Source organism: Phyllostomus hastatus, unplaced genomic scaffold (assembly GCF_019186645.2).
Source record: "Phyllostomus hastatus isolate PE091 unplaced genomic scaffold, TTU_PhHast_1.1 phas_scaffold_1674, whole genome shotgun sequence".
Lineage (NCBI taxonomy): Eukaryota > Metazoa > Chordata > Mammalia > Chiroptera > Phyllostomidae > Phyllostomus > Phyllostomus hastatus.
The window spans coordinates 10445238-10517326 of NW_025334011.1; the positions used below are offsets into that span (position 1 = coordinate 10445238).

Below are 72089 nucleotides of genomic sequence, written 5' to 3' on the forward strand. Positions count from 1 at the left end.
GAACATAAATGCTAAAATCCTCAACAAAATACTAGAAATCAAATACAGCAGTACATTAAAAAGATCATTCAGCATGATCAAGTGGAATTTTTTTCTGGGGAGGCAAGGCTGGTACAATATCCACAAATCAATAAATGTAATATACCACATAAACAAAATAAAGAATAAAATCACACAATCACATCAATAGATACAGAAAAAGCATTTGATGAAATCCAGCACCCATTTATGATAAAAACTCTCAGCAAAATGGGAATAGAGGACACATATGTTAATGTAATAAAGGCCATATGTGACAAACACACAGCCAACATGACACTCAGTGGGCAAAATCTAAAAGCGCTTCCCTTAAGATTGGTAACAAGACAGGGATGTCTGCTTTCATTCACCACTCCTATTCCACATAGCACTGAAAGTCCTTGTTAGAGCAATCACACAAGAAAAAAATAAAAGATATCCAACCTGGAAAGGAAGAAGTAAAACTATCATTATTTATAAATGACATTATACTGTGTATAGAAAACCCTAAATATTCCAACAAAACCAACTATAACTGATAAATTCAGTAAAGAAGCAGGATAAAAAAATAAATATCCAGAGATAGATTGCATTTTTTTACACCAATAATGAATGATCATAAAGGGAAACTAAGAGAACAATCCCATTTACCACTGCATCAAAAATAAAATATCTAGGATTAAATTTAACCAAGGAGGTAAAAGACTCATACTTGAAAAATTTATAAGACACTGAAAAAAAAATGGAAGAAGATACAAATAAACAGAAGCATATACCATGCTCATGGAATAGTTAAGAATTAACATCTTTAAAATGCCTATGCTACCGACAGCAATCTACAGACTCAATGCAACTACTATCAAAATATCAATGGCATATTTTATAGAAGTAGAATAAATAAACCAAAAATTTGTATGATACCACAAAGACTCCAAATAGTAACAGAAATCTTGAGGAAGAAGAACGAAGCTGGAGGTATTATGCTACCTGATATCAAATTATACTACAAAGCCACAGTAATCAAAACAACATGGTATTGACATAAAAACAGATGTATAGATCAATGGAACAGAATGGAGAGCCCAGAAATAAGCCATAATCGTAGCTGAATTAATATTAGACAAAGGAGGCAACAAAATATAGTGGGGTGAAGATGGTCTATTCAATAAATGGTATTGGAAAATTGGACAGATACATGCACAAAAGTGAAACTAGACCACCTTCTTACACCACACACAAGAATAAACTCAAAATGTAAATGTTAGACTCCAAACCATAACACTACAAGAAGAAAACACAGACAGTAAAATCTTGAACATTTATCTTAAGAATATACAGGGTCTGGCCCAAATAACACCCCTTTTTATTACAAAATCTTTTATTACAAAACCATAAGCATATAATTCTGTAACATAACAATATCACACTCAAGCACACCATATGACATTTTAGGTGAAATGTTCAAATTAAAACTATAAACTACTACACCCATATGTTTACCCTACCAACCACACTCAAACAGGCATTACTTCTGCCAGAGTCTATATTTTCTGATATAGCTCCTTGGGCAAGAAAAACAAAAGAAAAAAGAAAACAAATGGGACTACATCAAACCAAAAAGTTTTTACACAGCAAAGGAAACCATCAACAAAATGAAAATACAACCCACTGAATAGGAGAACATACTCACCAATGATACACCTGATAAGGGGTTAATATACAAAATTTATGAAAACCTTACAAAACTCAACATTAAAAAAAACATGAACAATCCAATTTAAAAATGAGCAGAGGACCTGAATAGACACTTCTCCAGAGAAGACATATAGATAGATAGCTAGTAGGGTATGAAAAGATGCTCAGTATCACTAATCATCAGAGAAATGCAAATTAAAATTACAATGAGATAACACATTACAAGTGTCAGAATAGTGTCATCAATAAACCACAAGTGCTGGTGAGCATGTGGAGAAAAGGCAACACTTTTGCACTGTTGGTGTGAGTTCAGATTGGTGCTGCCACTACAGAAAACATTATGGTGGTCCCTCAAAAAAACTAAAAGTGGAACTGCCTTAAGACCCAGTGATTCTACATCTGGGTATATAGCCAAAGAAACCCAGAATTCTAACTGGAAAAAAGTATATGCACCCCTATGTTCATCGCAGAATTATTTACAATACCCAAACTATGGAAGCAACCCAAGTGCTACTCAATAGACAAGTGGATAAAAACGCTGTGGTACATTTACACAATGGGATGTTACTCTCATAAAAAAGAATGAAATCTTACCCTTTATGACAACATATGGAAGGACCTAGAGGGTATTGTGGTTAAGTGAAATAAGTCAGAGAAAGACAAATATCATATGATTTCACTTGTATGTGGAATCTAAAAATAATATAAATGAGGAAACAAAACAGAAACTGATTCGTAGATATGGGGAACAGAACAGACTGATTATTGAGAGGGGCAGGGGTGGGGGTTGGGCGACTGGGTGAAAAGGCCAAAGGGGCTGAGAACTACAGATAGGTATTTACAAAAACAGTCACGGGGATGTAAATTATAGCTTAGGAGACAGTCAAACCTCAGTTCTCCAACGTCTCCCATCTTGAACAACTCTATTCCTGACCAAGTTGTCCATGGAAAAAACATCTCGATTGTTGAACTAAACTTTGGTTCTCCATCCCACAACCCTTACATGCTGATACCTGTTATAATCAGTCACATGTCTCTCAGGTGACAATGGACAGAATGCTTGAATATAAGTCAGCTTATCGCCAAACCGTGCATTGTTAACATCTCAGGAAACTGTGGTGTACATATTTTTTTTGCTTTTGTTGTTACTTATTATGAAATATGTATAGAAAGTCATCATGATTCCTAAGGAGGTTAGTGACAGCAGAAAAAAGAAAAGTTGTGAGAACAAAAATAGAGCTTAAATAATTGCAAGTATGATTGAGGCGTTCACCTGTTGATCTGCCTGGAGTATGGAATGGTGAAATTGACTAACAGCAAAATTTTCTAATATAAAGAAGCCATCAGTAGTGCTGATGTTTGTAAGAGTGTGGGAGTGCTCACAAAACAATGACCACAGGCCACTGAAGAGGTAGAAAAATTGTTGATTTAGATAAAAAAGCGGATGGCTGGTGGTAGCATCTTGGAGGCAATACGTGAAAAGGCGAAGACGCTGCACACTGACCTCCTGACAGACAGACACGCCTGGAACGAGTGCTGAAAGTGACTCAGTTAAGGCTCGCAGGGGCTGGTTTACTAAACTTAAGAAGTGGCATTCATAGTGTAGTGAGGCGTGGGGTGGCTGCCAATTCTAACAAAGCAGCTGCTAATTTTGTGACAGAATTTCAGTATGCAGAGGCCGAGGGATTTTCTCCCCTAACAGGCGTTCAATTGTGATGAGACAGGTGTCTCTTGGAGGAAAATGCCAAAGAAAACTTAGATAACACAGGAAGAGCAGTTACTACCAGGACACAAGCCAATGAAGGACAGGGTGACATAATTGAGTGGGAATGCAAGTGAGAACTTTAAATTGAAGCCTATAGTTGTCTACCATTCTGAAAACCCAAGAGTTTTCAGAAAAAAATGATGTCATAAAAAGCAAGTTGAGCCCTAGCTGGTGTACTGTGTATTTAGCACCCATCTGTGAACCAAAAGGTTGCAGGTTTGATTCCTGGTCAGGGCACATGCCTGGGGTGCAGGCTAGGTCCCCTGTTGGGAGTATGAGATAAATGTTTCCTCCCTCTCCTTCTCCCTCACTTCCTCACTCTGAAAATAAAACTCTTTTTAAAAAGTAAATGGAAGCTATTATTAAAACCAACAAGTTGAATGTGATGTAGGGGGCTAACAGTAAAGCTTGAGTAACCAATTTTTATTGAGTGGATTCAGGAAATGTTTGCCCCGAGTGTGAAGAAATACTTCCAGGAAAAACAATTCCTATTCAGGGCTCTTCTTGTAAGTGGACGATGCTCGTGCCCACCCTGCAGCCCTGGAGGCCCAGTTGGTGGAGGAGTGGAGCCTCATCACTGTTCAGTTTTTGCCCCTTAACACAACTCCTCTCAGCCAGCCCCTGCACCAGCAGGCCATTTCTAATTTTAAGAAACTACACAAATGTACTGTTGGAGAGGTGTTTTGAGGTGATCTCTGAAAGCAATTTTAACCCTCAGGGAGTTCCGGAAGGAACATTTTACTATCCTCCTGCGCTTGAGGCGCACAAAGCATGGGGGGAAGCGTCTTCCAGGACCACAAATTCAGCCTGGAAGAAGCTGTGGCCTGAGTCTGTCGCTGAGACTCGGGGGCTTTGAAGATGAGCCTGTGCCTGCTGTGGAGGACGCTGGGTCCCTGGGCAAGTCCATGGGCCCAGAGGCGGATGGTGACGGCGGGGAGGCGTTGGTGGAGGACCCCACACTGAGCTGACCACCGAGGAACTCCAAGACCTTCAGAGGGGGCAGCAACAGACGGCAGCTGGGGAGCCTTCTTCGGAGGCGGAGGAAAGGGGGGATATTCCTACTTCACTATCAAGGAAATGCTTGGGAAATGGGGAAAATGTGAAGTTTTAGTGAGAAATATCACCTTGACAAAGAAGTAGCAGACCGTGGAACACACTTGTCCAGTGATGACACAGTGTTTCACTTGAAGCAAGCGATAAAACTCAGGCACAAACATCACTGGATAGGTTTTCAGCGAGACACAGGCCGAGTGAGCCCGAGGCAAGGTCTAGTGGAGGAAAACGACAGGAGAGAGGAAGAGCCCCAGAGGAACAGCGACCTGATGTTTTTATGAAAGGGGCTCCCCTTCCAAACCACATCATCCTTCCTCCCTCCTCTCCATCTGCAGTCATCGGCAGCTCTCAGCACTAAAGGTAAGTTCAAGTGTGTATGTAAATTTTCTTTTTTTATTGTGCATTTCATTTCCTTTCTGTTAAATTTTCACTTACATTTCATGTTCTTTTTGTTTTTAGAGTGTTTATGGATTTAGCAGTGCATTAGACATGTGAAAAAGAAAGGTTTAAACAGAATCATTTGGGAGTCTGGAATGGAATAATTCAATTTACATTATTTCGAATGGGAAAAAAATGATTCAGTTTTTGAACAAACCACTTCCCAAACAGCTTTCCAGAATGAATGAAGTTCAAGAACCACTGTATAGTCATAACATTGTAATAACTATGTGTGGTGCCAAGTTGTGTACAGGAAATAACAAGCAGAACACTTTGTAATATATGTGATTGTTTAACCACTGTGCTGTACACCTGAAACAAATACAAATACTGAATATACATTGTAATTGGAAAAAAAAATACACTTTAGACAAGATATATTCTAAGAATGTAAGAATAGTTTTGCAATGGGAAATCTTCAATGTAATTCATTACATTAATAAACCAAGCAGCAAAACCATTTGGTTATATTAATACATGGCAAAAAAACCCCAGAAAAAAATCAGCTTACACTTGAAGATTGAAGTCAAATATTGAAAGAATGAAGATAAAACTTTTCTAAAATATTAAAGACTACTTCTTAAAGTTAAAAAAATAGTACATTAGAAAATACAAAATACAAAAACTACTGTTGTAACTCAGATCAGACAAAATTACCTTTACTCAGAGATATTACTTTGAACCTAGAAAATAAGAAACACTAAAAAGATATTAGCACTAATAATTTGGTAAGATGCTGTTAATAAAAATATGTAACTAATTTTTCTCTGCAACAGAAAAAGATAAATAGCAAAGTTTTTAAAACCTTGATACACCACAGTAACAAAAATAATAAAATGCCCAGGAATACATGAACAATTATAACTAAAAGGTATATTATGAAGAGAGTCTATAATTTTATTGAAGGACATGAAATAAGAACTGAATAAATGGAAGGATAAGCCATGTTTCTGGATGGGAAGACTTTTTAAAATGTCTGTTTATAATCTAATACTATATAAATTTATATAGCTTCTGTCACAATTCCAAAAAGCTTTATTTTGTAAGTGGATAAAATGACTGCCAAAATAAGTTGTTACAAAATTAGTACTTTATTTCGAAAGAACTTGATTTACAAATACACCATAAAACCAAAATGGTTATGATTTTGGCAGACTGCATTGGTAGAACAGAACAGAATCTAGGAATAATTCAACTGTGTTATCTATTGATTGAAGAAACATCCATGATCCATCTAACAATTTGGCATCCTCACTTCCAACTACCTTTTCTTCCACTCCACCTCAGGCACCTACATAAGCACCTCTTCCACTCCCAAAATCTGTCAAGAATCTTTCCAACACTGCCCATCTTTCCAACTTGCTTGCCTTGGTGTATGGACCTTCCAAAATATTGGACCTTATTAGGAAAGACCATCCTCTGGTCCTAATATAGGGGTCTTTAAAATCTCATGTATGAAGTTAACTCATTTACTTTTTAATTTGTTTTTATTTTACTTATTTTCAGAGAGAGGGGAAAAGAGAGAAACACAGATATGTGAGAGAAACATCAATAGGCTGCCTCGTGCACATCGCCAACCAGGGACCTGGCTGCAGCCCAGGCATGTGCCCTGACTGGGAATCAAACCAGTGACCTTCAGTTCACATGCCAGTGCTCAATCCACTGAGCCACACCAGGCACGGCTGAAGTTATCTCATTTACATGTATATATCCACACAGAAATATAAGTAAACTCACTAAAATACTAAGTTATTTAAGAGTAGTAACTTTTCAAGTGATAGTCATCCCATATTGAACCTGCTGTACCTTCGTATGTACCACTTCGTATGTGGTAAATACATATGTACCTTCGTATGTACCATAGCCACTATATGTACACTCACACAGCATACATTTAGTTATGAGAAAAAGGAAAATCCAACTCAAAATGGCTTAAACAAAAAAGGAATTTATTGGCTCTCATAAGTGAAAAGTCTACAAATAATTTGCCTTCGGTTCCAATTTGATGGAGGTTCCAGATTGTTTCAGGGCTCCATGCTCGAGTCCCTCTCTTTTTCTTGGTACTGCCCTCAGGATGGCTCCTTTGTGTTAGAAAACTGGGCCGTGTCAAGGTCAGATGTAAAGCCTCACATCACAGTTCCAAGCACATGTCTTCACCAGCAGTTCCTGAGGAAGCCTCAGCAAACACCTAGTCTCCAAGTAGCTTGACGTCTCCAGCCTATCCCTGAACCATTCACTGTGGCACTGTTAAAAGTAACTGGGCTCACTCTAAAGCTGGAGGCATGACAATCCCATCCAAACCACTTGCCTGATAATGGGGAGAGAGTTACCCAAAGAAAAAGCGGGTGGTCTTGTGAGAGAAGGAAGTGGGTGCTGAATGGGCAACCACAGCACGCATGAACAAGAAACTTACCCAATAAAATATGAAAAGTGCTCAATCTCATTAGTATTCAAGGAAATACAAACAGAATTACATAATGTGTTGCTTATCAGGTTAACAAAAACAGAAATATTGTTTGTGTATGTGAGAGAGGTGGGGAGGAGGCAGGATTGAGAAGAAGACCTTACACTTCTACTGGAATGGTGCTTGTGTACAGTTTTAACGAAAAGGCACTTAAGCAAGTTTTATACCCAGATTAGAAACATTACTGGTTGCTAAATATAAAACAAAAAGCAACAAATAGTAAAATTTAAAACCCCACAATGTCACAGAAGATGACTACCTTTTTCCCTCCTCCAACCTGATAGATGTTTCCATTTTGGAAAAAAAAAAATCAGAGATTCCTGGGTAAATCTATATTCCTTAGCTCCAAGTCTTGACTTGGCCTATTTCTTGCTATTCTCTTCTTTCAACATTCCTGGACAAAACCCAGGATGAAGTCTGTAGTTAATTAATGTTGGCATAGCTGGGGTCAGAACTAGTAAAATGTCTTCTGAAAACTGATTAAATGTTTTACCCCATATCCAACTAGGAAAAAATACATGAAGGACAAAAAAACTTCCTAAGTTGAAATATACCCCTAGACATAGAAGCATAATACCTGAATACAGAGAAGACTTACCATCTAGATCTACCTACACAATTACTCCAGTTCACTTGAAAATTAGAAAAAAATATACACTAAACTGTATTTAAAGATGCTATGGCGAGGAGGTAGGTCTGTGCCACCCCACAAGTAGAATCAGTAGCAGCATAAGAAGGATGCTCTTATGAGCTCTGGGGCCAGCCCCACACTTTGTACACAATCATGTATATTTCTTAAGTATGCATCAAAATGAAGTCCAATTTCACTGACCACAACTTGAAAGTCAACACCAAGGTGAATTTGTTGATGACAATTAAGCACTTGAAATGAAAATACCCCCAGATTTCTAATTTAAACTAAAGGCTGTTCCTAGGTTTAATTTTTCTCGAATCCAATTACAAATAGAAAGTTAAGGCCATAAGTCCCCTGACTTTGTACTATTTGAAGTCAGGGATTTTCATTCCAGTCTGAGAAGATAAAAAAACTAAGACACAACGTCTTCTTCTACCTTAACTTTCTGGTTAAACGACTTACATGGCTGGCTTATATCAAAGGGATTTACTCTAGAACCAAACTATCTGAAAAAGAACAATAATAGGGAACTCTCTCAACTCTACTGTGTTAATGACAGCGAGCTGGTACCTAGTCAGAGCAGAGGGAGCGGTGGTTAAAGAGCATGGACTCAGCAGTGAAGAGGCTGTGACTGAAATCCAGCTCCATAACTGATCAGCTGTTTGAGCTTGGGCACTGACCCAATACACCTGTGTTTCATCATCCTCATCTTTAAAATGGGCATAATAATAGTACCACCCAGTCTCTTCCCATTGCTGTGAGCTTTCATGAGATAATCTAGCGCCACACAGCAAGAAAACTTTCAATAAATGCTATTACTCTTAATATAATTTGAATAGCTATTTGTTTCAGTCTATGTCAGTACTCCTAGAACACAAACACTGTATCCTAACTGTTCTAATCTGCACCATCTGCAAAAAGTACTTTAAAATGACTTCAAGTGATTGGAAAAGAAAAACTAACAAAGTCCTTCCTGTGGCTAATAATTGTAGATACTATAACACTTCATTTAGAAAATCTCCACTGTGAAACAATAAGCTTGCAACAAAGTAGTAAAGTGGAAGCCACAGAATACAACAGAACTTGAATGACATTATATTCAGAAGTTTCTCAGCTAATGAAAGCAATAGGGAAATGTATAATACTTCCTGCACAAATATGTCTAGGGAAAGCAGGCTATATTTATTCAAAACTATAAAAGATTACAATGTAAATCAAACAAAATTAGTTTTTAGAAGTTAAGTGACTCGTATGTATCCAAATTCTGACCAAGGCAATAATCCAATGTACAGAAAGGTTGTATCGCTCAAGAAGCAAAAAGCAACAAACAGAAACATGTTGTCAATATTGACACTACATGAATATACAAATCTATAGTTTTAACGTAACATGAACAAATCAGAAGTACATGTGTTGGCTATTTTCAACATTAAAGCAGTAAATGTTTTTAAACTTGGTAAAAACATACATACTGTATAAAACCCTTAATCACACGTAATGAGGTCTACAACTGTGAACTAAGTAGAATGTAAGGTTTTCTTATGTGAAGATGACATTTTAGAAAGAATCCAACTTAAAGTAAATCCATTATCACATGTATTATAAAGGTGACCCACAAAAATGCTTATTCTTTGTATCTGCATACAGGCAACAAAGTGCCCAGGAACTTGTATTATTTCTGTATTATAGTGACTTGCCTGAAAAGATAAATTACTTATTTGGGGGCTTAAATAGCAGACGTCAATGTGAATTAAATAACATATGACTAAAATATATATATATAATGTACAAGAGCTAGAAGTTAGAAACCTGAATACTGTGGCAAAGATTTACTAGTCTGTACAAGTTGGTTTTAATAAAATATTGACTACTTGTTACAATAAATTACCAAGATTTTTGTTGCAACAGTATTTTCCCATACACATCAAAATCTGGAAGCAAATTGTCATTTAGTGTTTTTCCCCCAACCCTCAAAACACAGGCATAGGTTCTGAGTATCAACAAGTGATTTATGGAAGTCACAGACACAGCTATCATAAATATCACACAAGCTACAATGGAGGTAACTGGACAAACACCACCAACATTTACAGCAAAACGTGTTGGTTTAAAAAGTGTTAAGTACTAACATGAGCTACATAAACACACTATTCATATCCTTCTGAAACCAGAGTAAGGGAAAACCTTATTGCCACTCTGCCAAACATCATATAACTAAAAATCCTACACAAAGGGTTGTGAATCCAATGTACACATATCACAGAATTAAAACTCCAGTTAAGCAACTGAGCTACTCATTGAAGTAAATTAAAAAGACCAAACTTCTTTAACACATCAATGCTATTTTAGAAGCATCATTAGAACAGAGATTTAATTATAAATTGGCCTGGATTGCACCCTGTAAAAAGAACTTTGCTTAGTTCTAAAAGAGAAATCTGTCAACAGACATCTTAGGAAAGCTGTGGAATCATGCTCTTTTTCATTCCTGAAGAAATTCACCAGATTGGATGATACTGTAATCTCCCAGTGGTTCTAGAAATTCTACATATCAATTAATTCAGTAATTGATAGGAGTATTTAGGCAAAAAGAAGACCAAAAGTAGACTTTGTTCTCAACATATTATAGGTGGATTTTTAAAAATCACATGATAAATGTAAATCATAAAATCAAGTGTACTTATAAAGGTACACCAGTTTTATGTTGCATAAAAAACTGTAGACTGCAAACTGTGCATGCTTACCATAACATTTTACCTGGGAAAGCCAATGAGTGGGATTTCTTGTAAATATTTACTGCCATGATACAAAACAAATATGTGCAAACTGCAAGGTCCCTAAAATAGCAGTTAGAGTTTATATACAGAAAGATGTCACTATCTGATCAAATATGCAAGAGATGGCATTTCCCAGAGTTTATAACACAGAACAATAACCTCCGCAGGCTCCTCCTCCGTGGCCTTCTTCCCTGTGTGACAGTTTGACTCCTTTATTCTGGTTCTCACTTTCCCACAGTCCAGGCGTCTGAATGATCTTTTCAACAAGTTCCTCAAAGGCACACTGTACACCATCACAGGTTTTTGCACTTGCCTCTGAAATTCAAGGAAAGATGTTACAGTACATTCCTTTCCAGTCACACCCCTACATTTTCCTGTGAAACTATCATGGCATAAATAAATTTTTTCTTAAATACAAATCAACAAATTCCCCCCATACGTTTAAAATTAGTGAATTTCCCCCAACTCTCACTGGCTGTCAGCTGTACCATCAAAGCATCTCCCAGACCTGCCAACTTTCCACCACTCACCACTGCCACCTGCAGTCAAAGCCACCAGCTTCGGTCATCTGGGCTATTATAAGAGAATAACCAGCCACTTGTTTCTGCTTCTCATGGTCCATTTTCAACACAAATGGGCCCCTTTCCCCCCACTTTTTTTTAAAGAATATGAGATCACAGCACTATTCCCTTGCTTTCTACCACACTTAGAATGAAATCTATTTCTTTACCATTTCCTGTGAGGTCCAGCGTGACCTTTTTTAAACCTTACCTCCCATTATTACCACCCTTCCCCCCAACACACATTGCTCCAGCTCACAAGCTTTCTTCCTTTTTCTTAAATACACTAAATTGGTTCCAAAGTCAGGAAATATTTGCTATCCTCTCAGCCTGAGATGCTTTCCCCCTAGGTCTTCATAGGAGTGATCCCTGCTCAAACTGCATCGCCTTGAAGAACTTTCCCTAATCAGTCCCTGCATCAGTCATTCTCTGTCCCCTTACAATGCTTTACTTCTTCATAGCATTACTTACTTATTTAACTGTTTCTCATACTTGAACGTAAGCTCCATAAGGGCAGGGAGTTTGTTCATTCTAATTCACTATTATATCCTCAATGTTCAATCAATATTTATTGAGTAAACTAGCAAATATTATAACAAAAGGATACCCAGTAAGTAAGCAGTAGAAGGTAGAGTACAGTTCCTTTCTAACTCCCTACACCTCCCACTTGTGCCACCCTGCTTCTGCCTATACACGATGTTCTCCTATATCCATTTCTGGATTCCTAGTCAATTCTAACACTGAAATAGGTAAATCAGTAATTCCTATATCTAGCTTCAAGAATCAACTAGGGTGGTTTTTATATACTGCCTCCTAGGTCCTCTTTCAGACCTGTGATAAGTCCCAGGGATCTGTACTTTTAAAAGGCAGCCCACTTTTCTAGATGAGGGGTCAGGAAACTGTTTTTGTAAAGGGCCAGATTGGAAACATGTTAGGCTTTGTAGGCCGTATAGTTTCTGTTATAACTGAGCTCTGCCATGAACCCTGAGGCAGCCACGGATGACATGTAGGTAACTGGATATGGCTGTGTTCCACAGAAATGATGGGGCCAGATCTGGCCTCTGCTGTAGTTTGCCAACCCTGTTCCACCACACTTCTGAAATATTAGTGTGCATACAAATCACATGAAGACTTTTTAAAATGAAGATTCTAATTCAGAAAACCTGGTTACAGCTTGAGATAAAGCATTTCTAGCAAGTTCCCAGGTGGTGCGACTTTAGCACTGGGAGCCTGGCTTTATTGAGTGGCATTACACCCTGACGGGAATGACTCCGTTTGACTTCATATAATGGATCCTATTTTTTCTTACAGAAGGAAAAATAAGGAACCTGATTCTATAGTTACATTTTATACTGTGAGATAACTGTGAGCTAAATATATATCATGTATAATTTGTAAAGAGAAAAATTAACAGAAATTTTAGTTTTAAATTCCTCATTAATAATGAAAGGATTCACACACCTACCTATAAATAACATGGAATGCTTTCGTGCAAATTTCAGGCCTTCATTTCTATCAACTTCACGATTTTCCTGAAAGACAGATGCAAAGACTAAGAAAAGCTACCAAAACATAGAGCCAAATGCCAAGTCTCTAGCTTCTTACCTTATCAATTTTATTTCCAACTAGCATGTTTACTATGTCATTTCTTGTGCAGTATGTTTCCAATTCATTTAACCAATTATCCAGTTTAACAAAGGTGTCTCTTCTTGTGACATCATAAACTGAAAAAAAGTATTTATTAAATAAGCATAAAAATAAGTAGCAATGACATATTTCTGATATGTAAATAGGAGCCAACATTACTATATAGGTAGGTCTATTTTTAAGCCTTCAATGCTTAATCTTTAATGTCTACTGATCTAGATGGCAGGAACAAAGGAATTTTTAAAATACAAAATATATACACACATTTCAATTTTATTAACACACACTGTAAGAGGAATGAAATTATATCCTGTGTGATTACGGAAAACTAATTTAAGCAAAACAGCTGCCCCCATCCCCATTCATAACAACAAAAAATGAAGTTTATCCAAAAACCACGTGTTTAGGTTCAACTCTATGACAAAATACCAAAAATTTTACATGAATTTAAACATCTATGACCCTACTAATTTGTTCTTACACAACCAGGATGTAAAGTTAGAAGATGGAATCCTGTTTTCCTCTGTTAATCACTTTTACATTATTTTGCACTATACTAAAGAAGTTTCTTAATTTACAGTATTTTCTAAGCTTAGGAAATGCTAAAACCAAAACAATACGACTCACTGTTAAAAGAAATATAACCAAAGCCTCACAAATCACAATATAAAAGAATTTTCCCTACAAATGATCAATACTAATTTTAAACCCTTTCTCAGGAGCACTAAGAACACACACTTTTCTGCGGCAGCAGCCAGGGCGTTATGTGAGGTGCACGGGGTAGGCCCTGCTGCTCTAGGCAGCAGCTGTCAGCTCTGGAGGCTGCCGACCATTATGAAAGTTCCAGAAATGAGGGGGGTCTCTTGACAACACATCTAAAAATGCTGGAAGTAGATCTGTGGGGGCTCCAGCACGTGGTGATGTCAGGAAATTACAGATTCAGGTGGATTAAAAGGGGAAGATTGTGAATGCCAGGTTTAAATAATTTGGCTGTGGTTCTACAATTGCCTCCAGGTCCTGGAGAACAGCTGAAAGGGCAGAGAGTGGAGGAAGCCTTGACCATCAAAAACACAGATATGACCAAGGAACTCTGCCTTCTTCCCCTGTGAAACTGCACTGCTCCTTGCTGACTGAAGACGCCATCAAGGCATCCCTGGCTAATTTACAAACTGAAATAAGAACCCAAGAAAGGGGAGGTGGAAAAGAAATGAGCCCTTGGGGAAGCTTCCAGCAGGACAATCATGGACTTGCCCACTTGCGGTGCAGTCACCCCATGCAGTCACTGGAGATTTCAAAAGCCCTTCCCACACTGCAGTGGAAGAGCTAGGAAATACCCACACCATTTGCTGTTCACATTGCGGCTCTAATGCAAGCAAAATACACGGTTTAATTGTTCTGAATCCTATGGTTTCTTTCAGCCCACTTTTATCACCTTAACCCAATCTGTGTATATTGTGAGTTGTATGTATGGCCTCAAGACTGAAATCAGTAATGAAGTCTCAAGTTTTGACTGTGCATGAAGTGCACAAAGATCTATTTCAAGGAGGATTACCAATGGGATGCCTTGGTATGATTATTTGATAGAACCAAGTATTGTACATAAAACAGATCTGCATATATATAATAAACAAAAGAATGTAAGACCAAAAAAAGGACAAGCACTTTTCAATTGAGAACCCACATTTTGTCTTTAAAAATTCTGTGTTAAGTGCTTTGTGCTATATTTTTAGGACTGATAAAATGCTGCTAACTAAAAATCAGTTTCTGGTAATACTCTAAGACCAATTATATGTGGACTAATCCCCAATTATTTCCTTTTCAATATGTGCTTTTAAATGAAATAAATTTGTTTGATTTTTATTTTTTAATTGCTAGAAAAGAGGTTGAAAATAAATTTTTAAAGTTTCAATATTCATTAATATTAAAGTTAATACAACTTCAAGTTACATACAAGTAGATTTATAGAAAAATAAAACAAAAATGTATTGACCTTTACAGATAAGAAAAATCAGAAATTGCAGTAATAAACAATAATATTCTAACAGTATATTAAACAGTAATAATAAATGATAATAAACAGTATATTAAAGTAAAAACTTACCTAATATAACACCCTGTGCACCTCTATAATAACTGGGAGTTAATGTTCTGAACCTCTCTTGACCAGCAGTATCCTAAAAGTGACAATGAAGTATTATTAAATAAAATAAGTATAAATAAAATTCAACATACTAATTTAAGAGCAGAAAGTAAACATAATTTAAAATAACAATGCACAAGAGCTCATTTAAAATTGAAATTTAAATAAGATGTGTTCTCTTAATGAAAAATGTTACATTACATAAAATTAAATACTGACTTGTTTCTAGAAAATATGCAACTAGGTAAAGGTTTTCTACTATTTTGGATTTAAGATTTTCACCACATGAAACCCACTTCATTAAAAGCATGGTTCTCAACTCTGGCTGCAGAGTGAAATTTCCTGGGAAACAAAAACCATGAATGCCTGGGTCCAACCCACAAATATTCTGATTTAATTGGTTTAGGAAATGAGGGAAGTTTTTAAAATCTTCCCAGGTGATCCTAACATAGAGTCAAGGCCAAGAAACACTAATTTAAAGAGTCACAGAGGTGTCTTCTTTTAGGTAAACAACTTTTAGGTTGGATTTTTAAAGTGTTTTCTATATATCTTCTTTTAGGAAAATGCATAAAACCCAACCACTTCTTTCTCATGCCAGGGTGATAAACATAAGATGTACACTAGCAGAAAATTAAGATTTCATGAGAAAGAATCCCTGTCTGCTTAGTCTCCAGTTTAACCCCAGTGCCTTGAGAAAAGTCCTGCCATAGGATAGCTGCTCAACTTCTGTTGGGGGGAAAAAAGTGAAAAAACTAATTAAGAAGTTTCTACTGCCTAAATGGTTCCTTCTGGCTTCTTTCTACCATCCTTGGACTGACTGTGGCTTCCAGGTATCCAAGACTATGCAAAACAGCAGTTGGCAATCTGCTGCTTCAGGCCTCTACCTGTTTTATTATATAACGTTTTAGCAGCCAGGCCCATCCACTTATGTAATGCCATATGACCCAACTTAGGGTTGGACTAAATATTTACTATCCAGTCTTTTATAAAAAAGTTTGCACCAGAGGGGACAGGGGTTGGGGGGCTGGGTGAAAAAGTTTAAGGGATTAAGAAGTAAAAGTTGGTAATCACAAAACAGCCACAGAGATGTCAAGTACAGCATTGAGAATATAATCAATAATATTATGATAGCTATGCATGGTATCAGGTGGGTTCTAGAAATCTTGGGGGGAATACTACATAAAGTTTATGACTGTCTAACCACTAGGCTGTACACCTGACACTAAAACAAAATAATAATGAATTTAAACCATAACTGAAAAATAAAATAAAAAAAAAGGACAAGTCTGTAGTCTGCTAATGTAAAGTACCCTAAAAAAAGTAAAGATGTATATTAAATGTCAACTGAGCTACCAGTTCCATTGTTGTAAATGAGAATTTAGCTAAGGAGCAAATGGAAGATCCTTTATACATAAAAAGTGTTAATAACCTCTAAGAGGTCTGTAATATTGGAGAGAAATTTTAAACCATCAGTGACAGGCTATAGCAATACCTAGTTTCTTAGCCTGGTCAAAGTACGTAATGCTTTAAGAAAATAACAATATGGCAGAGAGTGTTTGAGGTAATTTAAAGCCCCAGACGAGGCACTTAGGGAAAGAACTCTCACACAGACCACTCTACACATCCTCTGCTCTCCCACAGATAAGGTTACACGAATTCAGGATGTCCTTGGCTTTCCGATTCTCACCACTACAGAGATGCTCCCCACCATGTTGCAGTGAAAAAGTAGCAAATTAAAGTCAAACTTTCTAAAGAGATAAATGTACAAAAGAAAAAAATGATTTCTTTTTACAAAAATTCTTATAAACCTGCCTCTGATATTTAAAACTATTCAATTTGCATGTTTACTCAAAACAATACTACAAATTAAAAGCTGCGTAAAGTAAAATTACTTTGCTATCTAAAGTAGATTATAATTTTAGCAATATAATATAGGTCAGAGAAAGGACGAAGCATGAAATATTCTTGTCCCAAAACTTCTTGGTATAACAGGAAAATAGTTATTCTATTTACATAGTGAAAATAGTCATACTTTAATAAATTAATTTCCAAAACTAGCAGAAAACATTTGAATAAAAATTTTGTTCCCTTTGGTCTTCACTGAGATCAACTTCAATAACTTGTATGTTAGAAAAAAATTAAGAAGAAAACATCAGAACACTTACATAGTTACTTGTTATTTGGTATAAAATGCTTCCTAGGAATAGTGTGCCATTCAAAGAATGCCACGATGATGAATGAGATCACACAATGCATGAATATTGTGGTCTCAGTCTATAACTGATGCCTAGACTGCCCTTAGTATTTAACCACCATGTTGAAGTATGCCTCAGTTTGACGGTAGTTTACCAGTTCTAACATTACATATCATGTTATAAAAATATATTTACATGTTTATCATAGTATATGGAAAAATTAGATATATAAAATAGTACATTTTATGACATATATGTAATATATATCTAATATACTAGCAATCATATTTAGATAGACAGACATGAATAGGTAGGTAGATAAACAGGAACAAGGGAGAGACAGGCAAGGACACTAATTATCTTGGAATGTTTCTGAAATTAAAGCTACCTATTCAAAATGAGGATAGTTTAAAGGACCTTTAGAACAATATGAAGTGTAACAGTGGTACCAAAAGAAGAGAGAGCAAGCAACAACCTATTTGAAGAAATAATGGCTGAAAACTTCCCTAATGTGGTAAAGAAAAAACATACAAGTCCAGGCAGAGTCCCAAACGGGATGAACCCAAAGAGGCCCACACCAAGACACATCATAATTCAAATGCCAAAGGTTAAGGACAAAGAGAGAACCTTAAAAAGCAGCAAGAGATGAAGCTAACTGGTATGGCCTTCCATGGCCCCACCCACAATGTGTCAGTTCTGGATATGACCTGCCACCTGGAAAAAACTGTCTAATATGATGACATCAAGGTGGAGTGAAACAGACATCAGAGGGCCCCTACTCAAGCATATACTGAATATACTGAGGACCAGGTTGCCTTCTGTGACTTTAACAAGTGAAACCCACTCCTCCACCTTCAACACTGGGGCTGGGGCTGATCTCAATGACCACTTTGTCAAGCTCATTTCCTGGTATGACAATGAATTTGGCTGTAGCATCACAGTGGTGGACCTTATGGTCCACATGGCTTCCAAAGGGTAAGAGGCCCCTGGAACACCAGCCACAGGCAGAGGAGGAGATGACTTCAGCTGCTGGAGAGTGGTTGCCCTGTATCAACCTGCCAGCACACTGAGAATCTCCTGACTTCCACAGTTCCATCCTAGACACCCTGAAGAAGCGAAGAGGCTTAGAGAGCCCTACTTTGTCATGCACCATCATTAAAGGACCCAGCTCAACGCCCCTACTCCACAAAAAAAAGCAGCAAGAGAAAGATGGTTAGTTGCCTCAAAGAGAGCTCCCATAACACTGTCAGCAAATTTCTCAACGGAAATATTTCAGGCCAAAGGGACTGGCACAAATACATTTAAAGTGATAAAAAACAAGGATCTCCACAACCAAGAGTACTTTACCCAGCAAGGTTATCATTTAAAAATGAAGGAGAAATAAAGGGCTTCTGAGACAAGAAAAAGCTAAAGGAGTTCATTACCACCAAAGCAGTATTACAAGAAATGTTAAAGGGTCTTCTTTAAGAAGAAAAAGAAGAAGAAACCACAGAGGGTTACAGTTATAAAGAATAAAATAAATGGCAATAAATATATACCTATCAATAATCACTTTATTCAATAATCACTTTAAATGTAAATGGCTTAAATGCTCCAATCAAAAGGTAAGGGTAGCCCTGGCTAGTGTGGGTCAGCTGGTTGGAGCATGGTTCTGTAACCAAAGGGTTGCAGGTTTGATTCCTGGCCAGGGCACATACCTAAGTTGCTGGTTTAACCCCTAGTCTGGACACATATGCTCCCCAGTCTGCATGTGGATGCCAGACAACTAATCAAATGCTTCTCTCTTGCATCAATGTTTATCTCTCTCTTCCTCTGTCCCTTCCTCTCTCTCGGGTAAGAATTTTTAAAAAAGGCATAGAGTAGCTGAATGAATAAGAACACAATACCCATATATATGCTGTTTACAAGAGATCCACCTCAGGGTGTATGAAAGATACACACAGATTATAAATCAAGGAATATAAAAAATATTTCATGCAATTGGAAATGAAATAAGATGGGGTAGTATATCAGATAAAATAGACTTTAAACCAAAGGCTAAATAAAAAACAAAGAATGATACTACATAATGATAAAGGGATCAATCCAACGAAAGGATATAACCCTTATAAACATTTATGTGCCTAACATAGGAGCACCTAAATATATAAAGCAAATCCTGATGGATATAAATGGAGAGGCTGACTGTATCAGTCATAGTGGGGATTATAACACCCTGTTGACATCAATGGATAGATCTTCCAGACGAAAATCAACAAGAAAACAGCAGCCTAAATGGTACACTAACGAGATGCTATCAATTGATACCTTCAGAGTATTTCACCTAAAGCAGCAGAATACAGATCCTTTCCAAGTGCACATGAACATTTTCTAGGATGGGTCACATGTTAAGACAAAAAACAAACCTCAATAAATTTAAGCACACTGAAATCATATCAAACATCTTCTCTGACCAGAATGGGAAGAAACTAGAACTCATAAGAAAAAAACTGAACACACACAAACACTTGGAGGCTAAATAACATTTTACTAAACAATGAATGGGTTAAAAATGAAATCAAGGAAAAAATCAAAATATACCTTGAGAAAAAAGAAAATGAGAACACAAAAAAACAAAAATCTATTGGACCCAGCAAAAATCTACTGGACCCAGCATAGGGCTGCTCTATTGAGCAGTCCTAAAAGGAAAGTTCATAGCATTATAGGCCTACTATCTAGAAGCAAGAAGAATCTCAAATAAACAATATAACTTTAACACTTAAAGGTACTAGAAAAAGAGCAACAAACAAAGCCCAAAATGGGTAGAGAAAGGAAATGATAAAGATCAGAGAAGAAATAAACAAACAAAAAAAAAGTCTAAAAAAACACACCTCAAAACAAAAGATCAATGAAACCAATAGTAGGTACTTTGAAAAGATTAGCAAGGGTGATAAACCTTTATCCAGACTCATAAAGGAAGAGAGGACTCAAATAAATAAAATTGGAAATGAAAAAGGAGAAGTAACAACTGACACCAAAGAAATACAAATGATTGTTAAGAAAATATTACTAATACCTAAATGCCAAAAAACTGGACAATCTGGAAGAAATGCCTAAATTCCTAGAAACATACAATCTTCCAAAACTGAATCAAGACAAAAATAGAAAATCTGAACAGACCAACTTCAACTAATGACTACCAACAAACAAAAGTCCTGGATCCAACGGCTTCACTGGTGATTTTTACTAAACATCCAAACAAGAACAAACACCTATACTTCTCAAACTATTCCAAAAAATTCAAGAGGAGGGAAGAGGCCCAAGTTCTTCTGTCAAGGCCTGATAAAAAAACTACAAGGAAAGAAAATTACAGACCAATATCCCTGATGAACATATATGCTAAAATCCTCAACAAATATTATCAAACCAGATCCAACAATACATTATAAAGATCATACATCATGATCAAGTGGGATTTATTCCAGGGATGCAAGGTTGGTACAATTATCTGCAAATCAACAAACATGATACATCACATAAACAAAATGAAGGATAAAAGTCACATGATCATATCAATAGATACAGAAAAAACATTTGATAAAATCCAGCACATATTCATGATAAAAACTCTCAGCAAAGTGGGAATAGAGGGATTGCACCTAAACATAATAAAGGACCATAGGAGACAAACACACAGTCAATATCGTACTCAATGGGCAAAAACTAATAGTGTTTCATTAAGTTCGATAACAAGACAGAGGTGTCCACTTTCACCACTTTATTCAACATAATACTGGAAGTCCTAAACACAGCAACCAGACAAGAAGAAATAAAAAGCATCCAAATTAAAAAGGACAAAGTAAAACTGTCTTATTTGCAGATGACATGATACTGTATATAGAAAACCCTAAAAACTCCAAGAAAAAACTACTGGAACTGATAAATGAATTCAGTAATGCAGTAGGACACAAAATACAGATATCAGTTGCATTTTTATGTACCAACAATAAACTATCTGAGTGGGAAACTAATAAAACAATCCCATTTACAACTGCATCAAAAACTAAAATAAAATACCAAGGAATAAATTTAACCAAGGATGTAAAAGACCTCTACTTGGAAAATTATAACACACCAAAGAAAGAAACTGAAGAAGATACAAATAGATAAAAGCATGTACTGTATTCAAGGATAGAGAGAATTAACATTATTAAAATGTCCATTCTACGCAAAGCAATCTATAGATTCAATGCAATTCCTATCAAACTACCAATGGCATGTTTCACAGAACTAGAAAATACTCCAAACATTTATGTGGAACCACAAAAAACAACAACAACAACAACAACAAAAAAAACCCTGACTAACCACAGCAATCTTGAGAAGGAACAACAAAGTTGGAGGAATCACACTACCCGATATCAGACTATACTAGAAGGCCGCAGTAATCAAAATAGCATGGTACTGGCATACAAACAGACATATAGATCAACTAAACAAGAAAGAAAGCCAAGCCCTGGCTGGTATGACTCCACTGGTTGAGCATCATTCTGCAAACTGAAAGCTTGTGATTTGATTCTTGGTCAGGGAACATACCTGGGTTTTGGGTTTGGTCCCCAGTCAGGGCATGTGCAAGAGGCAGGGATTCTCTTTCACACTGATGTTTCTCTGCCTCTCTTTGTCCCTTCCCCTCTCTCTAGTGTCAATAAAAGGAAAAATAAAAAAGAACAGAGCAACCAAAAATAAACCCACACCATTATGGTCTATTAATATTTGAAGAAGGAGGCAAGAACATACAATGGGGTAAAGACAGTCTCTTCTGTAGATGGTGATGGGAAAGCTGGACAGATAAGTGCAAAAAAGTGAAACTAGACCAACTTCTTATACCATACACAAGAATAAACTCAAAAAGGATTAATGACTTATATTGTTAAGACTCAAAACCACAAAAATCCTAGAAGAAAACATAGGCAATAAAATCTTGGACATTGTTCTTAGTAATATTTTTTCTAATATATCTCCTAAAGCAAGGTAAAAAAAAGAAAAAGTAACAAATGGGACTACATTAAACTAAAATGTTTTTGCACAACAAAAGAAACCTTCAACAAAATGAAAAGACAACCCACTGAATGTGAGAACATATTCATCAATAATACATCTGATAAGGGATTAATATCCAAAATCTATATAGAACTGATACAACTCAACACCAAAAAACAAACAATTTTATTTAAAAATGGGCAAAAGACCCTTAATAGACACTTTTCCAAAGAGGACATATGGATGACCGATGGACACAGGAAAAGATGCTCAACATTTACTAATCATCAGAGAAATGCAAATTAAAATCACAATGAGATTATCACCTCACACCTGTCAGAATGCCTATCATCAATAAAACAAATGTTGGCAAGGTTGTAGAGAAAAGGGAACTCTTGTGCACTGTTAGTGGCAGACTGGTGCAGCCAATATGGAAAGCAATATGGAGTTTCCTCAAAAAATTAAAAATGGAACTGCCTTATGACCCAGGAATTCTACTTCTGGGAAAATAATCAAAGAAACCCAAAACACTAATCTGAAAAAATATATGCACCCCTATGTTCATTGCAGCATTATTTACAATATCCAAGATTTGGAAGCAGCTCAAGTGCCCACCTGTAGGTGAATGGATAAAAAAAGCTGTGTACATTTACATGACAGAATATTACCTGACCATAAAAAAGAAGGAAATCTTTCCAATTGCAACATGGGCAGACCTAGAGAATATTCTGCTAAGTGAAATAAACCAATCAGAGAAAGACAAGTACCATATGATTTCAGTTAAATGTGGAATCTAATGAACAAAATAAAATAACAAACAAAAGAGAAACAGACTCACAGGTAGAGTACACACTGACAGCTGTCAGAGGGGAGGAAAGTTGGGGGCACTGGGTTAAAAAGTTGAAGGGTTTAAGAAAAAAAACTCACAGACACAGACAATGGTGTGGTGATTACAAGAGGGAAAGGGAGGGGGAGGCAAGGTAGAAGAGAGTAAAGGAGAGATAAATGGTGATGGAAGGAGACTTGATGTTGGGTGGTAAACACAATACGATATACAGATGATGTATTATAGAATGGTACACTTGAAGCCTATATAATTTTATTATCCAATGTCATTCCAATAAATTCAATAAAAATGTTTTTAAAATTATGCTACTATTCAGCATTACCATGAAGATGTCTTATCAGCAGAGCAATGTAGCTCAGAACCATTTGGTTGACAGGCAAGTGAAATAAAAAGCAGTATGTAAAGACTGGGCATGGAGGGGAAAAGGGGTGGAGGGAAATAGAGACAACTGTATTTGAACAACAATAAAAAATAAAAAATAAAAAATAGGTCAAACATTGGAAAACTCAAACTTTATAAATATTTACACTTCAAACAAAAATATTTTTTCTAAGTATGACTCCATTTCCCTTTTCCCCAACAACTGCCTTTAGTGTTATGTTAGTTTAGTCTAAGTTATCTTTTTAAAAGTTTAAAGAAATATATCCAATAACAATAATTCTCTCTGGCAGGCAAGATGATTTTTTAAGTATTTTGTTCTGTTTTTCAATATTCTGAATGGACTGTTATATCTGAAAAAATTAAATAAAACAGGTCTCTTACCCAACCATAAGACAGAACTATTTATTGCTTATCCTTTAATCAACATCAAATTTCCCAAAAGTTATTTAATACAAATTGTTCTTTCACCTCTAAACAACTACAAACACCAAGATCTACTTCTTTAAAAAGTACAATTTAATATTTATACAAATACATTTTAAAAGTCTTACCCATATTGCAAGTTTAGCCTTATTTCCATCCACTGAAATTGTTTTCACCTTAAAGTCAACACCTTGAAAAAATGAAAATTTTGGTAAGAATCCCAGTAAAATATATTTTTTTAAATCAATTACCCAGAACACCAGAAAACAGAAAAGTTGCTTTATCAAATGCCCTAATTCATACCCCAAGTTCATAAGAGTTATGGATGCAAAGATAAAAGAAAAAGTGTCAAATAAGTTCAGCACCTTAGGATTTAGTCAGGATAAATGAAAACCAGATGTTTATAGAATTCAAACATTCACCTACCTGTGCTTCTTGAAAAAATAAAAATTTTACTGAAAAAATAAAATTCAATGTAAGGTGGAGACTGAATATGCACATTAGAAGCCAAGAGTTAGAATTCATAGTGTTCAAGTACGAAAGACTATCCATGGCTGGCTGTGAATCCAGGCAATTTTCAGAGGCTCCCTAAGCATCTACACACTATTATTAAGAGTGTCATTCACAGCTAACCAACTCCCTAACTTGGATTCTGACTGCAGGAAAGCTGGAGGACTAGTAAAAATATAAAGAAGCCACTCACTCCTTATCTTGTAAATTCTTTGTTTTGTTTATTTTTATCCTAAAAACAGTATTAGTTTTATATAACCTTATCACTGATCACTTGCTACTGCACAATTTCAAAAAGAGAATTTACACACAAAAAAAATTTGTACCCAACCCTCGTGAAACATGGGGGTGGGGGGAAGGGGGGCTCACAGTTCTGTAAAATTCTTCTATTGGTAGTAATTTACATAAAGAGAAAAAGAGCTTCGTAAAAAGTCACATAAGGTTTTACTACAGCAATCCTCTAAAAGATCTCCCTTTTCAGGAAAAGGAGTTGACACATGCCATCTGGCATGAATGAAAGTAACTGCCCACAGGTCTTTAAAGAGTATCAGAAATAATATGCAGTCTACCCCCCTGGCCAGAGGGAAAACATTAGCTCAAGAAGTTTGGAAAGTAACTTTCAAAAGATCTTATTAGCTTGTCATAATTAATTCAGAAATGCCACAACTAAGATGAACAGCACCCTCATATACTGTTTAATAGAACACCTGTCACCAATAAGGAAATATATTAGTAATTTTTGAGATGATTGCTGGTAATCCATTACATATACAAATTAGGTATAAAAATGCATTTCAAAAATGTGCATTATGCCAGGTCTTCCTCTGTGCCAAAAATTTTTTTTAAAAGTTTTGTGTTTTGGGCTAAGGTGATAAAGAAGTTGTTAAATCCACACCTAAAATGATGTACCCGTAAGTTAAAGGATTTTGCCAATTACACAGTACAAGGAAAGCCTAAGTATAAAGTTTCTTTGCAATCCATCTCCTCCCAAAATCCCATGTTAAGTAACCTTGTATACACTGCATCTGGATATATATATATATATATATATATATATATATATATATATATATATATCCATATACATACATGAAATTCCTTACATTTTATTCATATTGGTTTAAAAAACAAAAGAAAACCTAAGAAACTCCAGATGAGGGTAACACACCTGGTGCACGTACTAAATCAAGGTCATTGGTAGGGTAGATCTACATAGAGATAGCCTGTCATACATATTTTATAGTTAAATTTTTAAGGTTTTTCAGAGAGTGGAAAACTCTTTTTTTCCTTAATAACCCCAGACAGCATGATCGGGGCAAGCTGGCCTTTTTCCTAGTTACTGGCTAATTAGTTTACCCAAGAAAAGAAACTCACTGTTCCCAGAATGTTTGTTTCCCTTCCTTCCCCCAGTCTCCTTTCTCTTTTATAATTTCCTGTTACTGTGTGCTTCTGGACAGCCTAATGACTGTCTACGTCATGTGTAGTTTGCAGGTTGATAATTGTTTCCAAGTTATTCTTCTAACATATCAGGTCTCAAAGTTACAGAGAACACCCTACCATCAAAGTCAACACACAGGGTTAGCCTGACAGGGCATCTCATCTGGACTGAGACACCTTGAGTCCCCATTCATCTTCCCTTGTCTCTTCTAGTGATTCTGATGAGCTGCCATGAACTCTTTAGCCCTCATATGCTCAAACTGTTTCTTCACCAAGACTGGTTCTGTTTTCAAGTGGCTTTTAATTTGACTTCATTGGCAGCAGAATGTGGGAATCTCTTTGATCGATTTTGCCAAATTCTTACTACTAGATTTGATTAAAATATCTTTTCAACCTCCTCATGTGGATGACAAGGAGCTCATAATAGAAGCAGAATGTCTAGAAACACTGCCATGTCTCTCCTGTACTACAAAACTGAACAATTCCTGTGACCAGGTATGTAGGGGTTTTCCCCACAAGAAGCAATTCTCCATCTCTCCAGGGACACCAGGCGGCTGTCCTACAATTCAGTGCAGCTCTGATACTATAAACCTGGAATTAGAGTCAGACCTCACAGAGTAAATGTTCAGTCCCACAAGACTGCTGCACCCGCCATTACAGAAGCCAACTGCAATCCAGGTTGTTAACTGTGCTTCTGACCAACTGGCTATAAATTAGAGAGGTATAATAAAAGGATACAACTCAGGAACAGTTAAGATGGAAGACATGCGAAGGGCAAGGAATGTGGGAAGGGGCACATGGCTTCATGCCCTCCTCCAAGCCCGCACTCCTCCCAGCACCTCCAAGTGTTCACCAACATGGAGGCATTTCCTGTGAGATCAAAAACTGGCCAAGGACGTCTACTCTCACGAGAGAGTACTGGAAGTTCTAGCCAGAACAATTAGGAAAGAAAAGGCATGCAAAGTGGAAAGGAAGAAGTAAAATTATATCTATTCATACAACACACTCTTAATATATGGAAAATCCTAATGACTCTATTCCACACATACACAAAAAAACCTGCAAGAATAAATGAATTCAGCAAAATTGTAGAGTATAAAATCAACACAAAATAATTTGCATTTTTATATACTAACAATGAAAAATCCCAAAAGAGTATTTTAAAAAAATCATTCCATTCCACTTGTAACATCAAAAAGAATAAATTACTTAAGAATAAATTTAACTAAGGAGGTTTAAGACTTATACACTGACACCTACAAGCACTGCTGAAAGAAATTAAAGAGGACCCAAGTACGAAGGAAAGAGATGCTGTGTTCACGAGTTGAAAGACTTACCATTGTTAAGATGACAACACTATGCACAGCAATCTACAGACTCATCAACACAACCTGTATAAAAATCCCAACAGCTTTTTTTGCAGAAATGTTTATGAAGTGGCTTTTAGATTCCACCTAAGGATGGAGACTGGTTGCCAAGGGACCCAACCTTGTGAGTAGGGGATTGGAACTTTCAGTCCCATCTCTGACCTCTGTGGAGAAGGGGAGAAGGGCTGGAGGTTGAATCAATCACCAATAGCCAATGATTTAATCAATCCTGCCTATACAATGAAGCCTCCATAAAAACCAAAAACAAGGGGATTCAAAGAGCTTCCAGGTTGATTTTGGGATGAGGGGTGTATGGAAACTCTACAATCCTTCCTATACATCTTGCCCTATGCATTTCTTTCATCAGTCTGTTCCTTTTATAATATATCAGTGATGTAGTAAGTGAAATGTTTCTATGAGTTCTCTAGTGAGAACTCTAGCTGCTCTAGTGAGCTGTTCTAGCAAATTAATTGAACCTGAGGAGAGACTAGAGGAAAACTGATTTACAGCCAATCAGTTGTAAGTACAGGTAACAACCTGAATCTGTGACTGACATCTCAAGTCCAAGAAGGAGATTGTGAGAACCCGCATGTATAGCCAGTCAGGAGCACAGGTGACAACCTGGCATTTGAACTGGCATCTGAAGTAGAGATGGTGGTGGGGAGAGGGCATTTGAAGTGGAGACAGGAGGAAGTGGGCAGTTTCATAGGACTGAACCCTTAACCTGTAAGATCTGACACTATCTCTAGTTAGATATCAAAATTGAGCCAGCTGGCATCTCAAAAACTGATGACATAGAAAACACTCCTTCCATACAAACTGGAATTGGGTCCAGGAACCAAAACTAAATCAATAAACAAAATGTACTACATGATAGGCTGGAACATTATTCAGCCATAAAACGGAATGAAATTCTGACACATGAACAGCATGGAAGAATCTTGAAGACATTATGCTAAGTGAAAGAAGACAGTCACAAAAGGATAAATATTGTATGATTCTGTTTGTATGAAGTGCCTAAACTAGGCAAAGTCATAGAGATTGAAAATGGAATAAAGGTTACCAGAAGCTGAGGAGGAGTGTAGTAGGAGTGACTGTTTAACTGGTAGAGTTTCTGTTTGAGGTAATGAAAAAGTCTGGGAAACTTACAGTGGGGATGGTTGCAAAACAATGTGAATGTACCTAATGTCACAGTTAACATCATACCTAAATTAAATATTAAATATTTTTCCTTAATATCAGAAACAAACAAAAAAGGATTTCAGCTCTTATCACTTATATTCAATATTGTACTGAAGATTTTTAGTGAGGACAATAAGACAAGAAATAAAAATCAACCAGAATGAAAAGGAAGAATACAGAAATCCAATGGAATCTACAGAATAAAAAACAAAGTAGAATGTTCCTAGCACTCATAAGCAAGTTTAGCAAGGTTGGAAGATATAAAATAAACATTTTAAAAAAATCAAGATATATGTTCCTATACATTAGCCATGAACAAAGGGAAGTTGAAAAATTTTTTAAATATTCGATATAATTTTACATAAAAACATATGAAATACTTAGTGCTGAATTTAACAAAAGATGCAAAAGACCTGAAACAAAACACTTGAGAGAAATTTTAAAAGACATAAACAAATGGAGAGATATAACTTGTTCAGTGATCATAAGACTCAATATTGTTAAGAGGTCAATTCTCCCCAACTGATCTAAAATTGATTCAAAATAATACACAGACCCACTGTAATACATGAAAGCATAAAACTTCTAAAAGAAAACATAGAGGAAATCATGCAACTTCTGTTGGGCAAAAGATACAACATGGATATCACCCATAAAAGAACAAATTGGTAAATCAGATTTCATCAAAATAAAAAATTTCCACTGTTAAGAAAATGACAAGAGGAATCACAGATGTGGAGGAAAATACTTGCAAAGCATAAATCATCTAATAAGGGATTAATATGCAGAATATATAAAGAACTCTCAAAACTCAACAATGAAAAAAGAAAAGATCCAATTAATAAATGAACAAAAAGATATGAACGAACACTTTGCATACACACATACACAACACACAGGGGTATGTGGTATGTAAGTACTTTAAAAGATGCTCAACTGCACTAGTCATTACAGAATGCAAATTAAACCACGAGATACCAATACACATCTACTATATGGACAAAATTTAAAAGACCCTTTATACTAAGTACAGGAGTGTGCAAAAGTAGGTTTACAGTTTTAAATGAAACACCTAGTTTGTTCTTGTATTATTACCTATTAGTGTATTATTTTCCATATGAACTGTAAACCTACTTTTGTTCATCCCTGTATAATGAGTGAAGATGTGAAAGAGGAGGAACTTTCATATGTTAGTGGAAATAATGTAAAAATACTTTATTTAAAAATAGCCAAACTGTTTTCCAAAGTTAAGCATGCATTTACCACATAATCCAGCAATCCCATTACTAAGTATTTATTCTAAAGAAATAAAAATTAGTATTTATATAAAATCCTATACCTGAAAGTTAAAAACCAGTCTATTCATAATTATCCAAAACTGGAAATAACCGAAATGCCTTACAATAGGAGAACAGATAAACCAACTCTGAAACATCCATACAACGAAATATAACTCAGCAATAAAAGAGAACAACTGCCCTGACCAGTGAGGCTCCATGGTAGGGTGTCAACCTGCAAAGCATAAGGTCCCCAGTTTTATTCCTGGTCAGGGCACATGCCTGGGTTGCCAGTTCAGTCCCAGGTCAGGGCACATTTGAGAGGCAACCAACTCATGTTTCTCTCACATCAATGTTTCTCTCTCTCACTTCTTCCCTCCCTTCCCCTCTCTCTATAAACAAACAAACAAATAAATAAAAATAAAGAAGGGACAGCACTAGGTAGTTGGGGTGGTGGGTGATACTACTGTATGGCATCCCATTGTGAAGGTAAAAATATGACCATATACAATTATTATAATACATGTTAAAATTCAAATAACTGTATACCCCAGAAAAGTAAATTTTACTTCATCTCTATGTATGGACAGATTTTGCACATGCATGTGTGTGTATACACACACACACACACAATATACATAAGCAATTATATATATAGTGCTTCTATGTTTGGTGACCACTTGTTTATGACTGTACAGCTGCTTTGTTAATTAATTGGACCTTTCATCATTACATAATACCCTATTTTATTCTGTCCAGTGCATTAACCTTAAATTCTACCCTAACTTAAATCACCACCTCTGCTTTTGGATTGCTTGCATTTGCCTGGCTCATTCCTTCATCTTCACAACCTTTCCTAATTTAAGTGCTCTTCAACTCCATTGATATCAGTCTTGTCAGAATGAATTGTGAGGTTCCAACCTGACTGCTGCTTAAGGACAGGGCGCTGGCAGAAGGTTGCGGGGTCCTACTTCACATGGGGATCACTATCCAATAAATAAGAAATAAAATAAACAAACAAAAAAAAGGCCTGGAAATTGAGAAGACCATTCCTAAGTCAAAGATTTCAAGTGTTCAAACTGAAAATTCAAACTACATAAAAACAATAAAAAAGAAACACACCACACCACAACCTATGAGACACAGTAAAACTTACTCTAAGAGTACACCTTTATTAAAAAATAACATTAAAAATAAGGAAAGTTAATATTCATCTTAAGAAACTAACAAAATAAACCAAAAGAAAAGTCAAAAGGAATGTAAAAAGTAAAGCAATCCCTCGAACAATAAAAGAGTATATCCCTTAGAAAAAGACAGACAACAAAAATATACCAAAATACACAAGTTTAAAAATGAGAAAGGAACTTAAACACAGATAATGAAGAGTTTGAAAGAATACTATGTGCAACTAACTTAAGAAGTAACTGGGTTTTCCAGATACATTCTCAAAACTATATTAAGAAATATAAAACTCAAAGAGGTTGGAATGGTATGGAAATGAACAGGATCATATTGAAATACAACCTTTAAAGAACAGATTTAGGCTAGTCAAGACAATTGAAAAAGATGAAAAGCTCCTTCATTTTATAAACCAGTACAACTCTAATACCAAATCCTGATTTTTAAAAAATAAAAAAAAGGGGGGCATATCATCTATAAAAACAGGTGTGAAAATTCTTTTTAAAGACTTTGCTTCTATCTTTAAAGAGACAGGAAGGGATAGAGACAGAGAGGGACAGAAACATCAATATGCAAGAGAAACATCAACTGGCTGCCTTCTGCACACCCCCAACTGGGGACCTGGCCCACAACCCAGGCACATGCCCTGGCTGGGAATCGACTGAGTGACCTTGCAGTTGAAGGCAGCGCTCAACCCACTGAGTCACACCAGCCAGGGCTAGATGTAAAAATTCAAACTAAATTATCAGTCAACAGAATCCAGAAATGTCCATAGTATGAATGAAGACTTATCTAGGAAAACAAGGACATTTCAGTATAAAGTTTATCAACAATGTATCAATGCTGAAAAGACAAATGGAAAAAAAATCATGTTTCCTAATAAAACCTCAAAGTAAAAGTAAAAACCTCAAAACAAACTACTAAATATGATGAAGTATTTCCCATTATTCTAAATAAAGAAATGCTAGTGTCATATTTATTGCTTTATTCCAATTAACATGTTTAACTGAATGAAATATGAAATGGAAGGGTTAGATTTTCCTTTAAATTATTTCCAATTTCCAAATATTTTAACAAGCTTATGTTAAGGCATCAAACATCTATAAACTCTCCTGGGAACTCCAAGGCCAGCCATCTGTGGATCACTATATAGCTAATGCCTGGTGGCCCAGCACAGAGCACAGGTGGTGGCTGACCTTGGCCTGAAATTCCTGGGAGGTCCCAGAGCCAAAGCACTTGGTAGATAGCATCAGACAACTCTGAGTACCACCCAACCACCTCCACCAGTGATACACTCAAGGGGCAGACTATCAGGCACCAGAGTTCTCAAGTCCCATATGTGGGGTTGGCCTCTACACAGCAGCCAATCCGACATAGTCATGGCTGGTCCTCATAGCCAAATGGCTGGGGGCAGTCAATCCCTCCTACTGAGGTGCCCAACAGCGATCAAGGCTCAACTATAACATGACTGTGTGCACAGCCTACCCACAGAGGGTTGGGGTGATAGGATGCACCAGAACACCCAACTTGGGTGACAGGGGAGGCCACACCACTGGGCTACACAGGACACCTACTATGTATAAGACCACTTTACCAAGCCCAGAAGATATAACAGCTCTACACAATACACAGAAACAAGCATAGAGAGGCAGCCAAAAAGAGGAAACAAAGATGTCCCAAGTGAAAGAACAGAACAAAACTCCAAAAACAGAACTATACCATCTCTCAGATGCAGAGTTCAAAACACTTGTTATAAGGATACTCAATAAACTTAGGGGAAGAGTAAATAAATGAACTTGTTAGAACTTCAACAAAGTTACAGAAACATAAAAATGGAGACAGAAAATATAGAAAAGAACCAGTCAGAAATGAAGAACACATTAACTGAAACGAAGAACACATTACAGGGAATCAACAGTAGAGTAGATGAAGCAGACACAAATCAGTAATTTAGAATATAGGAAAGCAGAAGACATCCAAACAGAACAGCAAAAAGAAAAAAAAATAAACCAAAAACAATGAGGATAATTTAAGGAGCCTCCTGGCACAACTTCAAACACACAGACATTCACATCATGTGGGTACCAGAAGAGAGACAGCAAGGAATGGAAAACCTACATGGGAAAAAAAATGATGGAAAACTTCCCTAACCTGGTGAAGGAAACAGACATACAATCCCAGGAAGCACAGAGTCCCAGTCAAGATAAACCCAACAAGGCCCACCCCAACACACATCATAATTAAAATGCCAAAGGTTAAAGACAAGGGTAGAATCTTAAAATCAGCAAGAGAAAAGAAGCTGTTACCTGCAAGGGAGTTCCCATAAGAATGCCAACTGATTTCTCAACAGAAACACTTCAGGCCAGAAGGGACTGGCAAGAAGTATTTAAAGTGATGAAAAATAAGGACATGAAACTAAGACTACTCTACCCAGTGAGGCTATCACTTAGGATCAAAGGATAGATAAAGAGCTTCCAAAACAAGAAAAAGCTAAAGGAGTTTATCATCACCAAACCAGTATTACAAGAAGTGTTAAAGGATCTTCTCTAGGAAGAAAAAAAGATAGAATTATGAATAATAAAATGGCAATAAATACATACTTATCAACAACTACTATAAATGCAATTATAGCTGGGATTAAATGTTCCAATCAAATGATACACAGTGGCTGAAGAGATAACAAGACCCAAACATATGCTATCTACAAGAGACTCACCTCAGATGAAAAGACACACACACTGAAAGTAAAGGGATAGAAAATATATTCCCAAACAAAACAAATTAACTTGGAAAGCAATACTTATAAAAGACAAAATAGACTTTAAAACAAAGGCTATAAACAAGGGACCAAGAAGAACCCAGCAATTCCACATCTGGATATGTAACCAAAGTAACCCGAAACACTAAATTGTAAAGATATACAGACATATGTTCATTGCAGTATTATTTACAAGAGCCAACATATGGAAGCAACCTAAGTGTCCATCAATAGATGAATAAAGATGATGTGCTGCATATGTACAATGGAATATAGCTTAGTCATTTAAAAAAAAATAAAAAAGAATGAATGAAATCTCTCCACCTGCAACACCATGGATGGGCCTAAAGCATATTGTTCTGAGTGAAGTGAGTGAGACAGAGAAAGACAAATGTCATATGATTTCACTTAAATGTGAAATCTAAAAAACAAAATAAATGAACAAGCAAATGGAAACAGGTTCATAGATACAGAGAACAATTTGAAGGTTGCCAGAGGGGAAAAGGGTAGGGGGTATAGGTAGAAAAACTGAAGGGATTAAGAAGGGCAGATCCGTAGTTAAGGAATAGTAACTGGGATATAAAGTACAGCATAGGGAATATAGTCAATAATATTGTCTTAACTATGTATGATGTCAGGTGAGCACTAGGTTTAATGGGGTCATTGCTTCATGATCTATATAAATGTCTAATTACTGGGCTGTACACCTGAAATGAATAAATTATTGTATACCAACTGTAATTGAAAAATAAAAAATTATTTTTAAAAAATGTCAAGACCATGAAACACAAAGAAAGACTGAAGACTGTTTGGATTAAAAGAGATTAAAGAGAAATGACAACTAAATTCAATGTATGATCTTGCATTGAATCCTGGACCAGAAACAATTCTTTTACTTTTACTACATAAGACAATACTAAGAAAACTGATAAAATCTGACTGTATACAGTGGAATTTTATCCATGTTAACTTAGGAAATACACAATAAAGTATTTAGAAGTTAAAGTCATTAGATCTGCAATTTTCTCTCAAACAATTGGGAAAAACACAAGACCACTGTTTGAATGCAGAGAGAGGATAAACCAAATGTGATTAATATTAACACTTGGGGAATTTGAGTAAGATATAGAGGAATTCTTTGAAATATTTTCACAACTTTTCTCTAGGTATAAAATTATTTAAAAACAAAAATAAACCCACAATAACAAAGCCAGTTAAGAGTAAGAGAAACCATTTTACCCAACAACAGTGCTAGGATCATCTTTACTACATTCTACTCATCAGATCATAAAATGTCAGAGCTTGACAAAATGTATTTTCTATTAGCAAAAGTTCTCAATTTATAGATGAAGGCAATGAAGTTAAAAGCCTTGCCCAAGATCACAACTAGTTCAAGGCACAGCCCAGACTACTATCTTGCTCTGACTCAGCTCTCTGAACTCTGACAAGCTATCTCTTGATATCTTAATATTGTGATCTACTCCCTAAACATATGATACCAAAATATTTAGCTCTATCTTCTCACATATTCTAAAAAGCTGGCAAGGCAAACCATTCTCAGGTGATCTAAATTTCATTTTAAAAAGGAATTTAGGTATCACTGCTCCTAACAATGTTTAATAACATACTGATAAATATATTGGGCGCAAAATTCATGCCAGATACTGTAGCAAATGCTAAAAACACAAAATTAACATATGCTACTAAGGCGACACTATTAGGTCCCTGATGATAGAGACCAAGTCTGTATTATTCATCATTATAACCCCACCTCTTAGGACAGTGCCTGGTATACAATAAATATTCAGATAATTGGATGCTGCTGAATAAAAGATAATCCACAGTACACAAAAGAAACTCTGTTTCAGGTAATCATAATATCTACAGTTGCTAAAGTGCCATGATATAATAGATTAGGAAGTTATTTTTGCTTCGTGAGATCTACAAAGCCTTCAGAAATTTAATGACAACAAAGTTAAGCTCTGAAAGACAAATGGGGAGTGGGGAGTAGATAAAACATCCTGAAGGCAAGAAAACATTTAGCATGTCTACTGGATTTTTAAACATAGGCTTACCTATTGTTGCTGCAAGTTCTGGATCAAAAGTATCATCTGTGAACCTCAAGAGCAGGCTAGAAGAGATGTAAAAAAGACAGATTAGAAATTTGACTTTTCTACTAATCATTTGATGTGGTCATGATGTTATATTTTCTCACCAATTACATGCATCTAAGAACATGACTCCCCAAATATTGCTTCAGTGCAGGTATATAAGGACAAATCAAATTACTGAAAGGCAATTAAAGAGCAAAGTAGTGTATTCTAGAAAACATATTCCCCATGCTTCCCTACACAAATTCCCCAAGTGTGAAAAGGTTTGTTTATTCATTTTAACTGTACTGGTATGTCCTTCCAAGAAAGTGGTATAACATTATGTCATGCTTTAACTAACATGGACAGAGGGAGAAAAATAAGTCTCTTGGAATGCAGCAAGTTAATTTTCTTAAAAAATACTTGATGTGTAATTCACTGTGAATTCAACTAAAAACAGAAAGATGTGAATGTCTATACTTTGTAATACACAGTATGAGTACTCCCTATGTGGGATAAAAAGATTTACTAATAAATAGTGAGGGCAGACAGATCACATGATGTACAAAGTACATACACTCTGGCAAATGATATGCAAGGTGTATGAAATCATGTACGCAATAGGGAGCTACTGAAGAGTTTTTTAAAAAGGAATGGCAAGAACTGCTCTACATTTTGAAAAGTTATGTTAGCAAAAAAAAAAAAAAAAAGTAGGAAAATCAACAGAAGACAACTGCCAGGGTTGGTGTATTGAGAGATTAACAAAGGATTAAACCTAAAAAATGGTAAAGACACTAAAAAGGGAGGGGTGACATGAAAGTAAAAAGATAACAGAGTAGAAGAATATTCTAAGATTTTATATCTCCTAGGATTATTTTATTTAATATGAAGCAGAAGTATCAGTTATTAGAAGCTCTCCAAAAATAAAATCTAAGCTTTTGCTAAAGCCCCAATCAATTAATCAATCTTCCCTCACATTATCTCCTGAAGTAGGATAAAACTGTTCTATTGACCTGTTTGCATTAATAAAATTAAGGCAATAAATATCAGATGTCTGAGTTGTGGATAAATATTTCTATAGGTTGTCATTATTGATGTTAGAGATTTGGGGTGGGGGGTCGGAGGGCCACAGAGCATACTGCAAAATATATTGGCTTCCTGAGAATTTCCAAACCCAGTATCATTGACTGTATTTGAAGGATTAACAGTTCCTTTCCTGGTTTTGCCTTCTTGTGTCTACCATAAAACCAGCACCACAAAGTCAAACAGAAGAGTCAATTTGTAGATTTTTCTGCTTAACATTGAACCTGCTTGACTGTAATATTTTTACTTACTTTCAATATGAGCTAGGTGAGAGCAGTAATTAAGAATTTTAAAAGACTCTCGCAAAAAATTTTTCCCTCTGCAACATTAAATTTTAAATTAAAGAAGTGAAAATTTTACAAAAAATTTCAGTCATCACAATTTAAGAATAGAAAAAGTATGTATCCATGCTTGGTCACTACAGAAAATATTACAAAAATATAGGTTAGCATAACCTTATAAAGCAGTCATAGTAGTAGTAATAGTAACAAGTTAAATAATATAAATAGTAACAATAGTGTTGGCTATTGTTTATTGAACATGGATAATGTGCCAGACACTGGGGCAGGGGTTTTTCTTACAGAATTGCTAATGCTTACAACTACTATTGTCATCAGCGACACTTTGTCAGGAAAGGCAGGGAATTGGTGTGGTGCAAAGCAACAAATTTTAATACAGGCTTTGGGTATAAGTCAGCCACTTTTAGCCAGGGATACACGGGCAGCTCAAAATGCATCCAAAAACCTATGCATGCATGCATTCTTCTAGGCATAGAGTCCATTTCTCTATTAGATTTTGAAAGGAACCCACAACCTGAAAATGATTAAGAAGCACTGCTCTAATGGACATATGTTTAAGCTTTCATAGTTCTAAAGATAAAGGAGGAAAATACTCTCCATGCAGAGCTAAAGATGGAAGAAGTAACTACCACCATTCCACTAAGAGGAGACCAAATTTATCATAAACAGTGTGATTTATAGCTAATTTGCACCTCTTAAACAAATAAAATTAGCCAGAAAGGATGGAGATACAAGGGACACAGTGGGGACAGCAGCTTAGATAAAAGAAGATCCCTAGAATCACTTCCAGTTTCTAAAACACTTTGCAACTTCTTTATTTCTGTCTGGCTAGCCATAGAATCAAAGACTCTTATATATTTAAGATGAAATAGGGTTTGAGAGATTTCAATTCCAACCTTATTTTCCAAATAAAGAAATGAAAGTCTAGAGTGTTCAAATGTCAGATACAAGATCACATCAACTAGGAGCACTAGTTTCATACTCCTGATCTCCTGACTGCTAACATATATGCTCACTACACTCTAAGAGTCCGAAATAAACTGGAAAAATAACCCACTAATTACAGTGAGTTAAGACATCCTTTGTTGTGCAATGATTTCTCAACAACAGTGGTATCTCAGTTCCACTAACTCTAGGTCTTAAAGAAATAAAAATGAATTATTGGTTAGAACAACCCTTTACGATCATGTCCATGACATATGTTTTTGAACTAACTCACCTTAAAAAGCATAGGCTTCTATTTCTTTAGTAGAGTCATTTATTCTCATCCAGAAAGGTGTTGTTTTCCATAACATATTACATACATAATATGTATATTTAGCTAGAAAAATAAGACAACTTTCTCCCTAAATGCAATTTTTTCCATTAAAGAGATAGTCAAAAGTGTTAAATTTCTGCAGTAAGCAGTTCATAACTCACCATGAAATTCTAAGAAAAATTTTGGAGATTAGATCCAAGTAAGTTTTTGTATGCAAAAATAAGAACTAACAAAACCAGTAATTATTCTCAATACTTTTTTCTCTAGAGAAAGAACCACAATTGTGTAAACACTGTTAACCTTCCAGAAAATTTTAACAAAGCTTAACTAGTTATCCATCCAATAGATTTAGAAGAAATGCCAACCAACCATGTATTGGGTTGAACCTCATGAAATGACATTCGACCTTTACTGACTTGAAAATCAGCAATTTCAGAGGCCTTAACTTAAACGAGAGTCACACCTCAAGAAAAAAAGAAAGGTCACAATGCTATGGAGTTCCTATTAAGAAAATGTTCAATATATTTACTAACTTTTTAACCTTCAAACAGATGATGACTATAAAAATTCTTTTATTCAGAAAAATCACAGTATCTGGCTAGCCCATATTGTTTCACTAATTTATTCCTTGTGTAGAAATCCCTTGCTCCTATGTACACATTAAATGAGGAAAAACTACGAAATGTGTTGTCATATTTTAAAAATATATACAATTTCAGAATGCATTACAAAATAAGATTTCAAGTCTTTTTGTATCTAAAAAACTAAGACTTTAAATGAGATTTGAAAAACATGTTTATCAGGAGGTGCAGCTAAAGTGTAAAACTATTTACAGCTCCTGGAACTCAAAAACTGTTTAAAGTACAAGGCACCCTACTCATAATCAGCTGGCAAGGACAAGTCCACCCAGAGAACTTGTTCTAAGACCTAGATGAAATCACTACCCTCTTGCAACACCTTCCCACCACCACGTCAACAACTGTCAATGTTATTTGCCCAAGAAAGTGTCAAGAAAAAAAAGCACAGCACTAATTTCTTCTTCTACCTCTATATGATGTGACAAAATGAAAACTAACAATTACCCTTTATTTTCAAAGATGGTCCACAGCTTAAACTCTATCACCTCAACCCAAAGGCAATTGGCCAGTGAGTTCTTTCACAGCTGACTCAGAAAACAGAAGAGAAGCTGCAATGGGGTGCACCAAAACAGGCCAGGAATGTGACCTAAGGCGTCACGAAACTTCCTGCGAAGAACATCACGTATTTAGATAAAGCCCCCAGAAATGCCTAACTGATAAAGTCACAACTCTTAGCTCGCGCGGTGACAGGCAGCCTGAAACCCAGGGGCCTAGACGAGGCCTCAGCTGGGCCAGACTCCGGCCTAAACCAGCCCGCCACGCCCTGTGCTCCTCGGCAGCAAACCGGCCAGACAAGAAGCGGTTCCCCTATTTGTTTCTTGGTACGACAGGAGGCAAAGCGACCCAGAGAACTCGGGCCTGGCAGAGGCCCCGAACCGGGCAAGCGCGGGGCACAAAGACCTCAAGGCCTCGGCGGCCCTGAGGCTCCACGGGCGCGAGCGAAGTCTGCCCCGCCCCGGCCCGCGCCCGGCCGCCGCCGGTTACCTTTCTTGTCGCGGCACAACACACAGCGGCCACGGAGGCGGAAAAGGCCCCACCGCCCCTGTCGCGGCCCGCAGACCCCCTCACCTAGACTTGCCCACGCCGCTCTCGCCAATGATGAGGATCTTCAGGGTGGTCAGTACGTCCTCGTCCATCCTGACCCTTGTCCGTCCCGGGCGCAGCCTCCACGGTCTCGCTTTCAAACCCTCACCTAGAAGAGCTGCCCGTGCATGCGCACTGCTCCTCCACCGCCGCCACCTTGTTTTTGGGTGGATGGCAGGAGCCCTATTTCCGCCTTGAGGTAGTTCTGCGTCTGCGCAAACGTAGTACCCAGGCGTCTTTCCTCTCCTGAGCAAGCGCAGATTGGGGGGCATGGGGGAAGGCGGGGGCACCGTGGGTGAGACTTCACCCCCTGGCTCTTACTCCTTCCCAGCTCTAATCTAACCCCGCCTCTGTGGTGCACTTGGGAAAGCGCTGAGTTGGGAGAATATAACGCTCTATTTAAAATTTCAGCACCTGCTCCTAACAGTTGCAATAGGAAAAGTTGCAGTAGGAAAAGCTTTGTGGTTAAAGGCAGATTATTTTAAATTTAGGTCCCAAATCCACCGTATAACAGCTTTATATTACCTAGTCTTCTGAGTTTGTTTCCTCACTCGCAGTCAACGCAATAATAGTACCTCTTATAATAATACCGGCTTCTCAGAATTGTTATGAAGATTAAATAAGTTAAGTCGTTGAAAGCACTTTGTAAACTTAAGCGCTCCATAGAGGATATGATTGGATATTATTCTCTTCGTGGTTTATATCCTGTTAGATTGAAGAGTACCCGTCATACTTAAGTTCATCTCGAAAGGGAAATGTAAACTTCAGATAGATCAGATGCATGCAAACCTCTGGTAGTGCAACTTCCAAACAACGATTACTCCTTCTAAGAACCACTACACCACAACTGCAGGAATTGTATGTATATGCTTTGTCTCCTTCACTAGGTTGTAAATCTTCTGAAGGTACCAAACCTCATACATAATACCTAGCAAAATGCCTGGCAACATGACAGACACTAAATAAAAAACTTGTTCTTGGTTTTTATCTTCTTATACTCGCAGACACAATAGATATTTGATGAAAGAATACATATTAATAAGAATTAAAATACATTAAGGAATTAATTTTTTCAATACCTGAGAAAGTTCTTTCACCAGAAGTCCAAATGGCTCCTTCACCTCCTCCAGGTCTTTGCTCAAACGTTGCCTTCTTAATGAGGATTTCCCTGTCCATACTACTGAAATCTGCAAGTCCTCTTCACATTATTTTCCTGCGTAGCACTCACCACCCTCCAATATACTAGATATTTTACTACTTTATTTGTTCATTGTTTAATGTTCCCCAAAGAGAAGGGAAGCTTCATGAAATCAAGGAATTTTGTCCGTTTTGTTTGTCATGGCCTCTGTGTCTGAAGTAGTTCCTGGCATATAATATGTGCTGAATAAATATTTGTGAGGGAATTAACTGAATAAATGTTCTGCAGTCTGTTCCTAAATTTGGAAGGTCATGTCCACCAGACAACCTCAACCTCTCATAAAATAGCTCTTGAAATGTCAATGAAGTCTATCCAGGCTACAGTATCAAGAGCATACTCATGAGGTTCACGGTATCGCCTTGTTGTTCCACTCTAGGGCAATAATTCTAAAAGTGTAGTCACTAGATTTGTAGAACTCCCTTTCATGGTGTCTCCATGAACAAACTATTTTTATAATTATTCAAATTGCTGTTTACTTTTTTCACTCTTGTTCTCTGCTGTTACAGTGGAATTCTCCACAAATCATGACAGCAAGACAAATTGAAGGCAGATCCAGATATGAGACTTTTATTAACCCTTCATGTGATTTGCAAAAATATAAAATAATGCTACTCTTCTCACTAATTTTTTGTTTTGAAATAATTTTCCTAAACACATAAATTAACTAATAATAGGGATATTTTTAAAATGAATCAATACATATATTTAAATTTAACTCAATTTTAATTTCCTAGTAAATATTAATAGCTGTAGCCACATATTCAGCTTTTTTGAGTCCTCAATAATTTGTAAGAGTGTACAATAACTTGTATAACCAAAAAGTTTAAGAACTATTGCCTGGTACTAATCACAACAAGATTAAAAAATAAAAATTGTATTTTAAAAACCAGGCCTGGATTCATCGATGACACATGGAACATCGTTGAACTACTTTGGTAACACTATATTCTCTTAGATTTTTCTCCTACTTCTTTGCCACTTCTCAGTTTTTTGTGAGATCCTCTTCTAAACATTTTTGTTCTCTGGGTTTTAGTTTGGCTTTATTTCCTTACTTTGCACACACTCCTTTGTCTTTTTGACTTATGGCTTCCTCATCCCATGTACTTTAAGGAATCCCAAAGTTACATTTCTGGTGGAGGTTTCTCTCCTGAGGTTCATCCAGGCCAACATAGAACTGCCAAGTCATCTCCAGGTGGGTATGCCCTGGTGGAGAATGCCAAGTGAAACTTGACTGACACTGAACTCATTATTTCCCCCTGTACACTAGGTGTGTGGTGGTGGGGTTGCCAACTTTGTTTCTAAGGATTGACTAACACCCATTTAACTTGCTCTCCTTCACTTACCACACCCAAACCATTTAGTCTTCACTGTTCTACTACTTAAGCATCCCTGAAATTTATGCACTTTCCCCCATCTCTATCTCCACTGCTATGATCAGGTCATCATCACCATCTTTTATAGTAGGATCACCTATCATATCACCTGCCCAACTGGCCTTCCTGCCTCCATTTTTTTCTCCCTTCAGAGTGCTCAGCAGCAAAAGTGGTATTCTTAAGATGCAAACCTGGTTGCACCTTCCCCATGCTGATCACTGCCCTTACAAGTCTTTACCATTATGCCTCCAGCCTCATCTCTTTATATCCCATGCCTTGCATTCTGTGTTCTGGCCAAATTAAACTCTTTCAAGAAACCATGTTTTGCTTGTTTTCAGGACCTTGCATATGTTGTTCCTTCTGCCTGATGCACTCTTCTGTACCCCATCCCCCACGCAATCCATGCACAAGTTCACACACTTTTGCCTGGGCAACTCCTACTCATCCTCCATGATCTAGCTGTTGGATCCTATCTCTGGGATGACTTCCCTGGCCTCCCTGGTCAACATTACATGTTCCAGTTGTGTGTTCTGATAGTGGCCTATGTATCTATTGTGGTATGTACTCCACAGTATTATAAATGTATGTATGTTCCCCTACCAGAATGTGTGTTTTTTTGAAAGGGGAATTAATTAATGCCCTGTTCATTGCTCTTCCTCCAGCATTTATTATGATGCCTAATCTCAAGTAGTTGCTTGAAATTATTAAAATACCCTAAGTCAACCTCAGGGGTTTGGAACAGTAATCTGCTTGTTCATTTGTGTTTTATATAGATTAGGATGTCTATTGAATCTCTATATTGAACTTTAGGGTGAGAAAGCCCTCAATAGCTCTTAATTAGGGAGAGGGTAGGAGTCCAGGCACACAGACCTCACAGGAAACTAGAGGAAGACCTGGATGTGGTGGCGACAGTGGGAGCTGGAGAATGGAGGGACTATGAAAAGGCACAGGGTATAACTGTCCCAGTGAAGGACAAGAAGAAGAAAAGGGAGAGAAAATATCAAGCATTTCTCTAAGACTCAGTGCCACAGATACAAAAGAAAACTCATGACAGAAACAGGAAAGAAAATGAGTTAGGTTTTAACCATGTTGAATTTTATGTGAAGGTAGGTCTTGGAGGCAAAATTTTTCAGAACTCTTTTAGAGCAGTGGTTCTAAAATTCAGGGCACACAGCAAGACACAAAAACAGAAAAATCTGGAAGAAGTCATACCTAACCAGTGATTTGACCTAGGTGCCCTGCTCCCCATACACATTATTATTCTTAAACCCCTCGGGGGAGGCGGGGAAAGGAGTCATCTCTTCTTAGGCTCAGACATAACTTATTGTCCTGTTTTTAGAAATATGTATCTATCTTCTTGTATTAATTCTTTCTGCCACATTCTAAGATATTATCAGATAATTAGGGGGTATCTAAGCCAAGATTCTGAAACCCTAAAGTTTGGGATGACCTATGAGCAATCCCAGAACAGAAGAAGAGGTTGTAATTAACTAGCACGTGGAGCTGCGACAGGAAAGCCTCCCCAGTCCGGGTTATTCACAACATGCCCACAGCAACAGTCCCAGAAGAGACCACAGGGGAGAAAAAAGGTCATATCTGATCCATGGACTTTTCTGCATCTTTCTGCTGTTCTTCTCAGCATCAATGGTAAAGAAGAGAAATGTTGCTTGTAGAACTCACATGCTCTGAACAGGTACCAACATAAGCATTGTGACTCATGGTTTGTATAGGGCTGCTGTGTCCAAGTATAATAGGCCTTTGTGGCTGGAGTTCAGGTGCTACTGGTGGGAAGAATCCTATGGCATTCCTCTGCACCTCCTACCCATCTCTAGCAGAGGTTCCAAAACCACACCCTAACTTCCAGCTTTCTCCTTGCCTCTGTTGATCTTTGCTTGTCAAGGAGGAGTTCACTTCACTGTTTAGTTGTTTTGATAAAGCTCCGAGGACTTGGGAGATGTGGTGAGAGATGAATCCTTGGAAGAGGTAACTGCTGTGCTGTTTTGGGCCCTGGGGTGGGATTTCAGCCCTAGGATGAGGCAGGTCAGATTCTAGAGACTGATGAGGTTTTTGAGACAAGCAGTGCCGTCTTTAGGGCCAATATGACTCTTTAGCTTTGACTGGGAAAAGGGCAATTGTACTGTTATTCTTCATTTGACCAGACCCATTATAACCCATACAATTTCATTTTCTAACATAGAATTTATTTTGCAACAAAAGCAATGTGGTAGTGAACTCCTGACTGCCCTTGGACTTCATAGGTGTTATCACTACACCCCACCACCCACTAGGAACTGGTCTGATAGACTGCAATAGCCTGAGGCAGGCTCAGTTTACTATGTTATCTGCATTTATAGAAATGCTTCTATCTATTGATGATTGTTCCCCTGCTATTTCTCATAAGTACCCCTTCTCTTTGCTCCCCAATCAGGATATTAGGCTTCTGCCTGAATCAATGCTTCCTGAATAGATCTTCTTTTTGACCTCAAATAAATAGAGTTGCCTCTCACTTTGAAAAGCCTTTTATTTTTAGGTTAACAGATACATAATCATTTAAAACTATTTAGTCTTCTAGATGAGTTGGCCCTTTTATTGTTATAGATTGTTTCTGTTTACCTCTGGTACTTTTGTTCCCTTTGAAGTCTACTTTGATAAACTACAGCTGACAGGGGAACTCAAGATGTTAGCCTTGGCTGGGGTGGCTCAGTGGATTGAGTGCCAGTCTGTGAATCAAAAGGTGCCAGTTCCATTCCCAGTCAGGGCACATGTCTGGGTTGTGGGCCAGGTCCCCAGTTGGGGGTGTGTGAGAGGCAACCACACTTTGATGTTTCTCTTCCTCTTTTTCTCCCTCCCTTCCCTTTTCTCTAAAAAGGAAGGAAGGGAGGGAGGGAGGGAGGGAGGAAGGGAGGAAGGGAGGAAGGGAGGAAGGGATTGGTTGATCAACAGATAAAAAAGTACTAGGAAAATTGCCTCTGGACTGCAACTCTTGTCAATTAACCTTTCTCCCAAACCCCTTACCTACCCTTTCCTTTCCTTATAAAAAGGTTGGCTTGAGATGAGATGTTAAGAGAGTTTTTGAGGGTACAGAACCTGCTGTTTTCTCAGATCTCTGGCATCTGAATAAAGTGCCCTTAAAGATTCAATCCTCATTGGTTCTTATTGGTTTTAGCAGTGACAGGCAGAATGAACACTGATTTTTCCAGTTTCATAGCTATTCCAGCTCTCTTTTAAAGGATACTTTTTAATATAGCGTTATATTTAAAGTGAATTTCTTGTAAACAGCATAGAGTTAGTTCAAGATATTTTTAAATTCTTGCTGACAAACTGTTTTTTAATTTGTGTATTTAGGTGATTGAAATTGATATATTTGAATTTAGGTCTACAATTTTATTAGTTAGTTTTTTTAAATTTTCTGTTTTTATTTCTCTGTTCCTTCTTTCCTGATTTGTTCTGTGTTATTGAATCTTTTTAGTATGCCATTTTAATTTACCTATTTTTAAAACTGTATATTGTTGCACAGTTTTGTAATGGTTGTTCTAAGGGTACAATATACATACTTAACTTTTCACAGGGCGCTTGAAATAAGTATTTTCCCCCTTCATTGGAAAATGTAGAAAACTTACAAATGTATAGGCCCTTGTTATTTCTCCCTCTTATATTCTATTTATCTTATGTATCACATCTGTACACACTGAAGCCCCCATCAGACATGGTTAAAACTTTTGCATTCAAACATCATATTTTAAAGAACTCTAGAAGAAAATAATAACTTACTGTATTTACCCAGGTATTTATCTTTTCTGTTGCTCTTCCTTATTTAATTGTATTCCAAGTATTCTTACAACACTATTTCTCTTCTGTCTGAAAAACTTCCTTTAGCAATTCCTTCATATCGAGTCTCCTGGAAATGAATACTCTTAGTTTTCCTAAACTAAGGTTATATTTCTTTCACCTTTATTCCTGAAGGATATACACATATATATGAAATATATATAATACATTTTTATATATTATATATGTATTGCATATATTTTTTTTAAAACCAGATACACCATTTTTGTTTGACAGTTCTTTTCTTTCAGCACTTGTAAACTGACTGACTTCTCTCTGGGCTCCCTGGTTTCTGATAAACAATTCATAGCCACTTGAATCCATTGTCCCTTTATAGGTAATGAACAGCAATGGAAGTTTTCAAGTTATAACATATTTAGAAATGGGTTTATCCTGTTGCTAAGGGTTTGCTGATTTTCTTAAACCTGTAGGTTTACATCTTTTGCCATATTTCAGAATTTTTAGCCATTTTTTCAAGTAGTTTTTTTGCACCTCTTTTTCTTCTTTCCTTTTGAGATTTTGATGACATGTTAGACTATTGCCTGATAGGTTCTAATGAGTGTTAGAATTTTACTACTGTCCCCAGTCTATGCTCTGTTTTTTCCCTATCTTTTTGCTCTCTGTTGTTCAGATTCCATAATTTCTATTGATCCCCTGACATATCTATTCTGCTATTAATCCCATCCAGTGAGTTTTTTTTTATTTCTGTTCTTGTGTTTTTTTTTTGGTTCTAAAATTTCTATCTGCTTCTTTATATTATTTTTTTTATATTGTCTGCTTCCCAGTCAAGCGTGTTTGTTATTGTATTTTAAAATAGTTGCTTTAACATCTTTGTCAAATAATTTCAGGGTCTATGTCATCTCAGCATTGGAATCTGTTCATTGACTTTCTGAGTTGAAATTTTCTTGATTCTTTGTAAACTTAATAATTTTGGATTATATTATAGACATACTGAATAGTATGTTATTAGACACTGAGTCTTATTTAAAACCTATGAAGAATGTTGATATTTTGTTTTAGCAAGCAGGCTGTTTGACTAGGTTCAGGAAAAATTTCCAACTCACTTTCTGTCAACTGTGGTTCTTATATCTAAGTTCAGTTTTCAGAGCTTTTGAAGAGCTTTTCAGACCTATCTGGTGTATGTACCACTCAGTGGCCAATGTAGTACACAGGCAGTGATGTATCTCTTTGTCCATTTCTTAGACTTGTTGGTTTGCTGAATAGGATCAGGCCCAACCATGTGAGCCTGGGGGTTAGCTCAGAAATTTATGAACAGATGCATGGTGCCGTTTCTCTGAGCTCCTTCTTCTTGGTAACCTGCCTAATACTTCCTGATTCCCCACAGATCTTCTTCTCAGTCCTCCATCCAGAAAGTTAGGGTTCTAGTTAACCTGGTATACTGTGCCCTTTCATAACTGATTCATGTCTGTTGTCAAATGGTGGTAGAACCAAGGGAGAAAACAGAGCAATGTGAGTTGGCCCTGATGTGTTGCTATCTTCACTAAACAGAGAGGAAGGCTTTTCTCCCTATGTTTTGCCTGCTATTGCCAGTGGCTGCTTTGGCTGCCACAGGATTGTTTGGAGGCTGGGGCATAAAAGAACAAAGAAAAGAAAAAGAGGGACCTAAATTTCCAAACTCTCTTCAAACTTTGATGTTACATCTTTTTCAATCTCCAAGTCACCACCAGAGGAATTCTAGAGCTGTCTTTTTGTGCTCCACTGCCCACTTCCAGCGCATCGAGCTTAGGCCAGGAGGGATGGGAGGAAAGTGGTAAACTCACTGCGGGCTTTGTGGTATTTCAAATCCTGGCCTTCTTTCCCAAGTCACATGCTACTGTGTACTTTTCAGAGTCTTCAAATAGCTGCTGCTCCATACATTCTTTCCAGGCTTTACAGCTTCATTTGGTGGGAGAGTAGGGGTGGACCATGCTCGTTCTCTCTTACCTTAACTGGACCCTTTGACCAGTGGCTTTTGAATACTGGGATTTCTGGCCCTCTAGTTTACTCCCAAAGCTAGATCTATTGAGTAACAAAGGATCATCTACCATATCAACAATTCAAACTTCAACAGAATGCCTTTCATTAATGTATTTAAAACAGTGATTTATTTTATGGTATACCATTCACAATCCTCAGTATATATGGAGGGAATTGTCAAGGTTTGTCTCATACCATTCTCAACCCGGGTGTATTGTCAAACAAGTATCCATTTAGGAATAAGCTTCCTGCTCTCTCCCACTCCTGAACCAATGATCAGCCAGCCCAACATTACATCAAAATCTCTTGCCCTGCAGCTCTCACCTAAGTGTGCTTACTTTAGGTGTGTCTATAGTTCCAGTACCAACAGGTGCTGACAAATACAATACATGGCAAGTCTGAGCTCCTACCTGTTTCTCTTCTACCCAGAGCACTTGAAGACTCAGTGTCCTGTGGGTATAGCAAGCCAGCTGGCTGGAACATGCTTCCAGTTCTACTCCTACCAGTGCCTCTTCCTGTGGGCTGGGTCCTGTTCTTCTTTTCCTCTGATTCTGAGATGATTCTTAGAACAACCTGGCTTTGTAACTAACACCCCCACTGTCCCTGTTCCAAAGCAAGTTTGTGTCCTTGTCCTTTAGAACAGATTCTGCTTGTTGATAAACTATATTGAATCTGTCCACTTTTGCTAGGTTTGGTCTCCTGTTGGTAGAACAATTCTCCCACTTTCTATTTATGATACTTTTAATATCTGCTCTCTTCTTTAATGCATTAACTAGCATTTTAAAATTAACTAATAATGATAATAATCATCATCACTTTTTCTAGTTCTTAATTTTAATGGGACTAGCTATAGCTTTACCTATTATTTGTTATTTCTCATAAATTATTAATGCAAAACATTATGCTAATACATTTGTTCTAATATTCTAAGCTATAAAACATCTTGATTGATTTCAGTAAAATATTCCTTTATATACTATTCAGTTATATTTTCTGGCATTTCACTTATGAGTTTGCATATATAAATATATTCTTAAGTGAGACTGATTTATATTTTCCTGTAAGATAATCATAGATAAAGCATACAGATAATTTTTGTGTGTGTATGGAAGGACTCATTATGGTAGACATCTGTTGTTTCTAATGACTCCAAATGTATTTCCTCTTCTTCTTAGCACTCTCCTAATTTCCTTGGGAAACACCTTCCTTAATGTCATTTAGGAAAAACTGATACCTCATCACGCCAATTCGGGAGATGGCACATAACCATGGTGTATCTATCAGCTCCCTCCCTCCATTAAAATGATTTAATTCATGGGTGCGCACATTACTCAATGGGATGAAACTATAGGGTTCTTACTAAAACAGTCAGGAGAAGTGCTTGTTGTAAGAGAGGCTGAAAGGTTAGCACATGGGCCTAGAGCTACTGGGAGCCCTCTGGCCATCATAAATACAAACCTGATCAAGAACAGAACCCCAAGAGAAGAAAGTCAAGCCAAGATATGGAGAAAAAGAGCTCCTGACAAACTGATCCTCTGGGTAGGGCCATACTTTCAGATCTTTATGTTCCATGAGCCCGTAAATTCTCTTTTGAAAAAACACCATGAAATATTTTAAACATACAGATCAGAGTAGAGAATAATACGATGAACACCCAGTTTTGTCAAATATGTTAAACATCATACCTTAGGTATCTTTAATATAAAGCAGTAAGCATTAAAGACAGGTCTGAGACATGTGTGTGCTCCTGCCTGACCCTTCCTCTCGCCCCAGAGATGGTCACTATCAAATTCAGTATTTACCATGCCCATACCTGACATTGTATTTTTTACTATTTATGTATCCTTAAACTTCTTTTACTGATTTTTAAACTTTATAATCTTATCAAAATGCACAGACACTTCTGCAACTTGACATTTTTGTTCAGTGTGATGTTTTGGAGATTTAACTATGTTGTGAGAGATAGCTATAGTTCATTTAAAGTGCTGTATTCTACTTCAACAAAGCTTTGTATTCATCATTCCGCCTCCAAAGTTTCAGTTTTGCTAGTGTATCTTCTTTTCCCTGAAGCCAGGTTGAATTTGAGTTTCCCTTGCTTGCTGAGCAAAGACTCCTGGTTGACCCATTCAGGAAACCTCTAAAAGCACCTGTATCTTCCTCTCTTCAAGATGCCTATAATCCCAACCATCAGTGTTGGTCTTGGATAAGGCATTGCTTTCAGACGTCTCTCACAGAGCAAAGGTATTATCCAGGAAGAGCCAAAGATGAACTCATCACATACTTTGGGTAGCTATCTCCTAAAAAGGGACAGGGCCCTGGGAGGAGGGCAATAGGTACCTTTCTTCATGTGAGACCTTGAAGGAGAACTGGTCTGAGCTGGCTTGTAACGGGGGAGATTCTAGGAACCCAGTATTGGCCTAAGAGCACCAGGTACCTGAGAAGCATTAGATGAACTTTGTTTATGAGAGGCAGGGTGTAGGCAGACAGATCTGGTGCAAAGCTTCACTCATTTACTGTTTTTGTAACCCTTGGCAAGCCATTTGAGGTTCTGAGCCTTGACTGCTTCATTTGCAAAATGAGATGAGCAATACCTGCCTTTAAAGGTCGATTATATTATATAATATGATGAATATACAGTGTCTGTTGAACAGCCATCCCTCAATGATGAAGGCTATTGTTATTAATTCAGCTTATCCCATCAGTCAGGACTGCCATCAATGTTGTTGATTCCCCAGGGATTTTACTATGTAAAGATGCCTTGAGAATGGTTTGCCTTTGGCCTGGTTTCAAAGTTGGAGCTTAAAGAAAAGTTTATCAGGGGGTCACTTTTTTTTCTAGCAAAGGCATCTCTTGGAAGAAAATCACTTAGTCTGACATCCATTCTCCTAGCCTTTAAAACAGAAAAGTATTAGGTTAAAAGGTACTTGAAGAAAAACTGAAAGGAGGCAGCAGGGGACTGGGGGGTCGGGGGTGTTCAAAGTACAATAACATGAAGAGAAGGGACAGGAAGAAAAGGTGGAATGTCCCATTACTTTATTTGAAAATTGTGGGAAGGGTATGACAGGGGTCAGATATATTTGGAGCTAATTTCATATCTGGGCAGGAGGCTCAGGCCAGGTGACATGTTGCCTCTGGGGTGCCTTCTCAAGTTACTGCCCATCCTTTGGGTACTGCATCATTCTGGTGCTGAAGGCAGGAAGCAAGTCCCAGGAAGATCTCTTGGAATACAATACTTCCTAACGGTAGAAAAATCCAGAGAAAAGGGCATATGATAACATGCAAGGAAACAGGGACTGATTTTTATCATAAGAAAAGTCCTCCACAGACCAGCCAATACCTCCACCTCTCTTCAGGCTCCTTCCAGACCTAACTTCTGGGATACCTCTTCCCCTGCCAGCCACCTTGAGCAGCCCCAGGCTTCTCACCTCACTGTCCCCCTCACATCACAGCTGCAACTCACAAGCTACCAAAACATAGCTGGTGACTGATGGATGATTGCTGACAATAAAACTGACTTCAGAGACAGAGCGCTTGTGTATGCGGCTCTCTTTAGGTAGCCCGCGTGTCCTGAAACGAGTGCAGCTGTGGCTTCCACTGGCAGTGAACTCTAGTGATCACACCTTCATCACAGGGGTTTCAGGTGATCTCACTGTTCCCGCCCAGTGCTCAATGGAGGGAAATTAGGGAAAATATAGGTTTTTTCCAGTCCGTGACAACTGAAGGATAGTCCCTTCACTGGGGGAAAAAAAACAACCCAATTCTCTACCCTATGTTTAAAAGGTAATGAGGCAATCAAGTTTGGGGCTAAATTTTCAGTCACCTTGAGAATGTCATTAGAATTGCTTGATATGCTAACAGTAGAAATGGAAGGGAGATCCAAGAAAAAGTTGAAAGTTGCAATGCTCTTCAACCTTTAGAAATACCTAAAACTTTAAAACTATCAATGCTGGATGACCTTCAAGAGAATCTGAGGTCATTGGTTTAGGGTGGGCATGAGCTTTCTTTATTGTAATTTTACAGAATTGACATGTGCTGCCAGGAATAAGATTTACGGGGATAGAGAATTCTCCCAGTGACACCAGTCTGGTATCTCATGCATGTTGAGACAGTCACAGTATAAAGTGGTAGTGTTGGTGATTCTGGGAGCCAGAGTTTTACATGCACTTAATGTGAGCTCTGCTGGGAGAGCTGTAATCACTTCATCACTCTTGGTGACTAGGAGAGAACCCCACCTAGGAAAGACTGATGGGACTCTGAGGAGTTCCAGGAGCAGGATCTGGAAGGTTTTCTCTCCCCTTTCAAACCCCTAAACTGCAACATTAACATAATCACTACATGTTCAATGGTATGTGTACAAGTAATATAAACAATTGTGTGTGCCTTGTGATTGAATGCAACGCAGTAATAAAAAGTTACTCACCGGATTGCTCTTGTGAGAGCAAACTCTGTCATTAGAAAATATTACAGTGATTGGTAGAGGGAACAAAGAGGCTTCTGGAAGGCTTGTAATGTTCTTTCTTGTTCTGGATACTGGTTACACAGGTGTGTTCAGTCTATAAAAATTCACAGAGATGTACACTTATCAATTTGCACTTTTCAGTCTGTGTTTTATATTTCAGTACAAACTACTTAAGAAAATGAAAACTGACTAACCACTGCTTCCTTTCAAGATGTGCATGGGGTGTGGCTAGATAATTCTTATCAATGGGAAAATAAATGTCGGTGTTGAAGTCTTCTACTTATGGAGCTGGGAGAAGGACAATGAAGGTGGGGTAGGGACCAGAGAAAAACAGAAATTGCAAAATCTGCCAATTCTTCAGTGTTGCATGGGGATGGGCTCCTGAGAAGCTGCCTTTTGTTTAGCAAAGTGACAAATGTATTTTCAAATATGCAGAGGTGAACCTCAACTTGAGGAGGGAGTGGAGAGCTAATTGCTTTGCCCTGTAAATGCAGGTAATTAAATTCCCAGAAGAGCTAAAGGTGAAGGGATCTAGAGAATCAGGGAATAAGAGGGGATACCTGAGGGGGAGGAGTGGGTAAGCTGTGTGATGGGAGGTTGGGGCCTGGAAAAAATGGGGTGCATTCTGGAGAGGCAGTGGTGGAAGGACTTATATGAAAAGGGGTATCTAATATTTAATTCCAAAGGGGTATCTAATATTTAATTCCAAATGGGGTATTTAATATTTAATTCCAAATATTTAATTCCAAGGTGGCTGCAGTGAAGACCTGCTCCATTGCTCCAAATCCCCAGTAACATCTGCTACTCTCACTACTCTGCTACCCAGCTGCTGTATATTACCAATCAGCCAGATGGAAGCATAATGGAACTCAATAACCCGGAGATAGCATGGATTGATTTGGGCATTTTAACTGGCTTGTTACAGGACACTGAATTGGATTTTTTTTTACTGATGATACATGCCTGCAACCTGGTGATTTGGGGCCAGTCTCTCAAATTGTAAAATGGAAAAGCATAAAGACTGACCTGATAGCTTAATTCTGACACATAGATTATAATTGCTATTTTCATCTTCAAGTAGAAATGATCAGTGTCTCACTAACAGTGGTGATGTGAAACAAAGAAGAGTAAAGTCCGAAGATTATCTTCATTTCTTGGGAAAGATCATTAACATCTCTAAGTTTGCTTTTTCATCTATAAAATGGAGGCATCTCCCAAGGAGAGATATGCTGAGACTTAACTAGAAGGCTCTGTTTGAAGAATGTCCTTTAGAAGACAGCATATAGTGAATAATAAATATTGAAACCTTTTCTTTTCTCACTTACATAATATTGCATGTAGAAGTATTTTGTAAATTGCAAAGCCACAAAATAATTGTTTGTAAAATTAGCGCGAATTGAAATTTGTTGATTATTTGAAAAGCATGTCCTTTATCAGAGCAAATTTCTGGTAGCAGAAAAAATATTTTTGTGCAGCAAATTAAATTAATGATTTTAGTGCAGTGATTTTTCGACTGGGATTGATTTTGCCCCCCAGGGGACATTTGGCAAATGGGAGAAAGTTACTGGCATCTAGTGAGTAGAAGCCACAGATGCTGCTAGATATCATACAATGCACAAAACAGTCTCCTACAGTAAAGAAGTATCCAGTTCAAATGCCAATGGCACTGTTGTTGAGAAACTGGTAGTAAGACAATTTAGTCTGGTTAGTCTTGGTTTACAACTTTGTTGGTGCCTCCACACATATTAACATTCCTTAACCTCAAAGTGTCCCTTTCTTAGCCTGTGAACTCTCTTAAAAGTGGGAAATTTTCATTCTAAAGTGATTATATGTTCAGGCCTATATAAATCATGCACTTGTAGTAGTAATATGGAGCTGTGTTCAGCCCCAGAAAAGTCTAGAAAACACTGTCACTACACATTCTTTTCCATTAAAAGATGTATATTTTATACAATGATTCCATTGTGAAACCTATAGAGTCCTGCTTATTTCAAGCCATACTTGGTCATTGAAATTCCACTGTACTTAACTCATTTTATAATTCAACAATGTGGATGAGATCTTCCCAGTAGAGGTGACTGTTTCAGAGTAAGAACCCTCCTTCATACCAATCCTAAATCTTAATTTTAGAGATCAGAATAACATAACTCAGAGCTAGAAAAAAATTGTTCAGAAATTCTGCTGTTATTGCATAATAATTGTCAGAAAGTTACTTCCTAGCTATGAACTTAACTGAGGGTGTAGCTGGTAATCTGGAGTAACTGAGCTATTGGTACTGCTGTTCAGCTTCTTCACCTCCCATTGTCCACCTCACTACCATTGCCATCCTATCGCTGTCTCCACGATAGGGCCTGGAAATTCATCAGCAAGGTCATGGCTGAGTCAGGAACAAAGGACTCTGGGAACGCAGGGGTGGAACAAACCTCATGAAGTTGTTCTAGAGCACAGTAATAATGATCCTATAATTTACGTTGTATTTTTAGAACACATTATTTGATCCTTTTAATAACTCAATGAGTAAGCAAGATAAGTAATTTTATCACTAGCTTTTGTGTCAGTTACATGCCATTGAGTCAGCTCCGACTCCTGGCAATCTTTGAATGAGTGATTCTACCAGGTCCTGCCCTCAACAGCCCTGCTCACCTCCTGTAAACTCATGCCTGGGGCTTCTTTTATGGAGTCAACCCACCCCATAGTTGATTTTCCTCTTTTCCTGCAACCTTCTGTTTTTCCCACCATTATTGCCTTTTCCAAAGAACCCTGCCTTCTCATGATGTGTCCAAAGTAAGATAGCTTCAGTTTTGTCATTTTTGTGATATTTTCCTAGCTTATAGATGGAAAAAAAAAAACAACCAAAACAGATCTATGAAATTTGAGTGTCTTACTCTAAATTATTCAGTGTCTAGGATCCATATCTCCCATCTCTTCACCAAGAGTTCTGCACACTAAAGGAACAAAAACATGAAGCTTACCTTCGGGTCCTTTCCTTTGAGTTCTCTTGATCTGCTTCGCTTGTTTTAGCTGCAGGAGTGCACAGGAGAACTGGAGTTGGAGAACTGGAGATGCTGGCCTCATGAAACAAGTCTGCAGGCTCCAGAGAAGGGGCAGAAATTCTTCAGTATAACAAAGAGATTTTAACTAACAGTCATTCTCTAAACTAGAAAGAACCAACCACATAAACATTTTTCAGAAAATTATTAATTTCCTAAAATGTCATTTTCTGACCATAGTCAATCATGCTGGAAGGATTTTCAAAATTTGCCTTTAAAGAAGATAATAAATAACTTAGTTCTTGCTTAATTTTACACCATTACTCTAATTTAACCATATTACTGTGACTTAATGTGCTTTTCTTCAGGATGATTATTTTAAATATTTGAAGACAGCTTGTTCCAAATTAGCAATGTCATGACCTGAATGCCTATATTTATTTCCTTCATTAACTTTCTGTTTTACATCTACAAATAATGAATTTCCTTTTAAAAAAATTGTTTTCCAAGTACAGTTGTCTCCCTTTTCCCCCATCCCCTCCCCGGCACCTCCCACCTCTTACCCTCAATCCTACCCACCTTGGGCTTTGTCCATGGGTCCTTTATAAGCGTTCCTTGACTACCTTTCTCCTTCTTTCCCTCGTTATCCCCTCCCCCTCCCCTCTGATTACCTGTCAGTCTGTTCTTTATTTCTAGGTCTCCTGTTTATATTTTGCTTGCTTGTTTGTTTTGTTGATCAGGTTCCACTTATAGGTGAGAGCATATGGTATTTGTCTTTCACCACCTGGCTTATTTCACTTAGCATAATGCTCTCCAGATCCTTCATTAGCTTTCTTAGCTATTCATTCTCCCTTGAAAGGATTTTTTAGTTCCTTAACTTCCTCCTCCTTGAATACTTAGTGTAATTGTTTTCATACAGAACATACAGGTCTTTTTTTCTTTCTGAGAACATGAAGCCACACTGTGCAGTTATAGGAAATTGTTTTTTTGGGAGCTTTTGTGCATGTATGTACAAGATGTAATTTTAGCTTCATTTTTGTTTGTTTTGAGGGGAGTTAAACATTTCACAACAAACTCTTCATACCATTTAAAGTCAGGGATTTTTTATACATAGCTACAAAATTATAGTTTGCCTTTTTTACCATGAAGGACAAAACCAAGAATGAAGTATTTGTGCAGCAGCTTTGAGGACCTGAATTAACAATATGTACTTTTTAACTTCTACAAACATGACTCAGAGTTATGTTGTTATCCCTTTCTGGTGCCGTACTTTGAAAATTTATAGCTGCAAAAACATAGCAAAACTGGAATAGATGTGAGCCATTCACTTCCTGCATAGTGAGAAAGCCTTCAGTTGGAAAACACAGAACTATGGTATTCTGTACTGATCTCATCTACTTCTAAGAGAAAACAGAGAGGTTTTTTAGGAGTTACTATGAACTTACAAAAATTCAGCACAGATCAAGAGTGGTAAGAAAGCCACTGTATGAAATGGATTTGCTTCAGCTCACCAGTTCTTTAGCATTTCTATCCCTGTGGATCTCTGAACGATACAATAATGACTTCTTGTAACTGAATGGTTATTTTCTCATCTCCATTCCACATTTTTAAGACATGTATTCTTTAAATTTCTAAGCAAAATATTTATTGTTGCTGACAAATGCCTGCTTCAGTGAACAATATTGGGACCACATAAATCAAACTAAGATTCAATCTCTCTCTCCCTCCCTCTCTCCCTCTCTCCCTCCCTCTCTCCCTCTCTCCCTCCCTCTCTCCCTCTCTCCCTCCCTCTCTCCCTCTCTCCCTCCCTCTCTCTCTCAATCTCTCTCTCTCTTTCTCTCTCTCTCATACACACAGATATATTACTTACATATAAAGTGTACATGTATAGTTTAACAAATAATTTAAAACACCCATATGCCAGTACAATTATCACATAGATCACCAGATAGAAATTTTCTGGCAAAGCAGCCACTGATATATACAGTCCTTCCTACTTCAACCCCACCTCTCCATGAAAGGTCATTGTTTATCCCAATGTTTATGCTAATCATTTCCTGCTTTCCTTTATATTTTCACTATATATGCATGCATCCATAAGAAATATGTTTTGTTTTTTGCTTGTTTTTAAATTTTTAAGTGGAATAATATATTTTGTCTTCCTTTTAAAAATTTGTTTATAACATGCATCTATGTTGAATGCAGCTATAATTAATACAACTTCATTGCTGTATAAGATTCTACTTTATAAAAATACCACAGTTTATCCTTTCTGCCGATGACAACAGGGACACATCATTGGGTCATTTCCAGTTTGGGGTTGTTTTATCAACAACACTGCTATGAATATTATTGTACATGTGTCTAGGGTGGAGCCAGAAGTGAAATTTCTAAGTCATAGAGTAGACATATCTTGAATATTATCACAGGATTTCAAACCACCCTCCAAAGTCATTGTAAAACTTAAGCACTCATTCATTCTACATGTGAGTTCCTGTAGTTCCACATCCTTGCCAGCTTTGGTGTTGTGAGACTAGGGATCTGAAGGAAAAATCAGAATACACTTTTCTGGAAGTAAATATTATTTACCTCCCTCTTCATTATTCTTTTATGCACAATGCCAGGTCTAATATTAAAAATAATGACACCTTCAAAGAAGCAAGAAAATGTGAGCTATTGTTGAAAAAATGTCAGTAAAAGCAAACTGAGGACCAGATGTTGGGCTTGTCATACAAGGACGGTAAACTAACCATAATAAACATGTTAAAATATATAGTGAGTAAAAGATGGACACTGCATAAACAGATGGACAATATCTACAGAGAGCTGCTATAAAAAGAAACAAATAGAAATGTTAGAAATAAAAATCTAACAGATATGGGAATTATTCAATGGACTTAGCTGATAGGACATAGCAGAGAAAAAAAAATCAATGAGCTTGTAGACAAGTCAATTAAAATTATCCAAATAAAACTAAAAGAAGGTGGAAAGAAAGTTGAAAAAGATAGGGAATCTGAGTTCTTTGGGATAGTAACAATAATTGCTTAACATTGTACATGTACTAGTTTATTTTACTTAGAATAATGCTCTCCATGTCCATCCATGCTGTCACAAAAGGTAAAATTTCCTTCTTTTAATGGCCTAGTAGTATTCCATTCTGCAAATGTACCACCACTTTTTTACCCACTCATCTACTCATAGACATTTGGGTTGCTTTCAAGTTTTGGCTATTGTAAATAATGCCACAATGAACATAGGGGTGCATATATTCTTTCAAACTAGTATGTCAGGTTTCTTCAGATAAATTCCAAGGAGTGGAATCACTGAGTTAAAGCTCTTCCATTTTTAACTTTTTCAGGTAACTCCATACTGCTTTCCACAGTGGCCATACCAGTCTGCATTCCCATCAATGGTGCACAAGGGTTCCCTCTTCTCCACATCCATGCCAACACTTATTGTTTATTGATTTTTCACGAGAGTCATTCTGACCAGGGTGAAGTAATTATCATTGTGGTTTTAATTTGCATTTCTCTGATGATTAGTGACATTGAGCATCTTTTCATATGTCTGTTGGCCATCTGTATGTTCCCTTTGAGAAGTGTCTATTCAGGTTCTTTACCCATTTTTAACTGGTGTTGAGTTTTATAAGTTCTTCATAAATTTTGGATATTAACCCCTTATCAGGTGTATTGGTGAACATGTTCTCCCATTAAGTGGGTTCTCTTCTCATCATGTTGATGTTTTGTATGATTTCACTTATATGTAGAATATAATGAATAAAATAAAATAAAAACAGACTCATAGCTGTCAGAGGAGAGGATGTAGGGGGCTGGGTAAAAAGGGTGAAGAGATTAAGCAAACACAAAACAAAGCAAAAAATCCTAATAGATGGACAACAATATGGTCATTACCAGAAAAAAATGGGTAGTAGGAGGCAGGAGAGATTAAAGGTGGGATAAATGGTGACGGAAATAGACATGACTTGGGGTGATAGACACACAAGACAATATACAGGTGATGCATGATAGAATTGTACATATTAAACTTATGCAAGTTTATTAACCAATATAACCCCAATTAAATCAATTACAAAAGAGCATCCAGATGGTGGGGTGGAATCATTAACTTTCAGGGAAATAATGATAACAATGATAGTTGAATTCTCCCAGGAACAATGATGAACAGAAAACACATCTTTTAAAGTCCTGAAAGGAGGGAAAAACCTGCCAAGCTAACATTCTATATCCAGTAAAAATATCCTTCAAAAATGGGACAAAGTAGAGATATTTTCAGAGTAAGGCTGGGAGAACTCATTGCCAACACACAGTCACTGTAAGAAATAAAACACTAACTCCCAGTCAAGATGGTGGCATAGGTAAACATGGCTTGCCTTCTCACACAGCCACATCAAAATTACAACTAAAATATAGAACAACCATCATTTAGAACAATCACAAATTGAGTTGAGTGGAAGTCTGACAACTACAGGATTAAAGAAACCATATCCCTCAGATAGATTGGTAGGAGGGGAAGAGACACAGAATGGGCTGGTCCCACGTTCATGTGTGAAGGATAAAAATTCAGGAGGGATATCTCAGGAGTGAGGAGTCTCAACCCCATACCAGGCCAGGGTTCCAGTCACAGGAAGATAAGTCTCTATAACTTCTGGCTGCAAAAACCAGTAGGGATTGAGTCAGTGGAAGAAACTTCTGGAGTCCCAAGCAGTCACCCTTAAAGAACCCACACACAGACTTACTCAGATACACTCACTCTGAGCTCCAGCACTGGGGTAGCAGCTTGAAAGGCATCAGTGGCATGTGGGAAGAAACTAAAGTGTCTAGAACCAAGATGTGAGCTGGGGGACAACTTCATCCCAGGCAAAAAGGTAGGCAGAGTCCATTGGCCCTTTTCTGAGCCCTCCTCCCACACAGCCACAAAGCCAACAGACTGGTGCCATATCTGAGACTCAATCAACCTGGATAACACTGTTTGCCCCTCCCTAGTGATCCCCTGATACTCTGTCCCACCCAAATTATGGGCCCACCCAAATTGTTAATTAAGACTTTTCCTTATGAATGACTGGTTTTGGCTCATGCTTCACAACTTTCCAAATTTATCAAACAAGTAACAACTGGCCTCAGTAAGACTCAGTCTCTGTATCCCTTGCTAAGTGACCCTTGGCCCAGTACTAGCAGCAGCCAGCCTAGATTCACAGCTTGGTTTTACCTGGGAATCTCCAAGCCCAGCACAAGTAGCAGCCATCTCAGATGGCTGTATAGCTCACACAGAGTGGTCACAGGCAGAACACAGGTGAAGAATGACCTTGGCATGCACCACCAGGAAATCCCAGAGCCTGCACACCCAGTGAACAGCTACAGACCACATCAGAGCACCACTACCCTGCCCCGGCACAGCTGATCTTCCACAGAGGATTGAGGTCAGTGGTCAATAGTCACAGCTGATCTTTGAAGCTGACTGACTTGGGCAAATCCCTCCCATTGACTTGCCAACAGCAATCAAAGCTCAAACAAGAGGATGATGTACTGAGCCCACACAAGGGGTGAACCTTGAGTACCCAGTGATAGGAGAGGCTATGGGACCCTACAGGACACCTACTACATTAGGCCACGCTACCAAGATAGGGAGTCATAGCAGCTCTACCTAATACACAGAAACAAACGCAGGGAGGCTGCCAAAATGAGGAGACAAGGAAACATGGCCCAAATGAAAGAACAGATCAAAACTCCAGAAAACGAATTAAACAAAATGAAGATAAGCAATCTACCCAAAACTTATACCCCTCATTCCAGAGATAAAAATTGGTTGACTGAAGGGAAGGGAAAAAAAAGTAACTTTGTTGTCAATTTAGGCTTATGTTGCACTAAATAAAATTTCCTGAAATATAAATCAATCTTGGAATTTAAGAGATCTCCTCTTGCAGATAATTTTAAAGGTACATTATATAGTCACATAGTCTCATGCCAGATGATGAGTATAAGAATGGGACAATTCTTCTTGGCTTTGTGACTCATTACCTTCCAATACTTTCATGATCTGGAAAAAGACAAGAGCAGCAGCAGCAAGTGGGTTGACTTCGGAAACCAAAGGATGGCCTCAAAGTCCTTTAAAAGGAATACTTAAACTCCAATCTCCTTTAAAAGGGTGTTTTATACCCAAACCTTGGTTGTGACATTCCTCCACTTTTGGTTTTTCCCCTTATACTATAGCATTTTTAACAGCCCAGCCAAGGAACCGTAAAGCAATCTGACTCTTATATAACAATGCCCTACATGTTATTATTTTTTTAATACTTGCATTTCCCTGGCACACAGTACAAAAAAATTTTTTTTCTACAGATCAAAACCAAAAGGTTGGACTGCGCTAATATTTGTTTCACCTCAAATCAGCACCCACCTTGGCCTGACTCGGGCTGGCAGTCCAAAGGGAAAATCCTGCCTGAGTGAATTACAGCCTATGCATTGGTCTCCTGCTCCGGTGCACAGAACTAGATTAGCTGTGAGAGGCAACAAGGCAAATTTGACTGGAGATGAATTCTGGGAAGCAGGAGGGTTTAGGGTAGCACAAACGTTTGGCAAGGACTAAGTAGAAATGACGTTTGAGGAAAACAATTTGAGCAAGAACAGGTTGTTCATGATTCCAAACTGGTGCCAGGGCTTGTTGAAGGTTTTCTTTTTTTTCAGTTGGAAATGCTTTCAGGACAAGACTCTTCCTCTCATGAAGCTTAACGCCTAAAAACCAGCCATCTTTCACTATTATAAGTTTAGAATATATACAATTTTAAAACAAAGACACATTCATGTTCAAGAATTTACTTAAAATAAAAATAAACTAGGATAAGTTGTTCTTTGCTTTTAAGATTTCTTTCAACACTAGGTTTTTATATACTAAAAGGAGAACCTTTTTTCAAATTAACTTTCAGGAAAAGGAAGCATAGTTTTATTGGACAATTATTATTTTTTCTTTTTACCCATTGACCAGATTTTGCCAGATTATTAACAGTGTTAGCTGACTGAGTCTTTCTAGCTGTAAATACTTAGCTCTCTTAAGCCTCCAGGATATTACTTTTTAAGGACGGGCATTAATTATTCTCTGCCCAAGGTTTAGCAATGTGGTGGGTCTCCCGAAGAGTTGGTGAGGAGGAGCTGTTGTGTGCCTTATCTACGGTTAGTCAAAAGTCCAGAAGCCAGGGAGACCACAGTGGCTGCTCTTGCAGGTGTTACTGATGTGACTGCTCAGAGAACCATGACAATGTTTCCAGCTGGTCCATTTAGTGGCTGGGTAGATTGGGACAAGTTCCTTAATCACTAAGGCCCATTTCCTTATCTGTAAAACAGGGCTAATCATAATGTCTGCATAATGCTGTTTGGGTGAGCAAATGACATGGAGGGAGCACGAAGTAAGTGTGAGACATATGTTACCCATTACTACCCAGATGTCTGGGCATGTGACTCATGTAGCTACACTAAGACCAGTTTTTATTTGTGCCAGTAGGATTTCATTGTCAGCTCTAGTCAGAAATATCATGTTTTTATACTTCTTTTCTGATTGTAAAAGATCACAAAAAAAAGAAGCAATGAACTGATAGCTGAGGCCAAGGGAGAACAGGGGTCCCCTGAAATTGTTGCTCCCGATGTCCTTTCCCATTCTCATCACCACTGAAAGCTACTATTTTGGACGAAGAGGAAGCACTCTCGGGAACCTCTGTGGAACAGGCTCTGTGTGTGTGTTTAAGTTCCTCAACAAATACGCTAAACTTGGCTTTGGGGATACAGGTCTTAGATTCACAAAGAGAAATCCATAGAAAGAAATGTTATGAAACCAAAAGACATTGTAGGGACTTCACTAATGTTTGCCTACTTAACACTACACTTAAAGAAACCCTTAAATTTACCCATTAAGGTGACCCAAATAGGCTCAACATGAATGTGCTTTTAATGTGGCTACAGTGTAACTTCAAATGAATTCATAATTCATAAAATTACAAAATGCAGTTTCTGTGTCCAAGGATGATTTTATTGATTTTGCATCACTTTTGCTAAGTACATTTTCAAAGTAGAGGATTGTATAATAAGTGAATAAAATCGTTAGATATTAGGAAATGAACTTAAAATTTTTAGTTTTTTCCTTTCATATTTTATTTTCATATCTAAAAGAAAAAGATAATTAATTTTTTTCTTCTATTGCTAGAGAAACATGGAAGGACTTGTTACTTCATTCCTATTTAAAAGATGTTATAATATTATACTCTGGATTCAGATACCTGTTTAGAATTTTGGGATTGTAGGAGAATTCTGAAAGTTTGTCTTTCAAATTCACAATGTGACTGCTGACATCCTAGGAAATTATTTTATTATTTCACTGGCCAAATAAAAGGGAAAAGGCACTCTATATGGCTCTCCTAAATACTAACAACATCTCTCAGTATGTATAACAAATTGTATTCTGATATCACCCATGGTGCTGAAACAAAAAGATTTCTAGTTTATGTAAATTCTTGAATTTCATCTTTTGAGATGTTGTACTGGATATATATGTCTCATGAAATCAAAACTGTCTTAATTTTACAGAGAGACAGTAGTATGAATCAGAGAGGGTCTGGTGCAGCCACTGCTGTGAATGTAAGCCTATGTAAGTCTCCTAATCTAATATCTGACTAATTCTGCCAGGGATAAAACTAGGAATGTTTGACTTCAACAGTCTAACTGGTGAAAGATAATTTCTTTAAAAAAATGGAAATCCTCCAATTTTTTGGATGTATTTTACCAGGAGATATTGATAAATACCAACACATTTCCTAGTCATGCTCTACAAGAAGCCACTGCTTTAAAATATTTATGGAATGGTAGATTGTTTAAATTAAGGAACTAATGTAAGCAACAGTTTGTCATATTGATAGACATATTGACAGACATATTAACAGAGGATTTTAACAACAACATCTTTTCATCACAAATGTAGTATGTCCAAAAACAAAGTTCTCAATCTCTTCTGCCAACATAAATCTGTTTCTTTGGTGTTGTCTGCTCAGTAAATGGCTCCCCACTCTCCCCCAAAATGTTTGCTGATTCCAAAGGCTCGAGAGTCACTCTTGACTCCTTTATTTCTTTCTTGTCTAACATCCAATCACTAGCAATTTTTTTTTTTGGTTCTATTGTCCCCAGTTATCCCAATCCAGCCACTTCTTACCACCTTGATCTCCTAACACCCTGACCTAAAGGGCCCTTATTTCTAATCTGATCTGCACAATAGCTTCCTTGGCCACATCCCAAGTAGAGGAGCAGGGCGGTTTTGATGGCTAGATAATCTCTCCATCTAGGCTCCACTCTGGGGAGATGGATTATTTAATGATTTATCTCTTCTCAGTACCTAACATACTTACAGGAGAGTTAAGCTACTTCAGCTCACAAAAGCAAAAACCAGTCCAGGGAGTTCTTTACACCATATTATGTGTTTGTTTGTTTTGTTTTTTTTTTTAAATAGCAACACAAACTACAACCTCACTTAAAAATTTCAAACTACACAGAATTAAAATGGAGAAATTTCCCAATTCTATGTTATCCATTTACTTTTCACAGGCAACTACTATCTGCAGTTTGAGTGAATCTTTTTAGACATTTTCTATGTATCTCTCTCTCTCTCCCTCTCTCTCTCTCACACACACACACACACACACACACACACACACACACGGATTTCCTTCATTCTATAATGCCATCAAATGTAATTAACGTGCTACCATTCCTCCATCCTGTTTTACGGATCCTTGTCCTAAGTGTAGGCACAGGGAATCCCATATTTCTCCTCAGCAAGACTGAGACAAGGAGGCAAGTGTTTCCTGAACAATACCGGCATTCTGAGGGATAAGTGGTAGGAATTACATCATAAAACAGGCAAGAAATGAAACTAAAACTGGATATTGCACATTACCTCCCTGGAGTTAGACGACCAAGGTTCAAACCTTTGCTCTTCTACTCATTAATGCTATGACCTTGAGCATATTACCTAGGTCTCTTAATATCTCATTTGTAAAAAAGAGATAATAGTACCTACTTTCTGAAGTTGGTCACAGATTGTATTACACACTCATAAAAAGCTTAGCATCACACTGGGCAAAAGTGAGTGTTCAGCATACATAAAGTTTTAGTATTACTTTTTGGAAAAGCCCGTAAGTTATACCCTAAGGCAGGAATCATCAAACGTTTTCAGTAAAGGGTCACAGAATAAATATTTTTCTCTTTGGGAGCCATTTGGTCTCCGTCAGAACTATTCAACTCCATCATGGGGGGAGCAGCCGCAGACAATATGCAAACAAACAGACACAGTGTGATTCAATAAAATGGTATTTGTGGACACTGAAACTTAAATTCCATATAATTTTCATGTGTTATGAAATATCATTTTTAAAATGTATTTATCAACCATTTAATGTAAAAAAAAACAAATAATTCTTAACTCCTGGGTCATACAATACTAGCTGGTGGGCTGAATTTGGTCTATGGGTTGTGGATTGCCAACAACCCCTCCGCCCACCATCACCACGGGTGTCCCTTTCTGGCTGTTTCTCATCTTGACTCTGCTATGCTACTGACAATCACGCTTGTCACTGACTATCAAAGCTTTTCTTCATCCTCTCTTGTTAAGGTCCCCAACTTCCTGCCTTTGCCCAGCTTTCCTCCACAGGAAAAAGCCAAAACTCAGTAATGGCCTTTCCTCTTCCTTATGACAGAACTAAACATGTTCCCTCTTTGTCTCAGTCACTATGCTCCAGCTCGAGCTCTGGCCTCACCTTTATAAACTGAAGTAACCACAGAAAATGGCCACATACTGTGTAGGACCAAGCCTACCCTGTGTTTGGGAAATACACATACATAAATGTGATATTAATTGCTTCACAGTAGCCAATTGTTTGAGTCTACCAAGTTGTTTAACTTGTTCCTTATTTAACCAGTGTTTATATTATATTGCTTCCTGGTTCCAGGTTTTCACTATTACAAAGAATGTTGCATTTTCTCATGTAATCCTCAAACAACTCTATGAGATGACAACAATTTAATCCCATTTTACAGATGAAGATATACAGAGAGGCACAGGCAAAGAAAGTAACTTGCCTAATCTAATGCATGTGGTAAGTGGAAAAGTCAGAATTCTAATCCAGAGCCTACATTACTTCCTTCTGTGGTTTTCCTGCCCAAAAGAGGGAATATGTTAATATTTATGAAATATATTACATAAGATATTGGAGGGGTATTGCAGAGTGTTCATAACAGAAGATTCAGTAGCATTTGTAATATGCTATTTCCTCAGCTTAGGATGTGGATCCACAGGTGTTTATTTCTGTGCTTCTTAACGTTAGTGTTGCATGTGAACTTTCATATGTATTATCTATTGCACAATTAAAGCTATTTTAAAAATCATGGCACTGGCATAAAAATATGCAAGTAAAATCTAAGGACATGTTCTTTAGATTGCTTTAAATTTTTGGACCCATTTCCACATGGCTAGGGAGAGGAGGCATTGGAATGATGATTAGGAACATAAGGAGAGCACATAACAAGTTTGGTTCTGTAATGGCTTCCAAGGCAATTGTTCGTCTGGCACCCTTATTCTAGGAACTGGTCTTTTCCCAAAATTCCTAGTTATAGTGGAAGGCACTATGACCCCACTTCCTGGATACAGATGATTGGAACAAGAGTGGTCACTGGAACCAAGATATTGTGACTGTGTTAGTTCATTTCCTGGCCTCAGCCAATTGGTCTATAAGCAGCACATGACTCAGGCTAGGCCAATTAGTCCCCTTTTCCTACAATTGTAGAATAGGAATTGGAAGACTATTTTTAAATTATTTTTTGAAATTACAGTTTACATTCAATTGGGATACTATTAAGATTCCAACTCAGATCTGCCAGTAGACTCTTGAAGAATTTATGTGCATTCAAAGAGAAAGCCAAGGCAAACAGAAAACAGCTAAATCATTAGGAGTCTTGATGGCTTTTAAGCCTTAATCCAAGATGTTCCTGGGGCTCAGCTATACCCCACACCTTCCAGAAACTAAATTGTTTTGTAAGAATTCACACTGCATTTAATACATTACTTTTTAAAAATACTTTTTTTAAAAAGCGTCTTTCATGTTAACTGAGACAGTTCTAATTTTTTTAAGTCGATCCATCAGCAAGTAGGCTGTAAAAATTATAAGACAGCTATAACTTATAAGGATAATGAGGACTGTTTCTGTGATGGCCCCTGAGAGTTTAATAACTTACAGACTCAGGACAAGTATTTCTACTGAACAGCCAGAAGACAGTACAGTTAGGAAACCAAGAAACATTGTAGTGGTCATCATATACAAACAGACAAAAGTAAAGTCTCCACACCTGCAGAACTTTCTTTGCTGAAAAAAAAAATAAAAAGGAGAAAAATACTGAAAGGCTGAGGAGGAATAATGGATCCCAATCAATAGGAATAAGCCATTTAAAATATTTTTGTTACTTCCTCATGTCAGGATGGGCGGGGTAGGACAAAATAGCAGCTGAACTACCACCCAGAAAAGACAGCTGACGTCAAACCAGAGAGCCAAAACGGCGGGCTTTGCCAAAACGAATATCCACAGGACAACCTGAGCCCAAGGAGAACCACCGATGATATATTGCCACTTTGTTCAAAGGGGACCAATCCCCAGCCCCCACAAAAAGAGCCAACCAAAATAAAACCCCGCCATAATCCCTGCTTGGGCGTGACTTCCTCAGCCCACCATGCGGACCGGACCGGGGAAACTCGCCCGGGTGCACAAACACCAATAAAGCTCTATACTGCCTAACTTTGTGGCTGATTAGCATTTATTCCTTGGCGGAGCCTAAGAAAACCTTTCACCTCAGTGTTGTGTAAAATAAAGTAAGTAAACAAGGTAACTGCCTAGCTCCTTCCTAGCTTAAGAATGCTTTAGCTCTGGTTTTAAAAACATCAATAGTAATTCATAAATTTGTTAAAGTCCTTAACATATGACAAAGATTATTTCATATTAAATATAACTGTCAAAAATGGAGGTCTTAGTTCACTTCGTTCCAATGATAAAATCAGACCAGGAGCCTGAGAATATTTTTTATTAGTTAGTTAACAAAGTTATGTTGGTGACAAACTGTTATCAGCTCTCAGAGGTGACTCATGAAGTATACTCTTCAGATACTGAAAATATATAGAAATGTTGCATAAAGATTTAAGAAAGCAAAATCAAATTTCTATCATTTTATTTCAATATAGCTTTTAATTTAAAATTGCTACTCAGCTCAAGGTTCAATTCATATTTATTTTCACTTTAAGGTCTAGCTTCTTTTTCATTTAACACCAATGGTTCACTTTATCATAAATATTTTCTTTCCTGTGACTTAGTACAATATGTATATGTAATTAGAGGAATGATTACAAAACATTTTTGACAAGTACGGAAAATAGTAGTTAATGTTTTCCATCTGCTACGTGGTATATCACCAAAAATCCACTGATCCTGCAGAATAAGGAAACACCTATACAAGAACATGACAGTAATATAAATGTCTGATGAATTAATTTTGATCATTACATGTTTTTATAAATTCTATCATATGTTGTTTATCCATTATCGAAATTAGAAACTGAATATTGTCATTTCCAGAGCTTTACTCTGGAATGTTTTAAAAATTGTACATATTTTATTTGTGTAAAATGTAGTGTCAGTTATTTCTAAATATCTAATTTCTAAAATTAAAAGAATAGTTCTGAAGACTCTTCCTTATAACAGCTTCAGCAGAGCTGAGCCTTTTGTTTGATTGGTAGACTTAAATTCTCCAAAGAGCCAAAACCAAGGATTGTATCTACTGACCTCAAATTCAGACTACAAATTGTGGAAAGGCAATGTAGAATGCTTCACTATTCAACCTTCAGGATTGGAAAACATTGCAGATTGTCCATGTTCTAGGAAGTTGCCATGTCATGTTGGGACCCATCTGTCCCCATCCAACCCCCACCCCACTCCATCCCATCCCACCTCATCTTTACCAGGGATTGTGCTGGAGGAAGAAAGCTGAGTCAGGATGACACAGAAAAGTTGAAGAAACTCTTTTTAGATGAGTCTAATTCACCAAACTGGCACAAAAATGGAGATTAGAGAGGCTTCCCATAACCAAAATAATTGTTCTAAATATTATAATTAGACATGTTATTTTGTCATTTATTGAGCACTTACGGGATTCTTACAAAGTGCCAACACTGTCCTAAACTGCTTAGAGGTAGGCGCTCATCCCACTCAAGTTACCCAATGTCAGCCATCTAACACGTTGTCAAGGTGGGACATAAACACAGGCTCCTGACTACAGAGCCTGTGGCCCTAACCAGTGCACACTCCCACCTCCAATGACCAAATGTAGGGTGCTAGGTTTATTGATACAGACATAACTTTTTGTCTTCTTGTTCTAGTGATGTAACTAAGTAGCTTTTCTGGACCGATATTTTTGTAGTGTTCTATTAAAATTTATAGACCCTGGTATATCACAGTTAGTATTGGCACATGCAAATTCTACACAAAGAAAATTTAAAGAAAAAAATAAGACTTAAATCACATAGATCTTCAACTTGCAGTACAGACAGAAAAAGTATCAAAGTATCTGCTCTGCTCTCCTCCCTGCCACAACAAACCACTAAGTCTAGGTCTAGGGTGAACTCCAGGGGTCCCAGGAACTCCTAAAAACAGGGAAAACCTTGAATATACGCACACATATGCATTTGGTCTGAGAAAGTTCTCATGGCTTTTCTCTGATATTTCCATCCCAAAACATGAAAAATCATTGTATTAAAATATTGAAAAATGTAAAATTGTGATTTCCTACATAACTTTATTATATAGGAAGAATGTTAATCCATGAAAGAAAACCTGGCCTGCTTGTTTTATTTCTCGTGGTAAAGTAATAAATTCGTATTATGATTTATTCAAAAGCAAAGTTAGAGAAAAATTAAAAATATTTGTACTAAGGCTTACAAGCACACAATACAACTATGTTAAAAGAAAAAGCAACATTAAATTGACACAAAGTTAAATGTTTCATCAGTAATATATGTGCTGGGTGTAGTCTCTGAGAAATCTCACCTTCTCTCATTTTGAAGGGAAAACAAGTGATTCCTTTCTGTTTGAAATCCCTCCTTACAAGAGTCACAGCACTGAGTGAACACCTTGTAAATTATCTTTGGTAAGCATCTGCGTTTGAGTTCAAATGCATTGTTACAACAGGATTTAAACATTTCAATCATACATCGATAATGTGGTGCAATCACTTGGAATCTTTGATTAAACAGTACTTAGTGTGTACCTGATTGCTGAAGAATAGCAAATTTTCAGAGATTCAACTAATTGAATATAATTGAATCAGGCACAACCAGATTATCTAGGGTAGTCTCCCTTCCTCAAAGTCAACTGGTTATGGACTTTAATCATATTACGAAAATGCCTTCCCATCACCTAATTGAATACCTGGGGACCATAATCTGGTCCAATTGACACATAAAACTGACTATCATGATCACATGGATATGAATGTATACACACATTAGTATTATGACCCAGATGCACTGTTGCACTGTGTGTGTGTGTGTGTGTAAACAGATAGAGTTCAGATTGATGCACACTAAATCACTTTTCTCCTTCTTGCTTCCTTTTAGTGTTTCTCCCCTTCCCTGTGTTTTTCCTCTTCCTGTGCTTCTTTCAGTAGAATTAACTAGAAGAAATTCTTGTCTCCTAAGGGCTCAGGAAATACATGAATATCCACGTAAGAAACTTCATTACCTCAAAACTTACCTAATTACGTGTGAAGTAGTTTCAGGTAACTGCCCAACTTCTCAACTTAAAAGTCCATTGAGATTTTCTTTAATGACTTTGACAGGCTCTTGTTTTCTCAAGAGAACATCTCCTAGGGCACCTGGATTTTGGCTCCCTCTGGGATCATTACTCCAGTTTCCTCTGTTAGATTCTTTTTTAGATTCTCTCTGTGCCCTATTCATTATTAAAAT

At 37.3% G+C, this 72089-nt stretch overlaps 1 protein-coding gene and 1 long non-coding RNA gene across 3 annotated transcripts; both read right to left on the reverse strand.

Moving 5' to 3' along the window:
• Positions 1–6897: 6897 nt before the first annotated feature.
• Positions 6898–40400, reverse strand: RAB18 (RAB18, member RAS oncogene family). 2 transcript variants are annotated; one of them, XM_045857876.1, is made up of 7 exons: positions 40200–40399; positions 35839–35894; positions 24182–24243; positions 15150–15222; positions 13007–13125; positions 12867–12933; positions 6898–11156 (listed from the first exon to the last, which is right to left on the reverse strand). In XM_045857876.1, exons 1-7 carry the CDS (start codon positions 40265–40267, stop codon positions 10981–10983), a joined length of 621 nt encoding a protein of 206 aa, XP_045713832.1. In that variant the 5' UTR covers positions 40268–40399; the 3' UTR covers positions 6898–10980. The 2 variants fall into 2 exon arrangements, with proteins under 2 accessions (XP_045713832.1, XP_045713833.1); XM_045857877.1 differs by lacking the exon at positions 12867–12933 and having other exon boundaries at positions 40200–40400.
• Positions 40401–51689: 11289 nt separating this feature from the next.
• Positions 51690–56129, reverse strand: LOC123831157. The gene is made up of 3 exons (XR_006787871.1): positions 56022–56129; positions 53011–53143; positions 51690–51826 (listed from the first exon to the last, which is right to left on the reverse strand). It is a non-coding gene; the product is annotated as an uncharacterized LOC123831157 (long non-coding RNA).
• Between the last annotated feature and the right edge of the window lie 15960 nt (positions 56130–72089).

Bases quoted from the DNA above. Each gene is read 5' to 3' on its own strand.
- RAB18 (XM_045857876.1), bottom strand. From the start codon at position 40,267: ATGGACGAGGACGTACTGACCACCCTGAAGATCCTCATCATTGGCGAG. The intron at 24,244-35,838 runs GTAAGCCTATGT...CATTTTTTCAAG, and splicing joins AGAACTTGCAGCAACAATAG to GTGTTGACTTTAAGGTGAAA. The intron at 11,157-12,866 runs GTAGGTGTGTGA...CTTGAATTTCAG, and splicing joins GCATTCCATGTTATTTATAG to AGGCAAGTGCAAAAACCTGT.